Source organism: Trachymyrmex cornetzi, unplaced genomic scaffold (genome assembly GCF_001594075.2).
Source record: "Trachymyrmex cornetzi isolate Tcor2-1 unplaced genomic scaffold, Tcor1.1 scaffold121, whole genome shotgun sequence".
NCBI classification, from domain to species: Eukaryota; Metazoa; Arthropoda; class Insecta; order Hymenoptera; family Formicidae; genus Trachymyrmex; species Trachymyrmex cornetzi.
Genome location: NW_017295773.1, coordinates 875 through 72,963, shown reverse-complemented (window position 1 = coordinate 72,963; position 72,089 = coordinate 875). Strand labels below are relative to the sequence as shown.

The 72,089-nt window shown below is 33.2% G+C and overlaps 5 protein-coding genes across 11 annotated transcripts in view; 2 read left to right on the top strand and 3 right to left on the bottom strand.

The window, feature by feature from the left end:
* RSG7 (regulator of G-protein signaling 7) overlaps positions 1-7,552 on the top strand; it is a 9,213-nt gene extending 1,661 nt beyond the window's left edge. For 2 of the 4 annotated variants that reach the window (XM_018518285.1, XM_018518302.1), the window contains exons 3-6: positions 1-91; positions 172-405; positions 639-808; positions 1,115-1,269. The exon at positions 1-91 is cut by the window's left edge and continues 46 nt beyond it. In XM_018518285.1, the coding sequence (XP_018373787.1) occupies positions 1-91; positions 172-405; positions 639-808; positions 1,115-1,198 (579 nt within the window). In that variant the 3' untranslated portion in view covers positions 1,199-1,269. Of the gene's footprint in view, positions 92-171; positions 406-638; positions 809-1,114; positions 1,270-1,399; positions 1,522-2,966; positions 2,977-4,130; positions 4,373-4,568; positions 4,666-4,873; positions 4,925-5,010; positions 5,167-5,307; positions 5,532-5,703; positions 5,931-6,207; positions 6,322-6,425; positions 6,552-6,698; positions 6,886-7,151; positions 7,245-7,342 lie in introns of those variants that run through there. The other 2 variants (XM_018518312.1, XM_018518293.1) reach the window with 2 other exon arrangements.
* Positions 7,553-9,703: 2,151 nt separating this feature from the next.
* Positions 9,704-21,553, bottom strand: LOC108768026 (monocarboxylate transporter 1). The gene is made up of 5 exons (XM_018518231.1): positions 20,886-21,553; positions 13,297-13,556; positions 12,625-12,751; positions 12,061-12,240; positions 9,704-11,524 (listed from the first exon to the last, which is right to left on the bottom strand). The coding sequence occupies exons 1-5, from the start codon at positions 20,912-20,914 to the stop codon at positions 10,252-10,254; spliced, it is 1,869 nt and encodes a 622-aa protein (XP_018373733.1). The 5' UTR covers positions 20,915-21,553; the 3' UTR covers positions 9,704-10,251.
* Positions 21,554-27,917: 6,364 nt separating this feature from the next.
* On the bottom strand, positions 27,918-30,247 carry Ras64B (ras-like protein 2). Its single transcript, XM_018517818.1, has 4 exons — positions 30,143-30,247; positions 28,835-28,922; positions 28,426-28,637; positions 27,918-28,289 (listed from the first exon to the last, which is right to left on the bottom strand). The coding sequence occupies exons 1-4, from the start codon at positions 30,245-30,247 to the stop codon at positions 28,095-28,097; spliced, it is 600 nt and encodes a 199-aa protein (XP_018373320.1). The 3' UTR covers positions 27,918-28,094.
* A 350-nt stretch (positions 30,248-30,597) lies between these two features.
* LOC108767787 (protein Asterix) lies at positions 30,598-31,526 on the top strand. 2 transcript variants are annotated; one of them, XM_018517840.1, is made up of 2 exons: positions 30,598-30,755; positions 31,028-31,526. In XM_018517840.1, exon 2 carries the CDS (start codon positions 31,034-31,036, stop codon positions 31,364-31,366), a length of 333 nt encoding a protein of 110 aa, XP_018373342.1. In that variant the 5' UTR covers positions 30,598-30,755; positions 31,028-31,033; the 3' UTR covers positions 31,367-31,526. The 2 variants fall into 2 exon arrangements, with proteins under 2 accessions (XP_018373342.1, XP_018373332.1); XM_018517830.1 differs by having other exon boundaries at positions 30,599-30,752; positions 31,025-31,523.
* A 670-nt stretch (positions 31,527-32,196) lies between these two features.
* Positions 32,197-69,975, bottom strand: inaE (inactivation no afterpotential E). Of its 3 annotated transcripts, none has more exons than XM_018517805.1 (16): positions 69,756-69,975; positions 51,998-52,209; positions 50,044-50,145; positions 49,465-49,651; positions 48,796-48,880; positions 47,649-47,977; positions 46,509-46,710; positions 45,884-46,072; positions 44,478-44,768; positions 44,153-44,382; positions 43,738-43,761; positions 42,352-42,484; positions 38,550-38,755; positions 34,052-34,405; positions 33,377-33,542; positions 32,197-33,300 (listed from the first exon to the last, which is right to left on the bottom strand). In XM_018517805.1, the coding sequence occupies exons 1-16, from the start codon at positions 69,848-69,850 to the stop codon at positions 33,022-33,024; spliced, it is 3,084 nt and encodes a 1,027-aa protein (XP_018373307.1). In that variant the 5' UTR covers positions 69,851-69,975; the 3' UTR covers positions 32,197-33,021. The 3 variants fall into 3 exon arrangements, with proteins under 3 accessions (XP_018373307.1, XP_018373290.1, XP_018373299.1); XM_018517788.1 differs by lacking the exon at positions 38,550-38,755 and adding an exon at positions 35,338-35,702; XM_018517797.1 differs by lacking the exons at positions 38,550-38,755; positions 43,738-43,761 and adding an exon at positions 35,338-35,702.
* Positions 69,976-72,089: the final 2,114 nt, after the last annotated feature.

Here is a 72,089-nt window from a genome sequence, read left to right as displayed (position 1 = left end):
CGCAAGTCAGTTCAAGCAGTTGTGTCTGAATATCAACATTATACTGGTGTTATCTCAGATACTATCGACATTGGTTTTGAACATAGTAGTTGTAAGTGTTAATTAAGCATATATTTAAATGTATTTTATACAATTATTCTACAATGCCATAACCAAATTACTTTTTTGCAGCCCTTTTAGATTATCTACGTGAGGAAAGTAACATTATGCCACGAATGGGCGCTATCGCTATCGGTGGAATAGCTGGATTAATACTTGGACTTAGAGGACGCAAATTCAAGCGAATAATGTATTCTAGCGCAGGTGCACTCTCTATGGCAGCTATCTGTTATCCTCAGAAGGCGAAAGAAGGATTCGACATGACTAAACATTACGTGAACGTTGGCTACAATTTTATTTATGGTGGTAATGTATATTAAATTATTTTCGGCAAATTATTTTTTTTATAAACACAAGAAATGTATATTAAAACAGATGAGAGTCATTTAACTATGTTGCAATTGATAACAAATCAAACACAACGTAGTCAAACGAGACGCTTCCTATTAAGACTACCAGCTTTCAAAATTGAAGATGAGATATAATTGTCAATGATACAAAACATGGATATGTCGATATTTTACTATAAATAATTTCAGTCAAACCAGGTGACAATCGACAGCAGCAAATCACAATGCCAGAAATGCCGAAAATGCCAACATCTTTTTCGGAATTTGTAGATTCAATGATTGTCACAGGTTCAGCAGTGGCTACTGCTGTTGGTAGTTTTGCACAAAACGCATATGCATCTTTAAGTAGTAACAAGGAGGTAGGATGCAACGAAGAAATTTCTCTATTGCATCACCCCTCTCTTACACCTGCTTCATTTCTATTGCTTCATCTCTATTTTTGAGAATGCTTTCAAAAAGATGTGCTATATCAGTAGCTCTTACTGTTTATATAGTACTTTTTCACAACTATTAAATAGTTAAATTAATCTCTTACAAAAATCAAGAAGGAAATAAGTACAAATAGTATATCATTATAGAAATAATGATATATTACGAACATATTGCTAACGTATTACAAAATGTTGTCCCGGCTACCACCTTTTAAAAAATTGCTGTGTACTTAGCTTATGCAAACGTCGATCAAGATACGACAAAACCTGTTCACTACGTACCATTTCGTAACACCAAGGAAATCTCTGAACCCATAATCGAAACGTCACCTGCACCTTTGGCAGATAAAAAACAAATACTCGAAGAAACTGGTTTTGATAAAAGAAAACTTAGGTGTCCATGCTTTTTTCCTGTCATATTTCTTAATAACTTTTGTCTTGCTTGTTTCTGTAATAATTTCACTTTAATCAACTTTACTTTATAGCTATTATATTTATTTTTTGCCATTTATATTTCAGGAAAACCAATCGACAGCCAAATTAGACACTAAGCAAGATTAGGCGTTTTTCGACAATAATAGGACAATGTAGCAAAGAATGTATAAAAGTTTTATTAACATTTTGAAAAAAATTATTAATTATTGAAATAATAAATCGTATCCTATATATAACATATATGAAACATTGTATTTTATCTTATATTTGTGTAAGTAAAGTAGTATAGTAATGATATATCACACATCCCTCTTGATTGGAAATGAATAAAGCTTGCTTCACAAATAAAAAATATACATTATATTTTTTATATCATTTTTCATATATATATATATATATATATGCATGTATATGAAAAATAATATAAAAATTAATATATATTATGTGTTTATGTGTATTGAAATATAGTGTTATTGTTTTATATAATGTATATAAAACAATAAAATTCTTTTTAGAATTAAAGTTTAAATTCATTTTAGAATTAAAGCTTGGAATTATGATTTTACCTTGTCTCTAATTAATTTCAATACTTTTGGTAAATTTCGAGACTTTTATTAAACAAATTTTTTTGAGAGAGAAAATACAAAAATGATTTCTTTATTATACAGGAATGATTTATTTATGTACATCATGTTGGTTGTTAAAATTAATAGGCTTTCTACAATAAGCCATTATATCAGTTTTAAATCTGAAGACATAAGAAATTGATCAATCAAACGCGAGAAGAATAATCGACTATAATTGGTCAATAATTCTTATGACTTAAGATTTAAAGATGACTTAAGATTTAAAGATTATGTAATTGGCTTATTGTAGAAAGTCCATAAAATACATGCAGATCTTTCTAAGTAGAAGTTAAAAAAATAGAGATATTTGTGCGGGATGTGATTCGGCGCGAGGCGCAGCCGCGTCTCGTTTTATCGACTGGTTATTCCCGGCACCGCTCAACTACGGGATTTCGATCCTCCTCACCCTGGCACAAGACCAAAACGGCACTGGAAACCTGCGCACTTGCAGCCTCGGCATGAGGATAGTCAATCTAACGTGCGCCCTTAGGAAACACAAACCGCTGCGTAGATCATGAAAGGGGCGCGCGCACACCTTTACCCCCTACTATCTTGACCTGTTCTTTACACGGGTCAACACGCGAACCACCGTGAGAGGTGCAATTATATCGTAAATGCAATTGCTCTTTCTCTCGTCCTTCCTCTCTCTCTGTGTCATTATCCGGGATGTGCAAGTCGATGATTATTAGTTCGAACTCCGAAACGTGTCGCTCCTCTACGAAGTAGTGCGAAGAGATATGAATTTGGAGAACGTTCGCTCAGATTCATTTCGGAGGATCCTCGATTGCAGATATGACGCTCGTTCGTTATTTCCCGAGGAGGGTGCTCCGTCAGCTCCGTGTTGTGTGACGCACTGTGACGCACAGTGAAAGGGTTGCTGGCGCAACGCCCGTACTACTGGTCGGATGCTGTAAATTCGATATACTTTCGTCAATCGTTATTTTTTTTCTGAGCAGAAAGATCGAAAATTTTTTTTAACTATTACATGAATTTAGTGTTTATTAAATATATGAAGAGAGTTATAGGGACGATGCAGCGATAAATATTGTACCAGGCAGTATGTGACTTTCGCGAAATTTAACAGATTGGTGGATCAAGGTGTTACAATTCAGGTAGGTTTTTAAACTATAAATATAAAAAAAGCATATATCGATCCCAGATATTTTTTAATCGAGATTTATTACTGGATGTAACAAGATATTTCTGTTGATAATATCCTTATTTTTTATTGATAATCACGATTAATAATAAAAAACGTCAGTATTATTATTTATAATAAAACAGAGAATTCGTGATTTTTATTTTTCGTGTTTTCATCTCTTCGCGTTTCTATCCGACATTCGAGATTGACATATAGGAGACAATATCTTACCGATATCCCCTTCTCAATCACCCTCTCCAGTATCCGGCAACATAGCGAAGAGGGGTAACTTGTTATATATACCGTTAAATAGACCGTAGTGACATGCTGTCTCGTGTGCCAATCTTGAACATACAATAACATTTTTAATTCGGGAAGTCTATCGTTCCTTGATATTTTGTTAGAAAAATATCTATTAAAAATTGGAAGAAACTAGCTGTGGATATAGAAAAAAAATAGTCCGTCGGGTTTGCGGGATAAATTTGTTATCGCGTAATTAGATAATTGGCTACTGGGATCGATGCTGTGGAAACTTTACTCACGCGAGAAAAATTGCGCAAAAGAATATATTAAGATATATCGAGACCTTTCTCCAATATTGTTTGTATTCAATGATCAAGGATATTGTGCTAAATTTCATATATATAGTATATATTAATCTAAAATGTTAGCGCTAGATTAAACATAAAATAAAAGACTTGGGAATTATTTTGAAATTTTCTTGGCTTTGTGAAATTTCTTTCTTCGAAGTTATAGATTTAGTCTATATTTACTTCCGTGGTGGAAAAATTTTACTGATATTCCGTACGTTTTGAAATACTTATCAGTAAAATTTGAGCAATTTTTAGTTATAAAAAATTCATTTTCATTAAAATTTCAAAAAAATTTCTATAAAAATTTCAGAGAAACTTCAATAAAATTTCCTAAACATGAGATAACTTTAACGAAAATTTTTTCACCAGGGATTTATATTTAAAGCGATGCTTTTAACATGTTTATATTGTATCTACTATATTGTACAAAATCTCTATTGTACAAAAATGTTGTGTTTCACGTAGAGTGGATATGGTAACTATGAACTCCGAAAAATCGGCTTCCCGCCGAAAACCAATAGAGAAAAGTAGCAGCAGTAGTAGCAGCAAGAAGGCGACCGAGCATGTCGATGATATAGATAAAAAGAATGAGGATGATCATACGAATGATTCCCCAGATTTATCTCCCAATACTCCTACGTACAACGTCACTGCCTCTTGCGCCGAAGACACCCCTAATTACCTCGTCTACAAAAAGGTATTATCATGGATGAAATCGAAGAATTTAATATTAGTAAAAATCTAATAATAAGAAAAATATTTTTTTTACTTATATGCAATTTAAATTATTCTCAAATATTTCTTAAATAATTTGCCTTTTAAACCAAACGATATATTGCTTAGTTTCCAAGCATCATTAAATTACAAAAGAAATAACAGTTCTCTTTTTTTAGATGGAATCGATCGTGGAAAAGATGTTGGACGAATTTACTGGTGTGCCCGTGAAAACAGTCAAAACTTTCATGACGAAGACGCCGTCTGTTTTCACAGGTAAAAGTATAGAAACACTGGTGTTTTAAATATTTAATAACGTTATAAGTACAAATCTTTTATTGTTAATTTAAAAAAAAAGCAAAGTATACGAAAATATAATTTTTTAGGTCTTTTTGGCATAAATTTTGACCAAGCATTATTATTTGTAATCGAAGATGACAAATCAAATAATTATATATATATAATACATATATATATTTTTTAGGCACAGATCTTATAGCATGGATGATGAAGAGCATGGATATAGATGATCAAGGTATATGGTTTTAGTTTATATTAATTCTTAGATTTTATTTATGATTAATATAATCTGAAGCGTAATATATTGATACATTAATCCAGAGGCTCTTCACGTGGCTCATCTTATGGCATCCCATGGATATTTTTTTCCTATCGACGACCACTGCCTTACCGTAAAGAGCGACAACACATTCTACAGGTTTCAAACACCGTATTTTTGGCCATCGAATTGTTGGGAACCCGAAAATACTGATTACGGTATAAAAGGATATTAATCTTATCAGTGTAATTTCATCTGTCATTTATATTGTAAATGACATGATTAACAATAATTAGAACATATTTAATAAATATACAAATTTTCACATCCGTTAGTCCGTATCACGTTAAATGTTACAGCTGTCTATTTATGCAAAAGGACGATGCAGAATAAAACGCGATTGGAATTGGCGGATTACGAGGCGGAAAATTTGGCTAGATTACAAAAGATGTTTTCGCGAAAATGGGAATTTATTTTTATGCAGGCAGAAGCGCAAAGCAAAGTTGACAAGAAAAGAGACAAATTAGAAAGAAAAGTCCTGGATAGCCAAGAGAGAGCCTTCTGGGATGTACATCGACCAATGGTAATTCTTCTTAGAATAATAAAGTTGAAATAATAAAGAAAAGAACATTTACATGTTTTCTTATTGATAAAATATCGAGACAATAATTTTTGCGTTACGAATACGTATATAATAAATGGGAGAAACATTTTTTATTAAAGAAATACATATCAAATCTCACATTACATTTTAGCCTGGATGCGTAAATACTACGGAGTTGGATATCAAGAAGGCTTGTCGCAGTTATAAAACTGTTATACAACCAAGTAAGCATTTGCAACTGGGTGTCGCGGGTGGTAGAATATCGCCGTCTGCAGAATTGAGTGCGACCTCATCGATAGAATTTTTGCAGAAGGAGATCGAGACTCTGAAAGACAGATTGGACAAGCCCGTCATCAAGGTCTCGAAAGTAGCAGAAGCGTATGTCAATAGAATTTGTTTATTTGTTTAGCAAAGTAAACCAAGGGATATATATATATATATGTATATATATATATGCATTTGCATTAATATTTGTTAAAATTAATCGAGGTTTAACTCGAGGTTGTTTGTATAAAACAGCGAAAGTAAAAGTGTCTGTTCCACATTTTATCTTGCGTTCGATGATGTAATAATATTACATTTATTTAAACTTTGCTAAATACATATATTATATGCGTTTATAGTTTATAGGCTAATCAATATGCGATATTTTTAGTTTGATCGGGTACTTTGAACAATATATGGAATACGATCCCTTTTTCACCCAGCCTGAGCTCACAAATCCATGGATTTCCGATAGTCCGGAAATGTGGGAGCAGGAGAAATTAGCGTAAGTATAACATTGTCACTATAAAAAAATAGTGTTTTGCGGTATTCGCGGTAAATATCATCTAATATTATATATTATGTGTATTTATATTTACGGATATGTAGGAAAGAAATATCCACGAGAAGAGTAAAAAGGTGGGCATTCAGTCTTCAAGAACTCCTACAAGATTCCGTTGGTAGAGAACAATTTATACGCTTTTTAGATAAAGAATTTAGCGGCGAAAATCTCAAGTACGTATAACAATTGCCACGTAAACTTGTTTTCTTTAGATAGATATTATTTTATTTATATTTTTATACTTATGTATACTCTATCTACACACATAATACGATATTGAATTTGCATCAGGGAGACGAGATCATTTATGATATGTGCAGATTTTGGGAAACCGTTCAGGAATTGAAAACTTTACCGCAAAAAGACGTCCAGACGAAAGTCGAAGAGATATGGCGTGAATTTTTGGACACAGATGCAAGTTGTCCCATCAATGTCGATTCTCGATCCTACGAGATTACCAAAAAAAGTCTTGAAAAGCCGGACCGATGGTGTTTCGATGTTGCTGCGGTAATAAATTTAATTTATTAATTATTTAGTTACGTATGCCATATAAAGAAACGAGAGAAAATTTAATCAATTTAAAAGAAATAAAATTTTATAAAATATTATTAAACTTTTATTTATTTTTTCTAAGTTGAAAAACAGATTATTCAAAATGAGTATTAAACAAGATTTATAATATGATTTTTTTGCTCGAATTGATTTATTTAAAACAATTTTATATTTTTATATATTATTAGCGCTTTCTAGTTTTTATTATTGTTATTTTCTAGGCGCATGTATACCATCTAATGAAAAGTGATAGTTACTCGAGATATTTACGCTCGGAAATGTATAAGGATTTTCTTAATGGATCTAAGAAAAAGGTAATTTCTTTTTTATGAGATTATTGTAACAATTTGAAATATATTATTATTCAAATCATATGATTAATAAGAATTGTTTTGTTCTTTTAATGTTTCAGACCTCTGTAAAAGGTATTCGCTCTATCGTTTCCTTCACAGGACGAAGAGACACAACAACTTCGTAACCTGCCACTTTTTAGCACTTGTTATAATCTTACATCTCTTCTTGCCATTCCGCTTTTTTTTTGTTTCCGTCAAAAATTGCATAAAGTTGTCAACAAAATCAGTTTTAAAAATGATTTTTTCTATTTAATTTTATCTTACACTACCAACACCTATAATTAAATATTTGATAACGATAATTATATACGATAACTAAGATTGCTTAAAATCTTATCAAAGAATCGTAGGCTTTTCAAATCCAATTATAACAAAAAATTAATCACAAATCAATTTTTGTTTTTCAATATCTCACATTTATTATTTATGACATTTGTCATAATTATGATCTTTTATTATCATAAATTTGAAATTTAACATTTGAAATTGAACATTTTTTCATTATTTTTATTTAACGAACAGTTATTTAAACATTTAATTGTAAGAACTCAAAATTTTAGAAGAAGAAAACGCTCTAAGAATTTTTACAAATTTTTAACACAAAAAATCAATCAAAATCAATTATTTCAAGTTTTTGAATTTAATAGTGAAAATATATTGGAGATCACATATTTTCGTCATATAGATGCACGTTTATTTTGTTAGGCAACTCATTTAATATTGCGGTATACTTTCGAATAAGTAGAAATAATGCGTGTAAATAAAGCATTTTCTTAATCCGCGCAATGCATTAGATATATTAAATTAATTATAATAGCGAATTGAGAAATTAGGGGAATGTTAGAATAATACAAATTGTATGACATAAATTAATAATTGTACAAGTGATACAATCGAAGACTATATATCTTCAACAAATGAAGCAAGAGAATTGAGCAAATGACACGCACAGATATGTACAGAAATATATTTTGCATATAGCTTTAATCTCAACATTGCCCAAATTTTAAAGATTACAAAAGACGTCATTCAATGTATCCTTCTTTTTCGTTATATTTGCATTCGACATACTCAAAACTTGTGTCAGAAAAATCGCAAGACTAAGTTAAAATATTAAAATTACAATAAAATTAAATAAAAAGAAGAAATTTATTAGTATTTATTTCATTCAAAATATTTCTTTATCTTCTATTTTCCTGCATATTATTCGTATTATACGTATATCGACGTCTTTCATATTGCCTCAAATAGCAAAGCATGTCTCAGCAAAATCGCACAAATTTGTGATTGCTTATGATGCTAGCAATTTGCTGTAGATTTGTCTTCAACAATTTCGAATATACCGACATTGTAGCAACATGCAGTAGACAACAATGTGTATATGTATTGCCAGGAGTTTAACAGCAAGATAATTGCGTCAATATTATCGTGCGTTGTCGGCAATATGACAACATTGTATAATACTGCATGTTATTATAGCAACTTAATGGCAATAATACGAATTTTGATGATGATAAGTTTAAAGTTATCGGCAAATTACTGGCAAATTGCTACTTAATATTATCAGATCGTAAAGGCATCAAGTATCAACAAATGAGGACTCAGTTGCCGCAATTCTGGTAGCAACACATACTTAGCAATTAACATGCTAACAACAAGACAGACACGTTGCTATATCTGGGGCAGTTTATGATTTTTATGAAAATAACAAAAGAAGTTTTCTTAAGTTATTTTTCGTTATTGCGTCATTCCAACTTAGATTATGCAAATGTAAAGAATTATAGAAAAAGAAGAAAAGAGAAACACTGATTGAAAGCCATAAGAGATAGAGAGAGAGAGGGGGGGGAATATTAAAAAATGTTAACATCTCTATTATGCTTATAGTCTTCATGATTTCACTATATGTATAAGTTACATTTATTATTACATATTTTCAACTATTCAACATTTAGTATAATCGAATATTTATTGATTATATGATTTAATAACTAAATGTCTCTTAACTGTGAATGTCATTCAAACTACTAGAAACTTTCCTGATCACTTTGGCACAAAGTTAATTGTTTAATAGAACTCGCGTAGTACGTACGTATATGTCCTTATTTACGTCATCTTCTAACGTTTTAGGTATTTTTATTCATAAGATATATATATATTTTTTTTTTATACATATATATATATATATAAGTTTAGTAAATATTTCTCAATAATATTATTTTGTTACTGGCAGTAAAAATTATTTTTAACAATAAACTTATATTAATATATAGGCTACGAATCAAACAATAATAGCTTGATGTGTGCACGTTCCAGAAAGGCTCGTAGAAACCAAAAGACTTATTGAATAAAGACATTGTAAAAATATTTATATCATATTGTTACAAAAATATTTTACAAAATATTCATTTTTCGGGGTATAATATAAAAATTATTATTAATATACATAATATATCTATTCTGTTAATGAATTATATATTTGCAAATAGATGTTTCTTTCATCTTAGATAACAATCTCACATTTTGCTAAAATACAATATTATTCTGTCTCGAATAATGGCTATTCATGTTTATACAAGCCTTTGTTACATGACAATTTATGTAGCAATAATGGCACAAATCGTGGAAAATACTAGTAATGATAATTATCTGCTGTGCAGATAGCTATATACATGATCATGATGGATTTGTGGATACAAAACTCGATTATTTTCACGTCTAAAATTAATTAAAATTAAATTTTACGAGCTTTTCCAAAGTTTCTTCTTAAAGTACAAATATCAAAAACAAGTGTCAATTCGCCTAAAAATATACAATAATTCAAATGTTTCACAGTTTAAAAGTATCTAAGGATATTGTTGGACGTTTTCGATAACGCAATCATCGCAATTGTAATACATAGTCTTATAAAATGCTCAAATTGCACTGAAAAATCTTCGTCGAAGCTGTACACAAGTTATTTGCGTGAATTTTATATCGCTTCTATATCCTTTTTATTATTTCTTTTGATAAGCGGCACTACCGCCCAAAGTGCAGTGCCCAAAATTAAAATAATTCCAAAGGCTAAAAAGATCGGCTTATAGGATAGTATGTTCTCGAAAATAACACCACAAATAGGCGGTCCGACGAGCTGCAACACGCCATTAACGAACAACGAAATTCCATAGGATGAACTGAGCTTCTCCGTTCCCAACATGTCCGCGAGGATGACGGTCGTGATGCCGATATACATTCCTGACGACAGACCGAAGAGACCGCAGAAGAATGACAGCATAGTGTAGCTGGTCGCCATCGGTAATAACGCTAGAGCGATCCCACTGGTACCGAGTCCGCATACGAAGTAATAATACTTGGGTACGAAGTCAATATCGGATAAGGATGCGCCACCGATCCTGCCGATCAGATCTAACGCCGAGACTATGGACAGGAGCAGAGCCGACGAGTTTTTGTCGAAGCCCTCGGCGATCGCGTAAGATGGCAATAGGATCATAAAATTCGTATTGCTGATGGCCGATGTGGAGTTGGAGATGAGAATCACTAAGTAAATGGGATCCCTCAGCACACTTAGATCGAAGAAGGGTGTTTTTTTGTCATCATGTCTTTTCGGTGTTTTGGTCGACTTTGAGCACGCATCGTCTCGTTTGAGTTCCTCGTCGTACACCCTGCTATCTTCCTTCGGATTCTTCCTGATTTTCAAGGAATCTAATTGCGACTTGACATCTTTCTCGATACCAGCACTGCCTCGCCGCGATAAATTCTGGGTGTCGCTATTCAGATCATCATCGTCCTCCTGATTCGGACGAATCTTCATACGAAATTCATTCGCATCTGGAGTATTTTCACACGGAATCTCGTCCCTAATGACATCGTAGCGTAATCCCACGACTGTATCATTCGTTTTGTAATCCAGTTTCTTCTCAGGCTTACAAGATGCCTTCTCAGGCTTACAAGATGCCTTTTCAGGCTTACAAGATGCCTTTTCGGTGATCTCCAGCACCACGTTGTGCTGGTTGTGCGAAAGGTCCGAAAACTTGCGTATTGGTTCGTCATCACCGAATTTTGCATCCTCTCCCATTTTTTCAGCCAATTCCTGTTTTTCGCCAATCGACTCGTCGAGAGTCAGTGCTCCATTATCGATACCGTCATCCAGGGGCACGATTTTCATGTGTTGCTCGACCGGATGATACAAGAGACCGCAGACCAGCGTATTCAGCGTGATCGCACCCATGATGAGTACAGCTCCTCTGAAATGTGACAACGAGAAACCTGATTTAAGTAAGGTATGCGTCCAGCTTTATTTTTAAGGGGCGAGAAAAAAATAGTTTAGATAAAACTTGGATCGTTGCTTGTTTTTCTTTTACATTTGTGTGTTTCTTTGGGTTTTATTAAAGAAGTTTTATTTGTTGGATTTTTTCTCTACTACTAAACGCATAGAAAGGAGAAATTCGAATTTCCGAAATGTTGGAGGCTTCATTGTACGACGTCTGCGAGACCTTTCTTGAAACGAAGATATTAGCGTAGGTTTGCGAAAGGTTTTGTGTCGTGTGGCTTCCCAAACCGCCTCGGAGTGCACTTCTACTTTCCGATCCCTCGAAAGTAGTTGGAACTATGTATAAAGTCTTTTGTGGAAGCGCTCTCGGTAGAATAGATATCTTGTTCTCGAACCGGAGCCGAGAGGAACATCTAAATAATTCATATTCGGTTTTTCTAATAAATGCTCCTCCATGTTCTCTTAATAAATAATTATTATCAGAGGTATTAGAATTTCTTAGTAAATTACCTGTATCCAAAGCGATCCAAGAGATGTTGTAGTAACGGTGGTAGCACTATTGTGCCGATTGCGCTACCGGAAATACATAGACCGGTCGCCATCCCTCGTAGCTTCTCAAAGTATTGCGTAACGATGTAAACCGTCGGAGGAAATGATAATCCAGCGCCGATTCCAACCATAAGACCATAACTACGTATCAAAAGAATAAATTGTTATTTCTGTAACTTGTAAAGAGTACTATATAAAACCATTATTTTATAGTTCTTTTTCCGCAAAGGTGTTTTACGTAGCATTTTAGTATACATTTTGTATTTTGAGTATAATATTAAATACTTGACAAACATACAGAGAACGGCTTTAACAGTTTACAGAAGTTGTGTAATGTTCGCAAATCAAGGAGATACCTTTCGTATTAACTGATTCAATAACCGGCCTTGTTACACAATAATTTGGCACCGTTTCGCCATAGAAGTTATTAAAATTAGTAACTGTGTTTGTACAGTTGTTACTAACAACAGTGCTTGCCTAGTCATTTACAACGCCTCACGTCAATCGATAAAAAAAAAACTGTACCTGATGTAAAGATAAGTAACTGAATTGGCAAAGTAGCTCAGCATCATGCCGCTAGCCGCAAAGGTGCCGCCGATGAGAGTTACTGTTCTATACGAGTATTTGGTCGATAGAATACTAGATAAAGGACCTGCAAAATATTATAAATGATATTTTTATAGAATATATCAAGTAGTATTTTTATTTACCTTACAAATGTATATAAAGACAACGTATTGAAAAGTATAATGCATTGAAAGTAAAATTTTGTTCGTAAAATAATATATAATATGATGTCAATTTTTGTGTATAAATCTTGGTGAAAAGATTTCAATAAAATTATTCTACGTTTTGGAACATTTCAGCGAAAATGTTGAAAATTTGCTGAAATTTCACCGCAAGTGAATTTTTCAGCTAACATATTGAAAAATCGTTGAAATTTCTTTGAAATTTTATTGAAAATGAATTTTTCAGCTAAAAATCATTGAAATTAAACAGAAATTTTGCTGAAAAGTGTTCCAAAATAATTTCAATGAAATTTTTCCATCAGAGTGATTAGAAATTTATTGTAAACGTGTATATATATATATATATATATGTATCTATAATATGAACAAAAACAAAATGTGATTTTGTGTTTTCGCAGAAAATTTATAAGCGACTCAAATATGGAGTATATTATCGCAAAAAGCTTACCTAACGAGCTGTACAGGAAGTAGCATAACGCTGGCATCCAAGAGGCCGCCGTGGACGACGCCTTAAAAACGTGCAGAAACTCGACGAAAAGCACGCCGAAGGACTTGACGGTGCCAGGAATGAGAAAGTTGACGATGAGGGCGGAAGAAAGGACCACCCAACCCCATCCACCGTCCGGCGGGATCATTTTCGTCCTCCTCACCTTCTTCCTCGTCAACATATTTTTTTCTACCGCGGTGCAAGCCCGGTGCGATTCTCGACTGCAAACATTTAAAGGAGGATGTCGTTATACACACGTGAATTATAATAGATACTTTCTGCCTTCCTCGCTACGAAGGTAAGAGAAAGATTATTATCGCTGTTAAAGGACAGATCAGCCTAGAGCGACGTCCTTGACGCAATTACGCTCTTTCATAACAGCGCGATAAAAGAATTGACAACATTCGATGAAATCATCGATGTTTCGCGGAATTGCGGATTATCCTATTATATTTTGCGCGAAACATTAATCTCACAAAACTTTCGCGTCCTCGAGGATCTACGCGTATATCTCTCCATGTAATTTCCCTCCTATATATTCATTGTATAAAGATTACCGACATTCAATCTAACTCGTGTTATTTGCACGGCGCAAACAGGCAGTTGAATCACGCGTTTCCTTCCTTATAATTGTCCGCTTAATGTCCGTACGCTTTCCCATTGCAGAAGGATTTTCTTTCACACTTTTTCACACTTGGCCGCATGCGACAGCTTCGCGCGCGTTCACCTGCGCACACACGTGGAATATATATACGATTTTCATTGGAACATGCGTTCATTGGAACCGTCACGTGTACGTGTCCCGCTTACCATCCACGATCGCGCACGCGAACGCCAGAGAAAAATTCCCGCCTGTACCAACGCGTGACGAGTTCGGAATAATTATTCCTTCCATTTGCTTCTAAACGCAAGGAATATAGTTAAAGAGAAAAGAAAGACGAATTATTTTAACCTGCAGGTAAAAGAGAACAAAGTGCAAGGAATTTACATAGTAATTTGTATATATCGGGAAGTTACATGCAGGAAGATTATGTAGGATCAAAGTGTCGTTAAACAAGACTCTCGTGACTCACGCATGCTGTGGTATCCTTTCATTTTGATAGAAAGCACGCTTCGGGTATCGCGAGAGCTTGAAATTGAATTAAAATTGAAAGTAAAAGATTACAAGTAAAAAATCGTGACATAAGTTTAGCTTTACAAAATTCGTTTTATCTTTCGTTTTATCGAAATGTGAAGCGTAGAGGAGGATTCGATTAATTCATTATTTTTCTTTGCGTTCATGTCAATCGACAAATTAAAGTGACAGTCATTATTTGACACTTCGACGGTGCCAATGTTAATCAGTTGTATAAAGATCGTGAACGATTAAAACTATCTTGAATTAGGCATCAAAATATTATTATTATTTATCCTAACTAGATTTTTATTGGCAATTTTGGTAACGTTGAGGAAAATTTTGAACAAATAGAACTACTTCGAACCGGGTCGAAATATTAATAATTCATTCGAAATGAGAAAGCAAAAAATTCTAAACGTCGTTTCCGTTTTATTCTACAGTTTACTATGTATTATTTATTACGAATTGTGGACTATGTACTATAGATTTTTTTTTTTTGTATAAATTAATAAGCGGATCTAATACCTGTCAGCCTTCTACGAAACGATACAGTGTTTATCGTGTCACAGTACGAAGGCGAACATATAATAAACGACGAAAATAAATGCTTAGAGTTACTCACACTGTATGTATCCCTTCTCGATTTGCGTCTTTGTAGTATTAATTAGCATCTCGACGGCGAGTGCGTTATGTTCTATCGTACAACGTCGCTCTCGAGTTCCTGGCGGATACTCTGCGTGCTACGCGGCTATCGCGTGGCGGGCAACCATTAATTTGGAATTACGACTATTATGTGGCTTTTAGATTTGAACTTTTCATCACGTTTCTGCCCCCTAATTTAGCTAAGAATTACTGGAAGCGTAGTAGAAGAAGTTTGACAATTTAACAGATGTCTAACAGGAGTCCAAAGAGACAAGCTAATAGATATATCTAACGTGTATCTACTTTTTGTGGTAGACACATTTGCCGAGCGTTTAACGATGATGTAATAAGTGTCTGCAGTGTACTAAAATAAAAAAGCAGACTATGAATTTGTGATGGCATAATCCGTAATATTAATTCACTGAAATATTTAATACTAATTCACACATCGAAATCTTTCAAATCACTCCAAGCGCTTTAATGAAAATATTATTTATTTTCTTCCGTTTAAATTTCTATTTTAATAAGAAGAAAAAGAAAAGTTTTGTACAATCAAACTTTGCGTAATTTCTATAACTGTAACTTTATTCTTTAAAACGTTATTAATTAAAAATGTGGATTATAACACAGATGAGCTTGAAAATGTAAGTTCTTTAGCTATTGTGTTTTTTATTCTCCGATACTCAAACCGGTACGGATATCACTGATTCTTTAAAACGTTAATTAAAAATGTAGATTATAACACAGATAAGCTGGAAAATATAAGATCTTTATAGCTATTTTTTATTCTCGGATGCTCAAGCTGGTACGGATATCGCTGATTGGAGTCTCGAGAATCATCCGTATTTGCATATTTAAGTTGTTCGTTTCGAGGCAAAAGACGAGTTAGTAAGTAATAGTACAGTGCAACGGTGAGAAAAGTCCCGTAATCGGCCACACGGTTACACGGCCTAACACTATAAGTAGCTAAGGTACATCGCTCACGATGTACCACGCCTGAGAGTACTATGAATGATTCTATTTACTACGGATGCGTAAAACGCTCGAATGTGTTCTCGAATGCACGCCGGATCGTTCTTCAGTCTGCATGAGACGAATTGACCTCGCGAGATTTCATGTTAGCAACGTTTTAAAAAAATTTTGATTACACGTTACAAAGTAACAACGACGTAATTCCACTTCGATTCAAATTACTCACAAACGATGTATTTCTGCAACTTTTTTTGTTAGACTTCTCTCTCGTTCTTTTCTTATAATTCTACATTTTTATCGTTTATTGGAGTTTCGTTAAACTCTTGACAAATTTAAATTGTCCAGACTTTTCACAGCGTAATTACAGCAAGAAAAGAATTAAAAAGAGACAATTTTTACAAAATATAGAATAGAATTGAATTTATTTCACTTCAACATACATTTTTACAAAAAATTATCATGTTCGCATTTATAGCGTTCGATATTTTTATCAAAGTTCTGCAGTATATTCGTATGTTATTACCATCATATCAGTGATTCTCGTTTGACGTAATTCCATTTCGATCAAAAATTGCTTCTAAACGATAGATATATTTTATATATTTCTGTAAATGTTTTATTAAACTTCTTTTTCGTTTTTTTCTTACAATTAGATCTTTTTGATTAAACTCTGATTAATTAGAACTGGTTTATTAGAATTCCGCTAAATATTTGACAAATTTAAAGTATCCAGATTTTTCACAGAATTTTCAAAATAAGTTACTACAATGAGAAAAACTGCTCAATTGAATAATACAAAAAAAAAATTGGGAATCTTCAAAGGAGCGCACTCTCTATATGCATGAGACAATCGTGTGAAAGAAAACCACTTAAAATTTTTTAAATAGGCAAAAATATGGACAAAATAAAATATGTGGACATTGATCTTCCTCTCTCAATCTACGGATTTATGTCTTTTTAGTAATCAAAAATGAATAATTACATAATCCTGACAGAATTATATCAAGCATTTTCCAAAACATATGCCAAGTGAATACAAATACCCAATGGGGAGAAAATGTTTTTTAAACATTTATTTGTAATTAATTTTACGTTCTTCGATTCATTTCCAAAATAACATTTTTTGAACGTTTATTTAATATTTATTAAATGTTTGTTTTACACTAATTTTTTGTTTAAAATAATGTTTGGAAGTAACATTTTTTAAACGTTTGTTTGACGTTTATCAAATGTTTATTTTACGTTATTTATTAATTTAAAATATGTTAAAAAACATTTATTTAACGTTTATTTGACGTTTAATATAAAGGTTAAAAAAATGTTACTATTTTCTAAAATTCAAATTAATAAAAAACGGGTCGGAATAAAAGATAAACACGGAAAAGAAGTTAACCTAATATAATTGCGTTAAGTGTACCACTTATGGACAGTAAGAACTGTGTCCATCGACAGTTATAAGTCGACAATTATAAGTGGCGTAACGCGGATAAGGTATGACACTCGATTATAACTCTGAGATCTCAAGTTCAAAACTTGGTGGATAAAAAAGATAAAAATATAATTAAAAATTATTATTAATTAATTAAATTGGTTGTCTAAGATTAAATGTACTATATCGATAAAAAACAATAAATTAAAAAAAATTTTCTGTATAATATTCTTTTTAATTTTGTTCAAATAATTTCAACATTAAAAAAACTTTTTTTTAACATTTAAAAAAGAACGTTATTTAAACGTTTTTTTAATATTAAAAAAGTGACTTTTCTTATTATTTTAAACGTTACTTTTATCATTACAAAAACATTTTTGTTAAATCTTAAAAAAAAACGTTTTTTTAATATTAAAAAGATATTTCCTTGAAATATTAAAAAAATGTTGTTAGCATTAAACAAACGTTTTTTTTTAACGTTTGAATTAACAGTTTCTTAATGAAAAAAAAGGGGACTTTTCTCTTTATTTTAAATGGTTTCAAAAACGTTTTTTTAACAATTCCAAAAATGTTTACGTTTTATCAAACATTTTTTTCCCCCATTGAGTAACCAGTTCTATTAATACATTCTTAAGGCCGAAAGTTTATGTTTGCATATATTACGCACTAAAGGTTAATGTCGTTATTAAAGCCAAAAACCTGATCATTGAAGAATATTTCAGTTTTCCAATCAATAGATAAATAGATAGATATATTGATTCTATACTTGAGCTAATTTTGAAATATCTTGCCTTTTAATATATAGAAAAAAGGAGATTACATTGAATAAGGAACATCCAACAATATTTTCTCAATCGCTATATTTAGCAAATTATTCATACGTTCTTAAAAACATTACCTTTTTGTTGCAAATTAACTAATCAAATGTTAACAATTTTGTGTGATATTTACTCAAGTTGAAAATTATAATAGCTTCAAATGGAGTGTTTAAAACTGAAATATAATAAATTATACGTTTAATAAGCATTAATAATAATCTCGTAACCTATTTATATGAAAAAGTAATGTAGGATAATATTATTAGAGAGATTAATTTGCATAATCAAATTATATTGTTATTTCAATAACAAACGATTATAATTATTTTAATTTTTATAAAATATTTTTTACAAAATTATATAATATAATAATTAATAAATCAGAAGAAGAAAATGTCATTTAACAAATAAATTGTAAAAAAAATATTTAACAAATAAATTGAAAAAAAAACTATCCTAAATAAGCATAGCAATTATTATAGTGAAGCAACTAACGCTAGAAATTCTCTATATACTTTAGTTATAGAATATAACATTTATCCAGGAAAAAATCAGCAACGACACCTCGTCACGGCGTAAACAGCGGATAACTTCATCGCATTAAATAATTTTATGTTCAAATTTTATTTTACATTTATTTGATATCAGGTTTTATGAGCCCTATGCACGAGCATCGGTTCGCCGTACACATACGCCTATAGTTATTAATTTAAAGCGCTCTGTTGCCACAGCATGCATGAAATAGCGTGGGCAAGTCATATCTCGGTAATAACAAACGGCACGCTCGTTAACGTTCAAGCGCCTTGAAGTATTACGATGAATTAATATCCGTAAACAGAATCCGAAAGGAGCGAAAACACGTTCCGATACGAAGGTAACGGGTAGATGTTAATACACGCGCACACGCGTGCGGGGTCGATGAAGCGCTAACCATCCCTTACTAAAGGATTCATTATATATCTCGTGTTTTCTTCTGTGGTGTCTGCGTTTCGTTATTGGCAAATAGGATTTTCAGATTGCCTTTTGGGAAAAGTCAAATGCCAGAGGACAGTAATTCTGTACATCATGAGTAAAACAAAATACGTGGAATTATGATTCTAAGTGAAGTATAGTTGCTTTCGACAAACCTGTTGTTTTTCAAAGGTGAGCACTACATGTTCCTTGTAGTATGACTAAATCAAATTATTTTGTTGAGCACTCTCTCTCTCTTGTTCTTTCTCACACTTTTTGTTCTATTTTTCGTAATATAGCAGTCTAATAATGAATTCTTATTTCACTTTATAAAAAGCAAACTTTTAAAAATTTTATTGTTTCCAATTTAAATTTCATTTCTTATCTCTTCTTTACTTCAATTAAATGAAATATTTTACACTACAAGATTTTTGTATTTTCTCGTGGATAATCATACTACGTAAAATATACAGAAATTTCGTCTGTAGTTGGAACATTTGTATACATATTTCCGGGCACGCAGATAGGTATATCTTTATTTCTCAAGTTGCGCGCAGGAAATGAAGGAATTGAAGGAAATATAATATAATAGCATACCGACGACAAACGATATCATGCATAAATTGTAACAGATATATTTATGAATAACGACATATGTTTCCATCCAATTCGAAATCAAGCATATAGGATTGCATGACGTGAAACACATGACGCACAAGGTTACTACTCTAACAGAATTGGCCAACAAATCTAAATTGTTTTTATATTTCTTGAATAAAACTAAAATTTTTTTTTTGGCATTCAAGTCTAGGACGAAATTTTATCATTTTGTGAATAGGTTTTGAAGAAATGCTCTTCTATCTTTTTTTTTTACGATACTTGTAAGCTTCACTTCATATACCATAACTTAAAAAATATATGCATACTTTAATGCGGGTTTAGATAAAGTCGTTAAATGTTAAATAATTAGTATGTTTGAATATTAATTACCAATTATTATTGCAAATGAATACATTTAAGAATATAAACATAAAAAAGCAAGTTTCTCAAAATTAAATGACGTAATTAATCGTAAATATAACGTAAATGATTTGTAGAAATAAGGTTAGAACTTTAAAAATAAAAACGTCAGAATAGAAAAAACTAAAAACAGAAAAATGATAATGAGACATCCTAAAGTAACTTTTACTTAATTACCAAACTTATATTAATAGCAAAAATTTTAAATGAATTTTAGATTTTGTACGAGTTAATAATTATGGAACACTATCAGTGAAAAGAATTCGATTAAGAGTTATCACCCAGTGTCTTAGGCAAGTGTATTCATAGTCAGATCTTATATTCAAGACCGTCTTAAGTACGGTCTTAAGAAGTCACGTACCAATCAGAGGGCTGCATTAACGTCTTAAGACATTATACTTAAGACGGTCTTGAAATAAGAATCGACTATGAATACCGGCCTTAGAGATACAAGAATATCAAGTTATTCACTAAGCCAAATCAAATCAACTGTACAAATATCGAAAGAACATTAGAAAACTCATAATTTAAAAGTCATCGATGAGCACTACTTGCCCAGTCAATTTTTATCCAAATGCAATAATAATAATCACGCACTGACCTGATAGACAATTCCTCTTGTTTCGACATTTCTTCTTCTTACCGCTGATGGTGGTGGAGGAAAGATGGAAGTGGCGGTATGGCTCAGTCACCCGCGGAGAACTATTCTCTCTCTTTTTCGTTCTCCTCACGCCCTCTCTCTTTCTCTCTCTCTCTCTCTCTTTCTCCCTCTCTCTCTCTCTCTCTCTCTCTCTCTCTCTCTCTCTCTTTCACTCTAGTAGGAGGGCAATGGGAAGCAGGATACTCATCGGACGTTCGCTATCATCCTGTGTCTTGGACTAGACTGCACACTGGCACCAGAGAACCCGTTCCACTCCCTCTTCTTTTTTCCTCAGCTCTCCTCGAACCAGCGCAGGAACACCCGAAGGTTGCCCTCAACTTTTATCGTACCAAAACGGTCACCGCGCCGCGTCATTATAAGACCGGTGTGTACCACGGTATGCACGTTACGGTGTGCACGTAAGGATTGTTTTCTTCGAGTTGGCTGGCTGGATGGCCGGCTAGCTGGCCGATTGGTTGGTCGGCGATACCTACTTTTAATCGAGCTACCACACGGAGGTGCTCTTTTGCAATGGTACACCGCGGCGCGACTACAAGGTGGAGACAGGTCGAATAGCGTGGTCCAGCGCGCGATCACTCAGAGGGTGGGAGATTTTCTTCCACCGCGTGCACAACCACCGCTTGTTCAGCTCCCACCATTCCGGGCTGCTAGACGGTGATGCGACTCCTAAAGACGATTTAAGCACTGCAAACATCTCGTACAAGCCGCGAATATGATCCCGAGAATACTCGGATGGATGTAGATCTTCAAGGATTTTCAAGGATGCCACGTAATCTACCAGGATACACATATATCTCTCTCGCGACAGTTTCTCTACTAAAATCTTATCCCTGTAGCGATGGAACGTGATAAAAGAGACAAGAAGAAACGATCGTATACAATCGATCACTGTCGTAAATGTAAAGCTCGTTATATAATTGTTATATTACGTTATACAATTATTGCGTTAGTTGACAACGTAGTTAACAAACATCGTAAGAGCAAGTTTAATATTTAAAGGTTTTAAGATTACGTCTTCTATTTTGACGTGTCGCGAAAATTCATCATCATATATATTTGCCTCTATTAATTTTTGGCCTCTATTAATTTGCCTCTATTAATAAAATTAAAATATAAAATTTACCGCTTCATTTCTTCCTTTTAAACAACCTTTTTCCTTCACTTCTGTGCATGCTTCTTGGTGCTTCGCAGCTTCTTCGCCTTCTGCTTCTCTCCTTGCTCGGCAAGTCTGGCTCTTGGGATCGTCATTCCGCAGGTTCGCATCATTAGTTTTTATTTTGCGACGGTACCATGCTATTTTTATCCAGTAATCCTGCGCCTCTCTTCCTTTTCTTCATCATTTTCTTCTTCTTCGTCCTGTGCTCATCCTCGAAGACTACCTGTACGCGTGTAGTTATTATTATACGGAACTTAAGAGACTCAGAACGGGACGGAACGAGGACCATTCTTTGATCAACAAGTTCAAAGAACTTAATTCCCGGCCACCTTCAGTTTTACGCTCTCATAGGTATTGTAATATCTGTAAGTTACATTGACTATAATCAACGTAACTTATTAGTTTTGTTATTAAAATAAATATAAATCAAGAGTTTTTTGTGGTTCCAAGAACACGTGGAATATAAATAAATTATGAGCTTTTTCGCAATTGTTGGCGCGTAAATAATATTATTAAAAAACAAAGAACGAATAAGAGCTAATGAGAGTTTTTTGCGCAGTTGTTGGTGCGAAAATAAAAATCGTTTATTGTCGAAATATAGTATATAAGTTAGCTACGCATAAACGTTTATAATAATATTATTTTTTGTATATAAGACGATAAGATATAATCCGCTAACAACTAGAGGTTTACATAACCATTTTACTTATAATGACTAATTAATTTTCGAGATATATCAATATTCAACAGAACGTATCACCTTTTTTTATTCATCAGCCTTAATTTATTCGTAATTTACATTGAAGAGCAAGTGGAAGAACATTCCGATTGCTGTGTACGGGAAAAATATAACAAGAGAGAATAGTTGTTGCTTCTCCCATGTGAACAAATAAGAAACTGAATGAACAATGAAATGCTGAATGTTTATCTACGGAGACACGCTAGTGTCTCGGCGCTAAGCCAAGTCTCTGACACTTGAAATTAATCAGGGAATCTGTGAGAAGAGTATAATAAACGATTTAATTTCGACGCCAGTTTTCTCGATTTTCTACGATCGAATCGGTGCGACGTCGCGCGGAGGGGATTATCGCGCTTCTCTCGTTTTGTATTTTTTTTTTTTTTTTTCAGTAGCACAGCGTACGCATACCTTTCACTACCTTCGCAGCCTTCTATGACGGTACATTATTAACATAATGTTTTTCATACTATTGCTTTTCGCTACAACTTGCGTTGCTTTTCGCAAGTACAGATCTCCATGACGCAGCGTCGCCGCAACCTGACGTATAAGTACGCGTATACGCGTGCATTCGAGCCTAAGCAAAAGCACTAACTCAAGAACTGGTTTTACCTCGCGGAATACTCGAACCAGCGAACAAAGGAGGCGGCATTGATTGCCTGTGATTACTATACAAAAGTACACGCTGTTTTTCTCTCTTTCCGGTTTTTTTTTCTCTTTTCGTGAAAACAAATACCTACATAGATTTATCAGCTGCGTCATATATCTCCGCGACGTGACATCGGCCGCATATCTGAACGAAAAAATTCCCAACACTTGCATTTCCGCTCGTTTCTATGTATACAAAGATACATTCTAATCTAAATGAACACACTGTAATCTCAAGTATCGAAACGATGTTCCTAAAGTGGACACGATTATTTCAATCTCTCTGGCGCTAATGGATTCTACAGAAAATTGTACCGTTACTGCGACCTTGCTACTAATGGTGTCTTGTCGTTGAATAAGAGAATTACCATGTTCGCTATTTCTTGAAATAAAAAAAAGAATTGTGTGCGTAACAATAATAGTTTCTTATATCCTATAATTTCTGTGATCCGTTTAAAGTCCAAGGGAATCGCAAAGCAATTTGTATACAGGGTGTCTGGAAATTACCGCCAAATGTTTCGTGCGTGGATAGAACAGACTATACTGAGTCGAAAAGTCCTGTACCATTTTGCGGTGTCAGCAATAGTTAACGAGATATTAATTACTAAAAATTGCAAAATAATGGTCTTGAATAATTTTTTACTTAAATACTATCAACTTTATAGAAAAATTGCAAGAAACAAAAATCATTTATTATCTTCTCATAAAGTTTTGAGAATTTTTTCAGAATTTTTTATTTGGTCTTGAATAATTTTTTACTTAAATACTATCAACTTTACAGAAAAACTGCAAGAAACAAAAATCAGTTATTATCTTCTCATAAAGTTTTGAGAATTTTTTCAGAATTTTTTATTAACTTTTTAGTAGTTTATTGCATTTTTTTATTTTTACCAACATGAGAAAATACGGTATTAAAAAATTCTGAAAAAATTCTCAGAACTTTATGAGAAGAAAATTAATGATTTTTGTCTCTCGCAGTTTTTCTGTAAAGTTGATAGTATTTGAGTAAAAAATTATTCAAGACTAATATTTTGCAATTTTTAGTAATTAATATCTCGTTAACTATTGACACCGCAAAATGGTACAGGACATTCCGATTCAGTACAGTCTGCTCTATCTACGCACGAAACATTTGGCGGTAATTTCCAGACACCCTGTATAACGTGAGATGTATAGTCTTTGAATTATATTAAATATTAAAAAGAAAAAGAACCCAAATTTAATCGAAAGTAAAATCGGAATTCAAAATTTTAAGATGAATAGAAAACTTTGACAGAATAAAAAGTTCAAATATACCCAGATAACAAAGTGTCTAAAATCGGATCATAAGATGTTTTTTGCATCTAAAAGACTTAAAGACGTCTTACGTTACAATTTTAGACTTTTTGTTGTTTGGGTAATTTGTACATAATTACTATGATAATGAATTATTATAATACAATTTACTGTATGCCACGATACGATGTCATAAAAAGTGGCGATAATATTTATAGCTGTGTATGGACATCCCGCGTGATTGGGAGTAATCGCAGTGTCAATATTAGCCCGATCTGGTCAAGAATAGCCTCGGTAGGAATCTCGTCTGACCACCTTGCCCCCCATGATCGGTCAACGTCTAAATTAGGGTGAATGTGCCGTTGCAGATGTGTATTATCATTATTCGATTATCGACTGGTCGTACCGTAACATATAATCAATGTTAATCGCTATACTTCGTTTTGCGAGTCGCATAATAACATTTTAAATTAAACAACCCTAAGCGAAATGGTTCTAAATATGTGCAAAATTTTATGACAATGTGAAATTTTTACAATTAGTGTAGTTTCTTCGTCAATCTATATTCTTCTAACATTTTATTGATTAAAAAAATTTTTGATTATCGATATTCTCGAAAATTAAAACCAATCCAACATTAAATCTTAAATGACATCTAATCATTCACTTCACTCCTCCATGAAATATCTTTGAAATTTTTAAGTGTTAAAAGATTTTAAAATCTTAAAGGATTTGAACATATATGTTATTATGTTTTCTGAGATACATACATACAGTATTATCCAAATTTCCAATTTATATTATTTATAATATTCTTGTAGCTTAACATAAAAGTAGCGACATCTTCCAGTAAGTCAGCGAAACTTCAAACGTTCGATTTAACATATATACAATATATACATATACACATATATATGTATATTTTCCAAGATGTGCGTTTACATCATTTACACTTTGCACGTAAAATACATACCTATATTAAAAAATGAAATAATATTGGGAGATCGGGAGTTTCAAAAAGAACATAATAACAATGATTTATATTCATATTATTTGGTTTACAGAAGTTAACAGATATAGACTGAACTTAAAAGTCAGTTCGCTATAGACATTATTTTTACAAATATATAAATATACTCAGTTACAAAAATAAATGGAATTTTTTATTTGATTCTTGGAGTTTCGTGAATGTTACAAGTAACATTTTGTAAAATACATGTAACATTCCTATAAATTATTATATTAAGTATAATACCATATCATCGCAAAATTTTGTAATTTCTCATAAAGTATCGCGTTTCGTAAGCTTATATATATTGTGTAATATTATTAACTACGTTATACATATATATATATTAAAGCTAGTATTATTATTAGTATTATTATTAGTACACATCTCGGTATCACCAGCAACGATTCGAACTTTGACAAAATGTGGTAGTGAAAAAGACGACCAAGATAAAAATATTTCTCATTGTTGGTGAAACCGAAATTAGCTGAACACATTTTCATATCTCCACAAATATAGCATTTTTAACAGACATCGCATCACATTATTACAAGTAACACTCAATAAACAGATAAACAAAAACAAATTTATTTTGCACAAGAGGTAAAATTTTTATATTTATAATTTTCATATTTATAATTTTTTCTTCACATTATCAGAATTATAAAGGATTAAAATATCGTTAAAATTACGTAGAACATCATGATTTTGTTTTTATAAAACAGACAACATTTTAAAATTACATACATTTAAAGCATAACTATATTGGAAGACGTTTAATTATCAATTATGAATATATTTATATCGATAATTAATTATCAATATAAGAAAAATATGTAAGTAAATACAAAAATCATTAATTTTATTGTAACATCAAAATTAGGATTGCAACGTGCTAATCAGAACTTGTGGAGTATATAGCATTAAGGTATTAATCAATTGTTAATTACAAGGTCATCTGCATTAAAAATGTTATTGGCCCCATTCTGATTTTATTATTATAATTTGCACTTAAAAATTTCAACCACAAAGTGCTACGTGTAAATATTGAGGTAACTCTAAATAATTTGAACAATTCTCATGGACATAATTCAAATAGAAATATTATTTACTCGATTAATTTGTTTGTTTGCCAAAATTACTGTGTTACTTTGATTTTCGCAATTAGACATTATGATTCAATCTAAAGGAAGAGGAAGTTAGAACGCTGCTAATAATAGCAGGAGTATTTTCGATAAGTGGCTGAATACAGAGTATTTAAGTTTTGTCATTATAAAATATTTATATCAACTGTTCTGATAGAATGTATTTTCTCAGATATCATATATACCAATACGATATCGGGTATATGTATATATTGCCAGCCATTGACTCATATGTGTGAATAAAAATTAAGTATTTCAACTAATATTTTTAAAGTTTTTTTTTTAAGAGGTGAAGAGCAAAAGCATATCCTATATTTTATAATCATAATTATCTTGTTTTTAGTTATACGAAAAAAAAAATTCCATTATATTTCAAAATGTTGGTCATACAAGTCTATATTGTCACATGAACTTGTGTTGTTATATAGTAAAATTTTTCTCTATTTGTTTCAATTTGTAAATTGTGTTTTGCTGCAATTCGAGATCATTAATCTACCAAACGATAAGCAGCGAACAAAAACAAATGTATGACGACCTAGAAGCCGTGTGCTGTTGTGTTCACTATTAAATCCAATTATATCATAATATGCTCTATAATATTTTAAGAAATACGTCACATTATAAATAACAATTGTAAACCGTTTTAAACTTTCATTCGGTAATAGTAATTTATAGATTTTTTCATAGTAAAATTTATTACAAAAATAGTTTATTTATCATTGGGCTATTGCGTCTAATAATTTGTGCAATGCGAAAACTGACCTGCCATATATAGAATGAAAGCTATTTTTCATTATTCTATAAATTATAAATTGGACAGAATGCAAAAAATGGCAAAAGTTATTTTCTGTCGCATTATAAATAATTACGTTATTGTAATCGTTATAAAACAATATCGCATATTGATGATAATCGTTGGTAAAACCTTGCCTTCATTATCATTATCAATAAATTTGACCTAAAATTTTTTGTATGTATCAATATCAAAATCCGCGTTATTTCTAATTCTAAACACAAAAAAATTTTATTTTCGCGGAAATGTAAATTATTTCCTAAGAATATATAAAAAATGTATATCTTTTTGTGCAGTTTTGAATTTATCCTTATCTTTTTTTCCTGAACTTACCAAAAATACAACCCGATAAGTATGATAAATCCGTCAGAATAAATAGTTTTGTTATTACAGCATGCAACACTTCTTCTTATTCTTCTTGTAATTTTGTTTTAGTGGTGGCCGTTCCGACAGTTGAAATTTTCTGACGATTCTCACCAGCTCGTGGAAAGCTTGATCGACGTTCATCCGTAGCTTAGCGCTACACTCAATGTATGGAATTTTCAATTGACGCGCCATATTCTGTGCCTCCTCAATTGATACCTAAAATGAAGATTTAAATGGATTAGGAAAATGTGAGGAAATAAAAATATATAAAATTACAATAATTATTCTTTATAGAAAAAATATCCGAAGTAAAATTAAAAAAAAAAGCTGTTAATTTATTAACAAAACTTACACTCCTTTGATGGTCCAGATCTGCTTTATTTCCAACCATCAGCATAGGAAATTCATCTCGATCCTTTACCCGAAGTATTTGCCTGTGAAACTTTAATATCTCGTCGAAAGACGAGTGATCAGTGACGGCAAACACGAGGAGGAATCCCTCGCCGCTTCTCATGTATTGTTCGCGCATTGCACTAAATTCTTCTTGGCCAGCAGTGTCCAATACTACACATAAACATAGTTTCGATATGATATTTGATTCTTAATTCTGGATTAAATCAGGTTCAGATGAAGCAAATAAACGTGAATGAACTTGTGATTGATGATCAGAATTAACTGGATTTATTTGAGATTAAAAATCTATATTGAAAACAAAAATAAAAACAAGTTTTAAAAAATAAATAGATTTATTATTCATTTACTGTCGAGTTTAGCTGGCACATCATCGATAACGCACTGCTTTGTATAAGAATCTTCGATTGTTGGATCATAATCGGTCACGAAATAACTCTGAAAAAAATTTTAGACTACAGTGTACATAGAATGTGCAATACATATATTACAACTTCATATATTTCATTATGTGTCTAAGTGTCCTTGGAAAAATTTCATATCTCATATTTTTAAAAATTTGTTATATTTTACATTCATAAAAACTTCCAAAAAAGTACCTTAAACCGTAAACTTCTTCCGAGTTTGTAAGTTTTTTCTTCAAAAATTACAAAATACAAAATCTTGGAAATCTTCTAAAATATTTCAGAATTCACATATATAAAGAATTCTAGAAAGTCTAGACTTCTGAAATGTTCCAATATAAAAATTTTGAGATATTTTCTAAAAAGTTATAAAGTTATATAGAAATTTAAAAAATTTTGAAATTTATATAAACACTGAAAAAATTGTATAAAGAATTGTAAAAAAAGTTTTCACCAAAGAGGGATGTTCTAAATCAGGTCTGTCCAAAATGAGAAGAATACGAGTAATTATATTTTTCAGTAGAAATCACAAAAAAATTTAACGTCTCTCACATTTGCTAATCATCGACAAGAGTTGCATTCGATGGGGCCGCATGGGCTCGGAGATAATTGAAGAAGAACAACGACATTACCGACAATTAATAAAAATAGTATCTCGTGTTGACTACGTCGATCAACTCGACGACTGCCAACAACGCGTCATGCCCCCTTCCGCCCCCTTGCGGAATACGCACGTACGCATTCGAGGTTTCGTTGGAATCGACGCGCCACGGCGCTGCCGCGTATATGACCATATATGACGATTGCGTACGCGCTGTGACATAATAACGTCCAACTCATTCCAACTGTTGTTTTATCATTTCATCAAACGTAACGCGACACAGCGATATCTCGCTTACGAATTTCACTTCCTCCTCCCACCGTTATTTTGTCGTTTTTATCGTCTTGATTATCACCAACAAGAATTCGATATGTCCAAACAATAATCAAGGTTGAATCAAGGTCTGAAAGCACGGGAGATTGCATTGCGACGCTTTTGTTTCTCTCGTTCGCGCTTTTCAAATGAAAATTGAAATTTAAATAATCAAATCCCGTCGAACACGCGAGATCCGCGAGACGCGAAGAAACGCTTCTGCGCATTGAATCGAAATGTGAAATTGCACGCGATCGATCCTGACAGATCGACAAAGTAGATTATATCGTTCACCCATGTAGAATTGACGGTAGCGAAAAGAAATCGGTGCTGAAACTTACTTGGATGAATTGTATCGTGATCGCCGATTTTCCGACACCGCCCCCACCTACGACGACGAGCTTGTAGGGCTGCGCATAGCTCTGTCTGTCAGCGACTTTCGACATCTTTCTCCTCTCTCTCGCTCGCTCGCGCTTGCTTGCTCTCACTGGCGCCGCACGCGCGCGATTAAACGCTCATCCGGCTCATCCCGCGTGCGTGAAATAGACACGACACAGGAGAAACGACGATCAGTGCGCGGAAACGGAACGGACGTTTTGCGCGACGCCGTCCGCCAACAATCGGACAATCGCCAAGAGCGAAGCTAAGGCTCGAGCGCGCAGCCTCGTACCTCGTAGCCGAGGCTCACTAAGCTCACTTTTTATGGTCGGGATTCTCCCTCCGCGACGGTGTGTCAGTAACGTAGGTTTTACGCTGCTTTGCGGAGCAGCCGCGCGCGGCGCTGCGAGTCTCGCGTTTACTTTCTGCCAATTCTGGCTCTCCTTTCTAACCTGAAATTCATGCATTGTGAATTGTGACTTTTGTGACAACTCAGCACACAACTCATTGTCAGTGATCGAATTGTGCGGAGTCATTTATAATTGTTTACATAGTACATCTTTCAATTGACACGTAAGTGTGTTATTGTCATTCTGAAAATTACTGCGTTTATTAATTATCATTTGAAATTAAATTACATTTGAACATGATTTACTGCGACATGATCTCTCGTGATAAAATAAAATCTTATGGATTTAACATACAAGTACTAATTTATTAAATAGAAATTACTTTGAAAAATAATGATGTATATATTACAATAATAACAATTATATGTTACAATGTTAATTTCTTTGGTAGGGAATAATAAAGTTATTATTTAGCATCCATATTTTATATTGCAGACATTCAAAATGAATAGCTCAACAGACCCAAGGCGACCGGATAAAGAAGTTCGCTACAAGCCACCGGGTTCAAATAATCAGTTACATATGCAAGACGACATGACTCCAGAATACATGAATGTCATAGGAATGATATTTAGCATGTGCGGCTTAATGATGAGATTGAAATGGTGTTCCTGGGTGGCACTCTACTGTTCCTGCATCAGCTTTGCCAATACGAGAGTGAGTGAAGACGCCAAGCAAATCCTCAGCTGCTTCATGCTGTCGATATCGGCAGTAGTGATGTCTTATTTGCAAAATCCACAGCCCATGATACCACCATGGGCAAGCGCTATGCAGTAAATTTTTGTACAAATCTAAAGTTTTGCACAGCTTACCTTATCAACAAACCATTTTCATCTTATACATGAGTGCAAGAAAATTTCAACAGTTAAAATAGAATAATGTTTATATTAGAATGATTGATTATATTATATATATTGTATAAAGAATTTTCCTGTAACGTACGAATGAATAATAATGAATCCACTGTAATAATTTATTATTACTCGGTATGTAATATTGAGTCCGTGTTACATTGATAATTTTCGAAATCATTCTATGATCACTCAATATTTGGATAATCTATTGCATATACACTATATACAGACGTAGCATTTTTTTCGTCGTTTATTTCTTATAAATAATTTTATATTATGTATTATATTAAAATTAATTGTATATTCTACGAATTTTCCCTAAGGGTACTATATAAATAAATGTTACATTTTCTAAATATATATATGTTATATTGACTAGAATTTAAATGCCACCTGGTGCTATCTTGTTTTTTTTTACATAAGTACAGCGACATCAAAACTTGAATTTTTTAGAAAGGTCGCATACTTGATAGTCGCATCTTTGGACTATGTAATCGCGAAATATTCCTTCATTCGCATTACGTAACGTCATCAAACTCGAGCAACTTGATTAAAGTATATAATAAAAAAATGTATCGATGGTTATTACTGCATCGTATCAATTTGTACATTAAAGCATGTTTTAAGAATAGTAAAAATTATACGGAACGTATGCGAGATTTGATTTTTATTTGATACAGATTTATATTTAAAAATATATAAAAATCAATCTCTTTGTAATTTTAATAAACGATATTGATACAAAATAGGCCATTACTGCAATATGCTGCAGTACATATTTTAATCTTAAGAGATTTATAGCTGCAGAAATGCATTTCTTTCCGATTCTAAACGAGCGGGGAATAGATTTTTTTTTTTCTGATATGGAATTTGAAAATTCCCCCAAAAAGATAGATAATTTCATATTGCACAATTATGTCTAGCTTCATTGATCAATTATTAAATAATTGCTCGATTATTTTTCAACATTGTTCTTAGGAATATGCACACGTATCCTCTTATCATTGATATTTCTAAGTAAATCTGTTAAAAGAAGTTGTTCTTTGTAATTGTGACTATTACAATAAGATTACAAAATTGTATCTTTCGTAATATCTCTAGTTGAAATATTTGTATCAAGACAGGACAATAATTGAAGAAAGTACGTCTGAATCTGTAAATCGAAAATGGACAATCGAAACGTACAAAAAACGTAAAAGTGTTTTAAAGATGTTCTAATTCTAGATCTTCACACGTCTGTTAGAATACCGTTTGGTTTGATTACCTAAGAAATTTGTAAATTGAAGGAAGAAGAGGAAGTTGAAGAAAAATTTGGCACATGTATTTAAACATCTACTTCTGACTACTATTATCGTGTCTCGTGGTCCTCGATTGGTTTTATTTTAATTCGCTGAGTTTTAAAGTCATTTTACGCGTAATAAATATTCCTTTTAATTAAAGTTAAAGAGAATTAAACCATACATGAGCCGCAAAAAGCGAAATTATTACTTTATTTCTTTTATCTCGATTGGCTTTTTTACTGAATTAAGAATGCCTTCGCAATCGCGTTGATTATGTCTCTTCATATAGAATCTATGACTAGACGCTGCTCTCTCCTCGTCCCACCAACGTAATGGGATACACGTATTTTTTCCGCTTAGCGTTGAAAAATGGCGAATTGTGCTGGCCGGGAGTCGGTGTGGGCGATAGGCCTCGGAGAAGCGGTAACGAGGCGTCACCTCCCACGCCGGTAGCATCGATTCCTTTCTTCCATTCAGCACCTAGATCCGTGGCCGGTGCCATAAGTCCTTTGCACTCTGGTGAACTACGCACGCTGAGGAAGACATCATTGCTACTATCACGTTGCCCAGAGGAACCCTGAAAATACAAAGATACGAACTCGTTATATGATTGTAGGAATTATTTTTTACCGCAAGGCTTTGGTTATACGTACCTTCGCTTCGTAGAAATCCAAGCTAGAACCGGTCTCTTCCTCGTTAAACTCCACTTGAACGCGATGCGAAGTACGGGAGACTCTCGAAGAGTGTGAGGATGTGTGAGTTGACGAATTCTCCGACAAATCGTCCCTGCAACACGCTGCTGTGCATGTCCGTTGTTCTCTGAAACATGTATCATTTATACATGTGCATATACAAATTCTGATGAAAAAAAGTTCAAGACACTTGTGTAGGATAGATTTATTAACTTCATTAAAATATTTAGTAGACCAATGTATGCATAGTCAGACCTTATATTTAAGGCTTCCTCAAATTTATCTTCAGATGCTCTACGAATTATTTTATTGGCAACTGAGTATCCAAAAATAAATTTAAGGAAGTTTTAAATATAAGACCTGATTATGAATACATATACAAGGCAATAGTTACAGAAGAATCAACCCTATCAGAATTAAGAGCGACTTTTGATATCGCGATTTAGGCTCAGTTTCACAATGGTTAACTCTTAACTGAGGTTTAACTTAGTCCTCATCTCTTTCTAATGCTGGAAATAAGTTGAACTTTGGTTATCAGCGTTAACCAAGTGAGTTGTGAAATTGAGCCTTAGAAATGTAAGAGTCTTTGTAAAAGACACGTTAAATTTTGGCTTCTCTTTAGTAAAAGATATCCACCTCCTAAGGGTAACAGAGTCCCGCCGTCTCGGGACCGGCGGCGGAAGACCGGCGGCGGCCAGACTCCTGGCGCTCTCGTAACTCGCCTCGCTATTGCCGCTGCTACTACCATTGTTACTGCCTCCCGCGTGCTCCCCCGTCCTCAGGAAGTAGTTCTTCGCTGAGAGCATCGCGTAGTGCAGATTATTCTTCAGATCGTCCGCCGCCGTCGACAAGTTTCCCGGGATCTTGGGGGTGCGTCGCATCGGCCTAGGTGCCGGCACTACCGGCGACGGCGGACTGCTCGTCGATGCCTCCGACAGCGTCTCCGGTGTAGCCAAGGGTGCCGTACGCGAATCGTCCCAGCGACTCGGTCTTCTCGGGCCGGGAAAAGAAAGGAAAGGGTGAATTTCGTCGCAAGGGAAAAACCCGATAATTTTTCTATTCATCTATAAAACGAAGTTTTATAGATTCGTTTCAAGGTCCAGACGGCACAAGTGTCCTTCTCTCGGACCTTGTGTCATTTGGGAACACTTCCTGCGCGACTGTGATCTTTTGGGATTTATGATCGTATTGATGCGACGATAACTTTCAAGTGCACGATATATATGGTGAGGATTTGGATCTAAGCGAGAGAAGCGAGAGTGAACGAGAGCGTGAAATGAAATTACTAGATCTGAGTGAAAAGCGGGTGCGACAAGTGATTCATTTTTTCGGATTCCTGATATCTCTCTGCTCAATGATCCCTGTGATTAAACGCTTCCCCTACTATTCATTCAAATATTCTTTAGAATTCGCTATACTTTCTTATAAAAATCTACTTTGCCTTTGCGTTAGAGATATCTTGATTAACCTGAATACGTTCTAATAAAATCAATAATTTCGTGTTCAACAATCGTATTTTTTTTTAGACGTCCAACAAAGATACGATAGCGTCGTCGTGCCGGTGGTCAGAGTTCAACGTCATCACTTCTATCGCTGCTATCAATCTCCTCTTCTTCGGGGTTCGTTCCCGTAATCCCGATATTAATCCTTCGCGATCCGGAGCGGTCTAAAATGTTTGAAGATCGAAAAAAGGAATTTTACAAAGATGATCGTTTACGCGTATCAAGACTATCCTGAAGGGTACAGTCAACAAATAACTACTAATACTTATAGAAATGGTCAATTCGTAAAATTCTCTCTTCCGATTAGTCAATCAAATGCTTGAAAGGAGAAATGGGAGCAATTACAATTCTATCAATTTCGATCCTTGATTATCGATGCTGCCGGATTGCGAAGGGTTCTAAGTGGTTCATCATCCTTACGGTTTGCCGTCTTCCGGCCTGGGCGTGTTGAGCAGCTCGCTGGCGAGGCTGACGTACTCCCACGGGATACCTCGAGAGTCCACGCTGAGCTCACGACCGGCCTGTGGTATGTCCGTCGGGCTCTGCAACGACGTGAAGCTCGTCTCCAGGCAGAGCCGGTGCGGCGGCGTGCCAGCTAGATTGCCCAAATGGTATCTGCTCGGGCTGGACGGCGACAACAGGGCTCGCATTTCCTGCTCTTGCAGCTCCAGCTCCTGGATTTCAATCGTCTGATGCTCGCGCACCGTCTCCGACGACACCTCCGTCAAGGACGCGTGTCCGGACACTAGCCGTTGCGGTTTCGCCGGTCCCAGAGTCGTCACAACCTGGCACGACGCGAGCCACGACGTAGGATACAGTCGTGCCTCTCCGTTATAGAGTGTCGCGAAACTACAGGTACAAATCTCGTCCACGAATTTCTCGAGCTCGAAATCGATTTTCCCCTTTAGCAAACATCTCGTTATGTTTCTCTCGTTTCAATTTTCTATCTTGAATCGCGCGCTTGATAATTAAATGTCACGTGAAAATTGAAACAAGTTATCTCGTAGAAAAAGAGCAAGAATTCGGGAGATCGCCATTTTATTTTTCTACATTGAATTTTTCTACATCTGAATGTTTTCGTAAAATTTTACTTAAATAAATTTCTTGAGTTTGAATAAAAGGAACAAGGATACGCCATTTGCGCTTATATCGATTTTCAAGAAATCCATTTTCTATCACTTAGTACTTCTATAAATTTATTGGTATAAGCGACACTTCTTTGTTTATTTCTAAACCTACGTTGCTATTCTTACGTTCAAATTTTGTACCTATAATTTGTCGACACCCTATACAAACTCCTTTATTTGTGTGATTTTTATAAATAATTATTTTCATTTATCCATTCTTTTTTTCTTTTACCATTAATTTATTGTTTAAATACTATCGTATCGACTATCTAAATAGAGTATATTATTGTAAATCAAGAAATCTTTATATACTTATTAAGATTTTCTTTAAAGCTTTTGAAAGCGATCCGAGGGGGTGACCACTAGCTGAAATATTGTCCCACAGATTACATGATTTCATCTGAGATTACAAATAATTTTTTTCACTACTATGAAGTAATTTGGTAAAATATACGATTTTATTTAATGTTATACAATGATTTCTCGTGGTTGCATATGTAATTATCGGATTACACAGAGATTTTATATAAATTTTATAATGATTTCGAGGATTCTGTCCCACGATTACATTAAGTGGTTACCCCCTCGAAGCGATCCGTTGTAATTTTCGATGGCCATCGCATCGGAGATAACTAACATCCGTGCTTTAACCGCAAATCAACATGAACTCAGTCAATTAGCATAAGAGTCGGAAGTAATCGCGAAATGTTTAATGCAGATAATGAGAACATATTAGAATTTAGATGATAAAGTCGATAAGACCTCAAACGGAAGTCTGGAACGAGATATTTATTTCTCATTTCATCAAGCATAAATTTTCCTAATCGCGAACTCGACTTTTCTTTCTCTCTTTGCATCAAAGAAGTTAATCTATCTAACAATTTTAAAGCATTTACGCTCCGCTCAATAATAAGAATTGCCGCGTTATCCCGATTTTTTTTTGTGGCAATGAAATTTTAATCTTTTATGTCACGTCCAACAAAGCCTCTTTTTGAAAAGATTAATCCCAAGTTTTTTCTACTTAGCCAAAGTTCATTCAAAATATTCATTCTTCGAAAAAATCTACTTTAAACTTTTAACTTGGTCTTTTAAAAATGTTTCTCGTATTCCTATGATTTTTTACAATTTTATAGATTCATGATAAAATATTTTTCGTGAAAGAGAGTAAGTGAGCGTTTAGAAGCTTCTTATATCTCTGATACTTGTTTAAAAAAATTATATTTCTTCTTTATGTTATTATCACATCATATTGTTACTAGCACTATTAACTATATTTTTTCATCTTTTTATTTATAGTATCTATATAGTTTTGATTTTATGAGAAAAGGTCTGTCATCACAAAATAAGAATTTATTTTTATAAATGAAAACCAAGAGATAAAAGCTATCTTTCGTATATCGTAAGAATTTGTTGCGTCTCACTAGCAATCGTCTTTTAGAATTTATAATAAATATACTTGCGCTGTAAAATGATATTGTTCATACTAATTAATTATTGATTAGCTAAGTCCATGTATGTCACTTCCTAAACAGTTATTCCTTGCAAACATCAATCTCGACGCTACTTCCTACTATTGTCAATCACACCTGTTCGATCATAATAGTTATCAGCATGCAGATACTCTCGCCAAACTCTATTCTAGAATCAATCAGGCCAATCGACTCTAATCGAGTGCCGAGTGCACAATGAAGATATCATCAATCAGTGCATGATGCGCATGCATTTACGTGTATGCGTGTGTGTATGTATATGCGTTCTCGATTTATGATTACGAATTACGATCAATGTTGCGTCAGGAAGTGCTTACCCCTTTTGTCGGAGCACAATAATTGAATACCTCGCCCTGAAATTGACCAACAAAATCTCGGATATTTCGGTTTAATTAATACTTCGTATACCGAAATTTGCATTGAACCATGAATTATTCCTGGTTTGATTCCGCATTCATCACAGAATATCATTTCACACAACCTAATACTTGCAAAATATCTCAGTTTGATTCCACGCAAAATATACGCAAAATATTTTATTCTAACAAATTCAAAGAAGAAAAATACTTTGGTATACATATAATGGTATTATATCGAGTAACAATTATAAAAATTGAATCTTAAAATACCATATTTCCATGTGAAAATTTGTTTCCTTGCAAAAAGGAAAAAAATAACATCACGTTCTTAAAACCTATCGTACTGTTTTAATCGTATAAAATAAAAATTTGTATTGCTGGTGTATAACAGATACTTCTTTGAAATGTAAAGAAAAACGATTCGTCTTTTACGATATATCGTATAAAATGAAGCGATAGAGATAAAGAGAGAAGAAAACATGAAGCATATACTACTTCCGAGACGCCTCGAGCACGTTTATCCCCGTTTCCACGTGGATCAATTCCAGACGGATTTTGAAAATTCTCTGAGATATATCCGCGGGATATTTGAGGATCATTTACGATATTTCTACGTGAGGTGTTCGAGCCCTGGATCAAGTCCCCCGTCCAAGTACCTTGTGTCATGACGCGAGGGTGCGGTAGCGCGGGCGTCCAGTGTACCCCGATGATGGAACGTCACGATGTTCGGGTGGTGATCGAGGGGAGGCCCTCTGAACTCGGTCTCCGTCGTGTCTATCACCGCGATGGTTGCAGTAGTATCGGCCCCCGGCCCCGTCGCTGCCCCCGCTTCTGCGCAGCCCCGATCTCTGCACGCCAACACCTAATCCACATCGTAGCCACCCTCAGCCACCCGCTTTGCGCTGATTTCACTCACCACTCATTCGCTCAGCTCGGCCGATTTTTTTACGACAGATTCTTCCAAATACATTCGAAAAGGTCTCGAAATATTGTTTTACAGTTTTCTACTAAATTACTTCGAGGTTTCAACAAGTTTAAACGCTGAATATAAGTGGATGCCACGTCCGTCAAACCCCGATCGGTAAACTAATTATAATTGTAAGTAATAGTTGTTTCTCATGTTTGCCCCGAACGCATCGACTTATAATATTCTTGCGGTTGTACTCCTTTTTTTTTTTTTTCGAAAACGCCCCTTGCTAGCTAATCCAAACTGATGGGCGATTAGACTCGATTAGAATCAAGTTAAACATCAATTTCCTTCTCGTTGTAGATCTACGATTATAAGGTGCATGCAAAAAGGATCGTTGTTGCACCATTCGCACGATTTAATCGTCTGACTTCGTTATAATGTAACTTCTTGATCCTATTTCGGGCTAAATTGCAGCTGTCTAATTGCGAGTCGGTACAACGCTTAGATAATCATATCTGATTTTCCTATCGTGTCGGAATTTCAATTTGAACTATAGTTAGAACAATCGAACACCCCAATGCCGAATCATTTAAAGTTTTAAAGCATTAATTTCAACATTAACTACGTTAATTGTATTCTTTCTTTTGACGGTTTATTACGAAATTCTTTTTTCTAATATATACGTTTGACTTGTTTGAAAAACCAAAATTGTTTAATCATGCGTATTTATCGCTAAATGTACAAGATCACCATTTAATGTTGACAGAACAGGCTATAGAAACTGTCTACAAGTCTACAGCATAAAAAGATGCGATAAAAATAATAATATTAATAAAACAAGTAAATTGCAGAATAACAAAAACAGCGGCTGCGTGACGCAACTTAAACTGATAAATAACTGACGAGCGCAAACAAAGTAACTAATAACATAATGCTCAGTGTTTCACAACACGTACCAAACATTCGAAATGGAACTGAGATTGGAAACGAGTATTTACATATAATTAATATATAATTCCATTATATATCTTGTACGAGTTTTTTTACTTCATATGTTATTTTTAATTTTATTTCCAAGCGTAGCGATGCGTCAAGCATAAAAAAATTATTAAAAAGCATCGATGAATGAACCACGTTATTCTTGTGGTAGAAAATATTGTATTATAATTAAAAAATCATAATTTATACAAAATAACATAGTTATTACAGAAATCGTATGCACTCACAAAACGTCCAGTGTAAAATATATTTTATTTCACATTATCATCGTTTATTTAGTACTCAATACGATCGTCCGAATCGTACTGTGTTGAAAATTTATACATAATTTCCAAAATGGATAAAAATTATACAAAGTCAATTTGAGTAATCGTTTTCAACGATAAATGCGCGACGAGAATGCGAAATATTGTTTTTACAAAAGAGTACAGACATGTGCCTTCATTTTTCAGTTTATATTTTAGATTAGTCGGTTTGCGTGCAGTAGCAAAACAAGAAGAGAAAATGAAGAATACAGATTAATCTATGAGAAACATAAAAAATAATGTGCATCTTTCGTTTAATCCGCAAATCAATAACGACCAACTCTTGTTTACTATGTAATAAATTAAATTATATAATTATAAAAATCGTCATATATCGTAAAAAGTTATTAAAAATAAATAATTTTATTTAAATTATATAAAATTATAACTAATAATTTTGAAATTAAATTATATTAATTGTTATTTATTAATTAATGAGTTGAATAATAATTATATTTGCGAGTTATAATGATATTTGTTTACAACAATTATTACTGAAACGTAATGGGCCTCCTTTGGCATTCTATATACCATTTAAGAAAATAAAATAACAATTTATATTCTATAAAATAAATAATAAATATATAACGGTTCTTTCTCTACAATAATCAAGTAAATTGTAATTATCATTATCCATGTCTTATAAAATAATTTGTACGTAAAATTAATGTCTTTTTATATAACGATATCGCGTGCAAACAGTAGCGAATTCATGTACGCCACTATTTTCAACGAGTTCATGCAGTATATGAGGGCATGCACGTCAGTCATGTTACTCTACTTAGGCGGATATCAGGAATAATAACTACACGAATATTCAGTGAACGAACATTGCACGAAATAACGATATCGTAGAAATAATTAAGGTATCCTGATATCAAAAACGATTACAAGTCTCTTAATTAGTAATCACGATGGCGAAGTCAATACCGTCGAAGCCAAAGGGAGAATTAAAAAATGAAATTGAGAAATCTTTTATATATTTACTCGTACTTTTTTTTCTTTTCAAATCTTTCTAAATTTTTCTTCACTATTCAACATATCTGATGCAGATACCAAATTATGTATATTCGTTAATAACCGTCAATTTTATTTAACAAAATTACGAATTACTTCGTTATCATCGGTTAAATCGACCTTGCAAAATTCCCATGCGTCCAATTAATTCTAGCAGTACAAACTTGAATCCACGAAATCCAAACAAAATTTCAAATCGCTAATTTGGAAAAAATATCTAATTTCCTTTTAACAAGTTTGCGATATAAATTTTTGATATAAACTTTTTCATTAATTAATGACACTTATCATTTTACTCGGAGTCTGAATTTTTAAAATAAAAAAAAAACATAAAAAAATATATTTTGATGAAAGTTATAAAATATATAGTTGGATTTATCAGATCCAGCACCTTTTTAAATCTGTCCTGCTAGGTTTAGTTGAACTTTTATACATCATCTTTACGTCAAGTTGTAATCAATACAAGTACAATTACAGCGTTCCAAAGCATAATTTACACTTGCGGTGATCGCACTGAACAATGAAAGCAAAGAAACAATGTGATTATGCTAAATAATAATAAATTACACTAGAATCTACAGCTATGCTCTACGCTAATTCATACAGACAAGTATCAAATAAATAATTACGCATAGAAATGCCTCGATGTTTCTTTTCTGTTTGCAACCAATAAAATAATAAATAAGTTCTCCATAGCCACTACTATAATCTAACGTGTCACTTCACGCAAGTCTGTCACTTATAGGGTATCCTAATTATTTAAGAAGACATTTAAAATCACTGAAAGAGCGGCGGTCCTTCGATACGTGCGATTATTCCGCGAATCGCGAATCTAATTTCAATAATGAATGAAAAAGAGGATCTGTCGTTAAAATTAAGATCGTGATTTGCGGGATATCTCATTATTACGTGCGACTCGCGGAGGACAAATCTCCGATCGCGTCAACGCGATTCTGGCAGGGTCTCTTTACGTTCGTACACTTCCACGTCAACAACGATAGACGTACAATCGACACCCGGACGAATGTGCGCGCGATCAACACCATTAACAGCCTGATCTGTGGTCCTGCTTATTCGATCTCGCTGGACCACCTCGTTGGGGATGTCGGGTCCGTCGGTGGTTTCCTCTAAGGGTTCGTAATGACCCGGTTTCACCGATGGGGTTCGGCTCAGTGGTGTCTGCGACCGTTTTACTTGCTGCCGTACAACGCTCGCGTCCCTGCTTACCTTATTCAATGCACGTAGCATGTTGTCCGGCATGTGGTCCTGTATCATCACTGGGCTGATTAGCACCTCGTCGAAATCACACGGACCGGCCCACAATGCCTGATACACTGGCTCGCGCTTGTTCAACACTTGTCTGAAATTCAATGTAAAAGAATGACTTTGAGCCAACCGCGGATCAATAAACTCCACTGGTTGAAAGACCATTGTTTACTGTTTGGTGTATTGTTTATTCCATCATAAACTATTTTTCAATATTATACATACGCCTTTATAAGTAAAAAATTATTTATTTATAATATATTAGCAGCATAAATTAACTAAATATGTTATACGTTTATCCTCACTATAAAAGTTAAATTTTTCACTTAGGAAAGGTTTTAATGTTTTTAAGACCTTTCATTACCATGCTATATATGTAAATTGTTTTCCGGCATTTATATCAATTTCGAGAATGAAAAATAAAAATAAAGGTGTAAAAATAAAGGAATTAATTCTACGGGATACATAACAGCTATTTAATTGCTTGCAACAATTATCAAAATTTATGGTTTTTGTTGAAATGAAAATCTTCGGTCTAAAATTTTCAGAATTTTTCGTTGTAATCTTTCTTGGTTGTATATTAAATTATACATTATTGTATTTTATTTAAAATAAAATTTCATTATAATAAAATAAAACGTCATGCTAATTTGTTTCCTACAAGAAATGAAAGAATCATTTATAATATGGAAGCATGCAGCTCAATTCACGTAAGGACTATAATCACAAAAGATTATAAGAATTGAACTGTTTTAATAAATTATGATGTATATAGATACTAAAACTATCAAAAATTACCAAATCCCACTTCTCTTGGCATAATATTACTGAATAAAATATTCTAGTCATGCATTGCATATCTCGAGAAAACTGTATCTGAATTCTCAAAAAGAAGAAAAATTTGTTTTCTTAACAATCATTTCACTTGTAAATTAAATTGCACTACAAATTTTTAGACTAATCTGTCTCTTTAATTTTAAGTTATTTAAAAACAAACTACTTAATAATATTCTCGTAAAAGCCATTGCGCACAATTTATTATATCTGTATAAAATTGGAATTTTATTAAATAAAAAAGATCGTAATTTTGTAATATCATAAAAAGTATGCAATATTTATATGAAGAATAAAATTCCGATATATAAACAGGTATACATTTTTCTCGAGATATTATAAGTGGAAACCATTACGGAGCGAAATTCTGATATCGAAATATAGCGAGAAGAAGTAACATCCTACATAATAAATATAGGATATAGACCCAATAGACACATGCGGGCATATCTCCAAAATGCAACAACTCAGAGCAGTAGTCCTGAAAATGTACAAACTATCTGATAGACATACCTCCAACTCGTCTCATACTTCTGCCTAAAAAAAAATAGAGGCGCGATTAACTTTTCATTTTTTTCCGGCTAGACGGAGCAAGATCGAATTCATCTCGCGTGACATAGAAAAGAAATGCTTTAGCATAATCATTCTTTTAGCATCAATAGAGATAATTTTCGGCGATAGAGAAATATATATTCAAAAGCGCGATAATATAGAAATAAAAAAAACTATTAGAGCTGGAAACTTATTCAAATAATAAATAATATTGTGATTTTCATGCTTACTATTGCAAAATAGAAGTATTTAATGTTTTTGATCTTGAACGAGCTCAAAGTCATTATTGCTGGCGCAATTCAATCTTCGATAAAACAAGTAATTTTACAAAGTAGTCGAGATTCTATTTTAGATCAAACTATTAACTAATACTCACTCGCCCTTGTTCGGATGATGTCGCACCACGTGTATGATCCGTCCTGGCGGATATAGGGGTCTGTGCAGAGTTAAGGCGATGCTGGAATCACTGGGTACGATGGTCTGAGCACGCGCCCGGTCCTTGTCCCGTTGGTATTCGCTGATACAACCACCGGCTTCCAGGTTGGCCGCCGACGTGGGTGTCGAGCCGCAGCCGCAGCACATCACGGAGCACGCTATTGTCTTCCACTAGAATAATTTGTGGATAAACCGATCGCTCAATTATCGATCCGGGCGTGATAAATGTTGGTCCAACAACATTTCAGGGTGTTTTCCTTTTGTACCTTAGGATCGACACTTCTCTTTATAGCGTTGATGAGGTCCGCCCTTAGACTTTCCATTTGCCGAAGCCCTATCCTCGGTACTACGTCCTTGCCCACCACCACGGAGGTAATAAATTCCTGCGTGTATTGCTGGGCAGGCATGCTCAACAGTCCACCAGGTGGTCCGAACGAGAAGCACATCAGATCCGGATAATCCTGTTTTAGCAGAATCGCGAGGATCGCTGCCGTGCCAGCGCCTAATGAGTGCCCCACCAAGGTCAGCCCAAATTGATGCGTACCCCTAGAGGTATTCTGTGGCGAAATCCGACAAAAATTCCAAACAGTCTCCTTAGCTATTTCTGGTATATAAATACTTTTTACATCCATAAAAAAGATTTCCGGATCTAATACTATTATTCTTCGATCTATCAGAAAATAAGATCGACATGGAGACAATCATGTTTATTGTTAACAAAAGAATACTTTTTATTATTAAATGAAAAAATCTTAAATTTAGAATAAAATTATCTTGTATATCAAATGTAAGAATGTATAAACTTTTAAATTTATATATTCTGTTGTCAACTCAAAATAATAAGGGTGCGATAAGAGAGATTAAATATGTCAGGAATAATTTTTATTTCGTTATCAGAAATTCTTTCTGAGAGGGTAGAAGCTCCAAGGAAGTTTAATTACAAAAATATTGAATACGAATATTTCCGGTATATCTCCAAAATCGAATTTCAGGAAAAAATACAAAAAATACAACGGATAAAAGTACGAACATTTTAATTTCAATATACGTAGTCCTTAACAAAAATCTAACCATAGATCACCATACAGTTTTAGATTATTTTAACAAAATAAATATTTATTTTCGGTTTTGTCTAATCTCGACAAATTTTCTATGGCGATAAATCAAATTTAGCGTACATGTGCGACTGGATGGATCATCTATTTATACAGTACGTTTAATGTACTATATAAACCGAAAAATTTAACTGACCCGAAATGAAATATACTCAACGATACGTTAACGAGTAAAATCTCTGTTGAAAAGATAACTGGCACATTCCGCTGCAAGTAAAAAGTGCGTGGATGACCTGGATAGTAAATTTATTTCGCAATTGTTCGTATATTCAGGAGGAATCGATGAGAGAGAGAAAGTGAGAATTATTTTTTATTGCGTGAAAAGAGGGGGGGAAGCTAGGATTGAAGCAAATGCAATAATTTTATGTTGTCTCTTAACGTAAATTAAACGTAAAATTATATATATATATATATACTTCTTGTTATATATCTGCTAAAATAGGTGCTTACAGTTTATTCTGTTATCGATTATGCAAATAATGAAGTAACGCGATAACTACTTCGGGGCTATCAGTTATTTTGATAACGAGCGACTCATTTGCACATAATATGCCTACCTTTGCGCGAGCACACGCGATAATGTCCTCCTCTTGCAGCTTCTTGCGTATATATTCAGCGGTCTGTACCATCCCCTTGTGCCCGAACCAATCCTCCCTCGGCGGTGACAAAGGCAACACCTCGCCTTCGGCGTTCAGGTCGGTCAGCACGTCCTTCATGCTTAAGGTCCCTCGTATACTGATCACAATCTATATATGTGTGTAAAAGACACGAACGATTGAAATACGGAAGAATAGAAAACGGAAGAATAGAAAAAAAGAAGACACGAAAGTTAAAATCACTAAATCGATAACAATTCTGAAAGAAAATAAAAAAGATATTAAAACAGTAAAAAATAATATAACAAATCAATGACCTGAATAGCCAATAGATTGATGTAAACATCGAAAAATTTGTTACATGACTCTTCTGCTATTAAGAAAAATAATGATATCTATTATCTCCGATAATTAACATCTTCCATTTGATTCTGTGAAGCTGTCTTTACTGTACCAAGTACGCTTTACCGTAAAATTAATAACTGGATATCGATGAAAAGTAAACTTTGACTCTTTGTTTAAGAAGCTCATAGCTCTTCAACGATTAACGAACGATACTCGAGAAATCGCGTCGACAATGACAAACCTTTCTCTTCGTATAATCGAGCGCAACGAAGAACGGCGTCTCGCCAACGTCAACATGGAAGGTCGCATAGACGACTTCAATCTCCCCCAAAATGAGCATTCTACTCAGGGCAGCGTAATTGCATCGGCAGCAATTGTCCTCGATGACTGTCGCCATATCCTCGTGACGAGTGCCGCACGGAAAGCAGCAGCAACATTGCAATCTACCGCGTAAAGGAGAAGGTAAACAAGATAAAGCGGAGGCGTCGTGACCAGTACGCTCACGTGATTGCGAATGGAACATTACAAAGAAAAATTAATATGTTATACCGTATATGCGCGAAATTAACACAATAAAAAATATAGTGGAAAGCATGCAGTACTTTTTAAATTAATAACTTTTTGCAACTGATTATATACTTTATTTTGTTTATACTTGTTTTATCTTACCCTACAAAGTTGTTGTTATATTCTGCAGTTATTCATATTTTAATGTATTTACTTTAATATTCTTTAACGTTTTTTTCTCATACTTTCTTCGTTCTTTATTACGATAGTTTCCCATGCGTTACATTTTCTGACGTTCGAGAAGTTTTCTTATATGCTTACATTGCTTACGTCGTAATACATTCAAAATTTGTAACATACTTGTATAAGACAAGTTTTATACTGATCGTTACGAGATATAAAAAATAAAGTTTATGACATTCTCAAAATTTTATACTGATCGTTACGAGATATGAAAAATAAAGTTTATGACATTCAAAATTTTATACTGATTATTACGAGATATGAAAAATAAAGTTTATGACACGCAAAAAATAGAATATTTTATTTACGATGCAAATCTATAAGAAAATTTACGTTTTATAAGTAATTATTTAAACAATAATTAATACTATTTTTTGGAATAAAGATTCTATTTTCTGGAATAAAGATTTAAGATTGCGTATTAACTACCACGTTGACTCTCATTCGTCCTAATTTTTTTTTGGGATTTTTTGTTGTTGAATTTGAGAGAGTCCGTAAGAAGATTACATTATTACTATTTTAATCATTTAAAGTTAAAAATATTGCTGAGTGATAATATTCCGGTTGTATTGCAGCTATCAGAGAACGCATATTACACAATAATATGATAAGCTTCGAGCCTAGAAATTACCTGGTGCATAACTGGCAGAGTTGGGTGGAGGAATCAACGAGAAACATGGGCCAACCATAGGCGGCGAGGGCAAAGTGCATATAGTGGATAGCCAACTGAAAATGGCCCAGATCGCCGTCCTCCGTCAGGGACAGGAACTTTGTACGCGAAGTGACCGGCACTCCCGACAGGAACTCGTATGTATCGTTTTTGCGCTGCTTAACTATCAACTCGCGCTCGATCTTTTGGAATTTTCTGAGCAGCACCAGGCCAGCTACCACGTCCGATGGCACCACGTCCAAGTCGCGAAAGAAGTCGCTCAACAACCGGGCGATGTCAGCGAACGAGTTCTGCGAACAGCAACGTATCGTTCTTTCTGTCAGAATGAAATTCTTGTTTGGAGAACAACATATAATTAATCTTTGAAAGTTAAAATAATTCTTTTCCAGCAAAATTTAATTTAATATTATACTGTTCCTTACATACCGCGCTAAAAACTAAAAACTGTCTAATTTTTTCTATTTAATTTTAAAATTAAACATCTTTCGTATTTTCTTAAAGTTTCAATAAAATATATTAAGTTAATTACTACATATATTTTTATATTACTGATAACTGCAACAGATTTATTAAAAAAAATTTTTTTATACATAGTAATAGTAATAGTTTTGAGAAATGCATTTTTATATAAAAATATCGTGATTTATCAGAAAATGGAAAATTATTTTTTAAAAGTAACAAGTTATAGTTACCGTTATACTCAAGAAAGTAACTTTTCGTTACTTTTCCATTACTTTTTTAAAATCGACGACCGCCAATTACAGCGGACGGACCTAGAGGCTTTCTAGTCTTCAGCGCTATGAGTGACTTGTGTCGTATCGTGTCCAATCGTGTGCAAAGTAACAATAAAAGTAACTGTAAAATTCGTTACTGTTACCAAAAAAATGTAACTTCGTTACTGTTACAGTTACCAAAGAAAAAAAAGTAACGCAGTTATCAGTAAAGTTACCAAAAAACTTGTAACTGTAACTTCGTTACAACTAACGAGTTACTTCCATTTCCTGGATTTTATACAAGAATGCATTTCTTTCTGTCATCTATTCCTATATTAGACGCAAAGATTTATTCTTCTGAACTTCTTCTCTATTGATTGTTTCGTACTACTCACTCGATTGCGATCGGAGTTACCCATGCAACAGAACAACACTCTGCATCTATTGTCCCAGCTGTCCTGGTAAGCACGTATGACTTTTCTGCAACACGAGATATAAATCGCGTATTTAGAGCATTCGAATACTCTACCAAAGACGCTAACATATAAATCCAAGCGATTGTAAAAAACCGCATGGTGAAGAAAATGAAAATCTCGTGGCAGTGAGATATAAAATGGATCAACAATGCAGTCATTACAGTAAAAAAACCAGAGCGTTGCTTGGACACATTTAGAAATGGGAGCACATTTTAAGAGCTATTTCCGCAAAAGAATCTCACTCCTTCGGATTATGTCCGCTTTCTTGAGCTTTATTTGCAATAAAACTAGATTCAAGATTAACTTTTAAGTTTGCGTTTATCATCAAAACAATAAAGAATACAAAATAAAATAGAGATGAAAAATCGATCCGTTTCTTGTCCCTCTTCTTGTCTCTCTTGGTATGTTTTCAATGTTTTATATCATTTGCAATTACGTTGATAAAAATGTAAAGAGAATGTCATGAAAGAAATTCTCGCAAAATTGAGAAAGGAAGGAATGACTATCTTATATTCATGTTGGACAAAATGCAACGCGCAAAACATGAAAAAGAAATCGCAAAATGTTTTCGTATGTAAAATACCATACCGTTGTCGCCAATTTCGACTTCTGCTGCCGCTACGTTTGTAATGCAACCTTGCCCCCCTCGATTCCGCCTCCCTCATGCTGCGCTGATATTTCTTCATCTTCACCCAGGACCTGCCAGCTGCATCGTACGTGCACCAAATGGTCACCATCATCAACGCCAGCAGGCACCAGTTCGATATCACCAAACCTGTTAAATTCAACTCGTTTTCGCATTTTGCGGTGCATTTGATTTATAGACGAAAAATATATTTCGCAAAATATCAAACAATATTTTTGCGTAATAGGAAAAAGGTGAACATATTTTCCAACGACTGTTGAAAGAAATACAGGCATGAAGCAAAATAACAAAATGTTATTTTTAACTCAAGGATTGGATTATCATTGCTGATCCTTTGATATTTAACAGGGTAATTTATGGAGATACAGTTTTATTGTTCTACTGTTTTATGATAATATTATAAATATACATTATCAATATTTTGCGTGATATATAGCTCTGTTTATAAACGGTTAATTTATAAATTTTTACGCTCTATGTCACGAAGAAACGTGTATGTAGCTCTCAAATGCAGAACTTACCTAACATAACGTCCTTAGCTTGGTCCACTGGACAGGTTTGGTAATAACGCGCCAGCCAAGTAACACCTGTGCACAGCCACCCAGTCTCCACCAGTACCAAGACTAGAAACAAACCCTTCGTAAAATCTCATGTCGTCGTAATTCTATTTTCTCTTCCACCTCAATGCAGCGATCCAAGCGGAATAGCGCTCTTAATTAACTGGCGTATAAAGAAAAAATTTTTTTAATATAAAAGTGAAAAAAGGCTGCGAGGAACTGTCTCGAGAAATTTTGAAATATTATCTCCCTCTATTATCTCTCTATTATGTGTCATCTTTCTACATTGTTTGTGCTTACGCAAAAGCTTTTTTACAATAATGAGGAAGTACGCCTGTCACACCGACATCGCGTCGGATAGAAAGATTGAAGTAATCAACAACATGCAACTTACAAAAGCTTTCTTCGATGTCGCGGAATTTATAATAGCGCGTATCGGCGCCTGCCTTCCGAAGCGGAAACGCACGCGGCACGACTGAGAGGGTGTTTCTGCGGCGAAACAAACACATTTGACCCAGTTGCGACAATAACCGCGACTGTCTGAGGTACTTTCAAATCACCGCGTAGGATTTGATAAATGGATTTAAAATATCTGTACGTACACTATCGTTGTTATATCGAATTTTAATGAGATAGGAAAAAAACAGTTATATATTATCTATGTCATGAAAAAAAAAGGCTACAATTGCCACGACCAAAAGTCGCGTATCAATACATTTTTTTATAAGAAGTATAGTGCGATTGTGATAACCGTAAGATTAGCAATTATTATTATTTTAACTATTATATGGCTGTTTTAAAACATGTTCATCTTACAATTATTACAACCAAATGTGTTGATGAGCGAAAATTATCATTATTTCCGATATTATTTGTGACAACCGTAACATTTTTTCTGTGTATTTATATATTCCTCGAGTAAAAATTTAAATGTTTATTAAACAATGTTTAATTAATTATCATTATGACCAAAAAAAGTGACGATATTAGTAACGTGTTACTTTCCAACTTTGACACACAATCTGTAATAAACGAACCTGTAAAGTTTAAATTTGTCAAAAATACTGTCATTAAGAAATAATATAATATATTAGAATATTCCTTTCGATTAAAACAGTTCAAATAACTGCTATACATTGCGAAGGAATTATAAGTAAAAAGAGATGACTGAAAAATGCGGAAAAATAATCGTCTGATTAATTTCGCTCCCTAGACAACTTAATATTCCGCGTCATTTATATCAGCCGACGTTAAATTATAATGAAATCGCGAATTCATTTCGCGCAGATTCTGTGCAATTTAACAATACTACGATGAAAAATAAATCATATAGAGAGCGGAAAGGCGCTTAAGTAAAAACAAGGGCGCTGCATTTTAACGTACATAAGTCAAAACAACTCTCATCTCGCAAACGTGGAAATTGCAACAAAAAAAAAACGAAAAATACTCTGATATAAAATAAGAATCGAAGTAAAACTGCTAGTAACGAAAAATTGAAATGCGTTATACGTTTACACACGATACAAAGTACGTAGATGTTACACAACAAATATTATGATATAAAACCATTTCATCAATATATTATATTTCATGTTGACAACCTCTCAATATTAGTCTACAAAAATTTAATAATATTGCCGACAGGCAATATCAGCATATTGAAAATACATACTGATCGCAAGTATATATATTATTTATATCAGTGATATATTCGTACTTATTTTACAAAAAATGAAAAACACAAAAATTGAGGTAAAGAATATGAAATAAAATCATAAAAAAAATTATGTATTCTAGATTAAAATATATTACTCCCAAAATACGGTGCTACGAATTTTATTCCTTTCTATTCCACTTGGCACTTCGATTGAGATGTAGTGACATGGATTAACAATGAGTACAAGATAAAGATACTCACATAGTCGGAAGTAAAGGACGTACTGCATCGGGGCTCTCGCCGTTGTATCCAGGATGCTGCCTCTCGTTGCCAAGAAGCAGATGTAGAATTCTACCATCATGCAAACCACGAAAAGACCCTCATATCCGATCACGTACTGCCACAAAAGAAGAACGCAGGTATCGCTACGATCCCATTCGAGAATTCCCAGTAGAATACCCAGCACTGTCAACCTGCGTACACATAAAGAAGGCCCTTTAAGTAAAATTTACGAAGTAAACACATCTAAACCTAGTTCTCGCGGTGATAAATAAAAGCGTAGTAAAAACAGTCGTCCCTGCAGGATTTATGTTGACGGTTTAAACTGCAACTTTTAAATACACACACGCGTACGCAGGCATGTACCCAGTTTAGGTAATTCAAGATATTAATAATTTTGTAACAAAATACAAACTCATTGTTGTACAAAGTTTGAAAATAATTAAAAAATAAAATTATATAATAATTATATAATAAAAATATCATATTCTTCGGTCTATAAAGAGATCGAATGTCTCTTTTTTGTGTTATAACTTTTATATAATCATTATATAAAGCTTCCTATTATGTAAGGTAATCTATTGTATAATAACGATAGCATATCAAGTTCATGTTGACGTTAATAATCAGAGTATTCTTTCAATCACATCATCGACAAACATTAGTTAGATAATGGGTAGACAAAAACGGAACAACTTATCACAAAAGTTACAAAAGTTAGTACATTCGAACTTTACAAACCGCGACTTTTTGTTCTACATAGCGTATAAATCACCTTTACAGTACGCTAGATAAAACTATTCGGGACTTTCGATGGACCGTGCAATGAATGCAACCGCATGGAACTGCAACGAGGAGCTTTCAAACGGTTTGATCAACCGGAAGCTTCATTTAACGAACACTAGACAAATGATCTTCGACACGATGTTGTTTGGTTGTCGAAAAGCCACCAGGAAAAAAATAAAGAAAATTAATTCCATGGAAATTAATTCTATTCTAGAAAAAGGTATTGATCCGTATATTGATACAGTGAATTTTATTTTAATCCATTCATACCGAGGAGAATATAGATTATTCATAACTGTACGTTAAATATGTCTGTTTTAATAATGATAAAACTATGACCTTGTTATAAAAAATTTAATAACACTTAATGTCTCTGGATTAATAATAATAATTTAGAATCAAATTTCGAAGAATCTAAATAATTAAGTTACGTACAATGAAAATTACAAGTTAGAATTCAAACATTTATGATACTACAGTAAAATAATTACCAAGATTATAATAACATCGACCTCGAAACTTTGTAACAGACACGAATCCGTTTAGATCCTGTGTAATGTTTTTTCCTCAAAATATCAAGAACATGTTTGCCAAGATAATGGCTTTCAAATTAAACGATGGTGACATCGTGGATATATATACATACAGGGTGTTTCAGACCTAACGCATCACCTGCTAAAATGGCAGATTTCTAGAAATTATTTTGAGACTAAAATTCTAATACCAAAATATCGAGACCATAATAGTTTTTGAATTATAATCATTTAAAGCTAACAGATTATATAAAAAAATATTTTGGACTAAACATTATGATATTAAATTTTCGTTTTAAAATGATTTCAGGAACCTGCCATCAGTAGGTGGTGCGTTAGGTCTGAAACACCCCCTGCATACACATATGTATATAGGGTGTTTTCAAATTTGCGTCTGCGAAGTACAAGATGTCATACTTTATGCTAAGGAGAGCAGATTGAAGTCAACAAATAAGCGCAAAAATTATTTATCGGACGCAATTTCGTTAAAAGAAAAAATTGTTTTAGACATAAAGTATCACGTCTTGTATTTCGCGGGCGCGAATTTTGAAACACCCTGTATACGTATATATTATATATATGAGATATGTCATCATATTTCGTGTCATTTTGCAGTATGCGGCACTATGCGGTATAACGCTCGGTCAGCGAACGAGTCCCGAATACGTCCTGGATGGAATGTCTCATCGGTCGTATCCGGTTGACACGTGCAGGACACGTATCAGATGAGAGACGTGTTCCTCGCGACACGTAAAATATTTCTTCCCGAGGTCGCTTAGATGAAGGGAAAGCCAACCGTACTTTGCACGTAAAACCTATTTTAAACGATCTATATTTTACATATACGAGAATGATCAATCTGATATATAGATATCACTTATTAGGAACACTTAAATATTAGAACATTGTAAATTTGGTACCTTTAAGTACAAAAAATATGTACTCTGCTAAACGTTATACATACATACGTTAAAATATTCGAATGATATTTTAATAAACAATTTTTTAATAAAATGAAATAGTTACAGTTTCCTTTGTTACAATAATATTTTCACCACACGTGAGAGACATTTTATGTATTTATTTCGAAATTTAATATACCCGAATAGTTGAACACAACGAGACATCTCTTTATGCAACCAGCCATATCGGAACGTACGTGGCACGTGGCGCACAAAGTGGTGGATCGACTGTAATGCGACTGAAGGAAATCTAAGTCGCAGTGAAATACAGAGAGAGCAAGAGAGATTGAAAAATCGAATAAGATATAGGAATTAAAGAAGAAAATGCTGCGAGAGAACGAGAGATAGCAGACACGAAGCAGGGTCGTCAGAATGTTGGACGTTGGCTGCGTGGTGGTTTCGTATCGATTTACCTTGTAGCCGGCTTTTCTGCCGTTTCTATCACGGGCCATGTAGTTTCTCACCTCTTGTAGGCTCAAGACAAGATAGCCGGAGGAAAATCCAAAGGCGATTTCTAGCCTTTGCCTGTATCGAGGCGAATTAAAGATGTCACAGCTGTCACAAACATTTTTCTCGAGCAAAGATTTTATTTAATTTTTTTTCTGTGAAAATCTAATTCAATTCTTAACCGTAGACTAATAAAGGTATATCATATAACTGGAGCATCCTACTCCCCTTTTCATACTAAAAATAGCTAATCTGTTAAAAGCAAGTTTACAACAGAATGAACGCCGCGAGCGAATACCAAGAAAACAAATAGAAATACATTTAAAACAAAAAGAAAATAAAAAATAAGTTTATCGAACACCAAAAAAAAATCAAAAAAGTACAAAATGAAATACATCGAGCTTTTTCTTAAGCTACAATTAAGAGAATCGTCAAACATAAAATACTTTTCTAATACAGGTAAGAATAAAATCTACAAGAAATTCATATATTTCACAAAACATCTCTCAAATTAAATGGAAAAATCTTTCATAAGATGTAAACTGCGTTCTGTCCGCGAACGACGGCGTAAATGAAATTGCGGCAATCAAAAACTTTGCATTTTGTCGGCTATTTGTATTCCGGTAACTTTCCTGATATTTGCATCGTGGCCTTCGTTTCTATAGACTCACTTTGCTTCGCACCCTTCGAACTTCGAGGGATGTCAATTTACGCAATTACTGGTTTTATTACCTCAAGTACTTACTCAAGTATGGAACTTATAAAAGCATTTGCATCAATCCTTTTAAAAGGTATTTCTTTTTAAATGTGGAATCATTTCAATAACACATTTTTCTTCAATACTTATACTGTATTCCTGACTACATGTCAAAACTTTAGAAAATTATCTTTAAAAAAGAGGTAGAAAATATAAAGTTAATTTAATTCTTTAATATTATATCATGTTTCAAAATGTTCAATATAAAAATAGGCATATCGTATATTTTACAGTTAAGTGTGTATTTTAATATTATTATACTACTAATTTACGTTTCTTTCACATTTCGGCATATTTTTAGACAAAGAGTTTTCAATAATATAAAATGTATTTAAGTAATGACAGAAATTAATTGCAAGTAAAAAATTTAATACAGAAAATTTTGCACTACTATGCAATATTTTTTATTTTTTTATGATTAATATTATTATCATATTATATTATTATAATAATACTACATATACGTAATTTTTTCATTTAATACGATTATACTTAATAGTTAGTCGCTTAATAAACTTGTTTGAGGTATCAGTGCAGAATATAATAGTGACAATGTTTCCAGCATTCTCCATTCAACGTTGACTTTATACATGCTACGTCTAACATCTATTGTATATTATGACTCCCAAAGTGCCGTCGTGAAAAGCACTAGAATACATATGGTACCTATATATTACATGTTATATTTGAGTCATGTTACGAATAACACATTTAGATACATATAAACTCTTGGGCCAATTTCGAGCAAGCAAGCGCTGTAAACATACACAGATATTAATTGTATCATTATACTTCAAATTAATATCGCATTCGAGGAGAAATAATTGAAAGAATTAAATTGTAAATTTAAGAAGTAAATTATATCTCTATAAACAATCCCAAATAAATGCAAAAGCATAAAATTTCTCGAAAGTTTAAATAGAGAAATTAAAATAATTTAATTGAATGAATATATAAATATTACAGGATATAAAAATATCGAAAAAATCTTTTACACGTAAATATTATTTTAACTGACGATGCATAAAGAATTTCAAGAGAGCTGCTGAATAGCAGCAGTGAAAAGAGTTGGCGTTTGGACGATCGGCCAGTCTGCAGAAAAACGCGGTTCGAGTTAACGTCCAGTTTAAAGTAGCTGCTTTCAACGAGACGTCTCATTACCGTATCTTGCAAAAACACGAACAAAAAACTGTCGTTTCCACTTTTTCTCGAAGCTCACTATTCGTTGTTAACTTTTACCAAATTTAGTTGAAAATTTATAATTATGCACTTCATATAGAAAGAGATATCTCTCTTTTAAATTTGTATTACGTTTGTCGGATGAAGAATCACAATTACTCTGACATTATATTTTTTTGCTCTTTTAATTTTTTCACTTTAAAATTATTTCTTAAACTAACAAATCTTAAATTAACAATAAAATCTATTTATTTAAAAAAATTTTTTGATAATGCATTGACTTAGATTATTAACGATAGTTCTGAACTAGATTACAAATTTATTGCAATTATATCAGTAATTACATGAGTTCTCGTAATCTTCTCATAATTTTTTCAAGAAAAACCTAACATGTTCGATAATGTGTGCATTGACCACATAAAGAGACGCCGTAATGTCTCTCTTCAATCTCGAAAGACATTCCCGCTAATTTTGTGAAATCAGGTCAATCTATGAGCAGAAAAACTCAACGCTAATATATAATCATTGATCCATTATCGAATATCTCTTAAATATTCATTCATATTTAACCCAATTTTATGCCATTTCTTTTGTGTGTACCTTCATAATAAATCTGAAGATCATTAAAGTTGGAGAGAAATAATTGCGAACGTTTTCTCAGACAAACTGAGAGAGCAGTATTGAGCGAAGGGGATGGACCCACACTCGTAATTATCCGAGCAAGTTTCGAGACAGCTGTATCATTGAATTTCACAGATGAGGAGTTTAAGATGCTCTTAATACTTGGAACATACAAGTAAGTGCTAGAGAGATATAGAGAGTACCAATAACAACGCGGTGAATTTCAACTCTCATATCCCGAAACTGAAACACTCAATATTGTTGTATAAAAGAAGACGCGAACGAGATGAAAAGATAAATGGAAGTCCTCGGTAACACATATTTCTATTTCTGAGCTGCGGAATGATATTGGACATTCCAATTCCGACGATGTTTCTATATTTGAGTTGCAATATACCTTGTAATCCATTAACTTGAAACTGTTGTCAAACTTTTACTTCGGAAATAAATCACGCCAAGATACATATCGCGCATAGATGGCAAACAGTTATCTAATCTTTCATTTTCAAACGGAAATTATTTTGACAAGATATATACATTTATTTATATATGAGATGAGTCGTTTCTCATGGGATGTCGATTTTTTGATATATTATCAATTGTCGAATTTTCATTGAAAATATTTTTTCAGAAAACACAACACGAAAAGAAGATCAATGTATTACTTAAAATAAATCACTTTCTTCTATAAGATAAAATTAATGGAAAATCGAATTTTTATTATATAATATCTCATTAAATTAATTTTATTATATTAACATTATATTATATAACATCGATGTCTCTCTTTATATTTTTGCGCAGTTTAGCAAACTTTTTTTTATATACTCGTGAGAATAAGGATAGTTCTGTAACGCGAAATTAATTATAATGAACGACGGTTAATTGCCTAGGTGTTTTAGAAATTTCTACGATGGTGCGCAATGCTGCAGTACTCGGGTAACCTTTGACATTTGGACGCGGAAACGTTTCTCATATCCGCTCGGGTAAAGCTCAATACTCTGCTCCCGAAATTAATAGTGGGGAACCAACCGAATTAAACATTGCACGTTCAAATTTTGTCGTAATTTCGCACACGATCAAAAGGAGCATTCTTTGATTTGAAAATTTTTTAATACTTTGCGACGTTCTTACACGACGAAGTTCACGTTTTAAGTTGAGAGTTATTTCTGTATTTCTAGATAAATTTAAGTAATACCCTGTCAAGTTATAATATAAAACATTACATCTAAGAGTTACGAAGTAATAAGCAATTATAAATCACGGTGATATATATATAAGAAAAATAAGATATACTTTTTCTAGAAATATTAAAATATTGGTGAAAAGAAATTGTCTCCAAAATCTGTTAATCCGGGGTTAATGCGATTAATGCTTCAAATTCATAATCATGATAATTAGTCGTTGCAAATAAACAATGATAGATTTAGCATGGAGTGTAAATATTGTGCAATATAACATGCAAATATTGTGTAATGATTGTGTAAATTTTTATTATATCTCTTGATCTATAATAGAGATAAGATAACAAAGTTCGAAACGAGTATAATAGTTAATCATATCCGATGGCAGTAACAATCAACGATAATCCGCATGATATCGAGAAATGGAATAGTGTAATGGAAGTTCACTACTGTAACTATAACCGTGCGCAATTTCACACGCGATGACTACAATCTCGGAAAAAGCAATCTTGGCGCACAAATTCGTCGATTGACTGATGGTTGCGACAAAGTAAATAAAAATCGGATAAGTGAAAACACAATTTTACGAGATTATGTAGTAGAAATCTATGCGCGTTTTCTTCTTTATGTCGATATTTGTCAAAATATGTTGGAGTGCCAAGAAAAGCTCTAGTGACAAGAAGTTTATTTTGCTAGTGTAGAATTTTATTTGTCAATGACTTATCTCCCGGTAAAATATTTCGGAAAATGTCAACTGGTTTAAAAATGAAACCTGACCTTAAGTTATCAATGAAACGACTTGTCTCTTCACGGAATACTTAGGGAAATGTCAACTGATCCAAGAGCGAAATTTAATCTCAATGAAATAATAGAACTAAGGAGTTTTCAGTGATGAGAATTGCTTTCAAAAATAAAAAGCTCCAAGCTTAAGAGGCCAAATATTCCAAAAATTCCATCTGGGCGATCATTTATATTCCAACATGACCAAAACTGCCAGCTTTTACATTACGAGCTAAACAGACAAAGGACTATTTATCGTCATGAAACACCGAAGTGATATACCGGGTGTCTTAATAGGTCGTCTTTTTTCTAAATTATAAGCATTATATAAACCGAAGATGAGTAGCGGTTGTTTTAATATTAAAAAGATAATTTTCTAATAAGATAAACAGTCAAAAATATTTTAAGTTTAAAAACAAGAAAACATATCGCAGAGCCTCGGTCTTTTCGCTTAATTTTGCATGTATATGTAATTTTAAATCTATCTTAAGAAAATCATTAATATGTTTAATTATTAATGTATTTAATGTTGAAAATACTAAAAAATTTGTGCTAAAGGAAATCTGGATTTTCGGTTACAATACGATTTCTGATACACCTTGTATACCGATTTCGTGATTCGAGAAGGGGATAGCCGTATGGCGAATTTCATGAAGGGGACGCAGACGATTTGCATCGCTATGGTAAAAGGATCCTGCACCCTCGCATTCGTGCTCGGGGATGCCGAATCGTTTGATGGTGGTGCACAGCCCGCATTTTAGACTGCCCCTGTTAAGGCGGACATTGAACCGTTTGTCCGGAAAAAAATCGAAAGTCGCAAACTCTGAACATTGACGTATAATCGGAATATACAACATAGTTTTGTATAATCGCGTTCTTATTACGCTTATCAGGGTTACCACAGAAAATAAATTTTAAAATTCCCTGACGCTTTTCCAGATAAAAATGAAAAACTTTCCGATATAAAATATATAAATTTTAACACATTTAAAGTCAAGAGTTGTAGAAAAGCTAGCCTGTATTGTTAAAAACAACGCAAAAAAGGTTTAGTAGCAGACTAAAATTTTGGGTGCAAATTCAAGCCAACAAAAAATAAATTAAGATTGGAAAAAAGAATGCAGTTACGAAAAAGAGCGATCAAATAAAAATACTGAATAAAATATAAATTTTAATTATTTATTAAAATCGTTTAAAGTGTGCAAGTTTTGAACGCATTTCATTACAAACGTCAGATATAACATTAAAAGATTATAACAATTATCTGGAATAGGGACAGTTTAAGAAAATTGTGAGCTTTCCAGACTTTTTTACATTTTCCCCTGACTTTTCCCGGTTTTCCATCTGTGGCAACCCTGCTTATTGTATTTATTATAATTTCATTTAAAAAATCTATTCCAATACGAAGCTCTTTGCAATTTTATTTCATACAAAATATGATATAACAGAAAATATTGAGTGACATATAATAAAAATCATTCGAAAAGAGAATTATAAAATATATACAGAAAATAAAAATATCAAAACAATTTAGAAATTAACTTTTTCCATTGTAAACAAATAATCAGTAAAAATAATTACTAATTAAACATGTAAGAGATCAGAAACAGAATGCTTAAAAATAATTTGCCTTCAGTTAGTTTTGAAATATTCTATATTGTCTACTTTTTATAAATATTTGTCTTTCGAGTGCTCGGAAATCGCAAGTAAAGGAAGTAAGTAAGCATAGACTTATTTTAATAATATTGATTCGTTTTAACAGAGTGTCATTCATTGTCTGGTCGTTTTATAGCACGAGAATCACGAGAGAAGTGTGCGTGTAGCGATCGTCGACAATTAATCGACTTCGCGCACAGGCAACTTGATTTACAGTGACACGATGGCCACGTTCATAAAACCTCGACAAGTTTATTAAGCTGGGCATCCAATGTAAATGAGAGATCTGGCGAGAATCCATCTTGTCGCTGCACGGACTTGTGAACTTTGTCTTCATAGAAGCACTCGTCTCTCATACATGTCATGAATCAAATATCACAGAATTATTTGTATACAGTGAGCAGCTTTCCCATATCAGAGTTTTTTTTATTAATTTCAATTGAGTTTTTCTCTAACAGAGATTATAGTTCAATCGTAGTTTTTAATTTTCAATTTTTAACTTGTACAATATACATCTTTATATATTTGTCTTCTAAATGAGAAATTATTAAAGTGTCAATTAAACAAAAAAGAAAATATGGACATTGTATACTAAAATGTATAATGGTATAATTTATCTTTTATGATGTCACTTGGTAGTCATGTAAATTAAATTTAAGAGTTTAGCGCAATAACAATTTTTTCTAATCTTGTTTAAACCCTTAAGAAAATTAATCGCAAAAAAAATAAAAAATTAAATATAAAATAATTTCCTAAAAAATATGTACAGGGTGTTACAGATACATACTAGGCAGTACGACGGGTTGCGCGGCAAACTTTGCGTGGCCAAGCGTGGTTTAATAGACAATGACAGTGACTTTATACATTGTAAAGTTTATACTACAAAGTTTTATTATTTATATTATAAAGTTGATGTTATAAAGTCGCTGTCATTGTCTATTAAACCACGCTTGGCCACGCAAAGTTTGCCGCGCAACCCGTCGTACTGCCTAGTATGTATCTGTAACACCCTGTACGTATTTTTTAGGAAATTATTTTATATTTAATTTTTACATGTTTTTTTTTTCTTTAAGAAGTGAATTAAACGTTTTCTTTACACTTGTTGCATTCATTAAAAATAAAACCATATACTAAATGCATCAACAGCGAGATCAACATCGAGAAATATGCATACATTGTGACACGGTAATTTTCTTATCGTTAAAAAACGGAATGTTTGAAGATAGTTATACACGTATGCGTTTTCCCTCTTACTAGAATTCGTTCATCTGGATATAATCCTGGACAGAGAAGTTATCGCTCACTTATTGAATCACGCCGACCGAATCATCATCTTCACGGATCACGCCTGCGTCAAACACAAACGAATCGTAGCAACCCAGTCACGTGATAAGGTAGCATTAGGTTCATGAATAAGACATGTTACTTGTTCACGCAAATGTTTTCCTTCCCCAAGAAAATCTCAAAAGTTTTTTATGTACAAGAGAGAAAATTCATGATGCAATTACAATCGCAAATGAATATTGTATCTCCTCTCTTTGTGTGCACTTTGATAAATATATACAATATCTTTAAATTTTCTTTAATAAATTTTTTATTAAATTATTATTAATTTTCTGAATTTGTTAAAGTATTTTTCAATCAATTGTTATTATATTTTATTACTTTATATTCTTTATAATTTCAATATGCAATTCACAATTTTGTTATTTCAATATATATTTTTTACTTAAACTGACGCAAATATTTATGCAATATCTTAAAATATTGTTATTTATTCCAACGTTAATTTCGTCAAGCAAGAAATTCTCATTATTCACATACTTGATACACATTGCAATGAATAGAAGAACATAAAAGAGAAACAGACAACGCGTGACAAATTCTCTTAATGTATTCCGAGGTGGCGTCAAGGAAAACCTTTCCGTTGACTTTTAGAGAATCAAAAGAGGAACGTGAAAGAACATTTATCCGCGAAAGAGGATAGAATCGTGGATCGTGATGCTTCTATTTCGAAACTTATTTCGTTATGTAACATGCGGCTGTCATTCATCGAACAAAACTTTCGAAAGCTTGTCACTTTTGCAATCGTTAAATGGGCCATGATCGAGAACTCGAGGAAGAAGATGTACAAAAAGAAACGTTATTGATTAATGTTCTCGGTTATGAAAATAATGATGCGAGTTTCGCGGTTGAAATAACATACACATGAAAATATAAGGCAAACTTACTTCGTTGTTAAGGCAAACTTACTTCGCGTTTAATATTCTACATGCCCTAATGTTATCATTGTCAAATTTGTGTTTATTACAATAAAATAATAGGACAAATGATTAAACGATTAAAGTCATACATAAATCAAAAAATAAAATAAATAAAATGAAAAAATAAATGAAAAACTCCTGACAGAAAACGTAATAAATACCAGAATTTCGGTGTAAACTAGAAGCTTCGGAAAAAGCACATCGTGTAGAGATAATTTTTATTGATTGGTCGTCGCTGAAGCGACGACACTTTAAATCCGATAATGGATCTACCATTCCGAGTAGGACATGGAATTGAGATTACACTGATTACACACATGCCTAAAATTCCGTATGAGACCAGTGATGTTTTGTTATCGATAATTATTATTGGTGCCATGTATCAATATCGAAAAAGGCTAAATTTGATTGAACGGCATAAATATACAAACGAAGATAAATAAAGGTGGCACACAGTAAAGTAATAAAAAATCATATAACATATATACATTTAAAAGCGCGTGCAGCAGCAATTACATTTTTTAATTACATTTACTTTTTTATATTATTATTAATATGTTAACACGATATTAATGCGATGCGTAAATTATTTTCCAAGACATAAATAAAAATAAATTCTAGTATCCTGATTATTTAGTTTCGTATACAATCAACCATCATTTTTTTCTTCTATGTAAGCGAAAAAGTAATATAATGATAAAGCAAATCAATAAAATCTATGTTAAAAATGTGCGTGTTTTTAAAAAAAAAAACGTAATTGCACGTTGGTCATGTGTACTTAACATACTTTAAATCCCAACGAGCTAGGTTCGGATCTATACTTAGCTATCCGCACGACGAGGAAGAAATAGTACACTGAGAAAAAAATGCTGTTGATTCAATTAAAGTCTATATTACGGGCTGTCACTAACATAAGTGATTAATTCATGTACATTTTTATTGACACAAAAAGGCATAAATTATTATTTCAATAACCAAGCCTTTATATCAATAAAATATACGCATGAATTAATCACTTATGTTAGTGACAGCCCGTAATATAGACTTTAATTGAATCAACAGCATTTTTTTCTCAGTGTACATATTTGGTACACGTACACATGTAGGTAATGTTATAGAGATTTTTTAATGGCTCCTACATGAAAGAAGAGAGCAACTAAGGATAAACCTACATGGTTTTTGATATACAATATATAGATAATAAGATATTATATGCAAATTGCAATCACATGGAAAAACACAAATGTTTCGATAGGTTGTATGTTCATAGGTTTTGGTCTTCTTTGGTGCAAATAAAAACGCCATGAAAAATGTAAATTATTCAATAAAGTAAGACATTCTCTCGATAGGCACAAATTATGTTAAGCCAAAGAATAGTGGGATTATCATACATCCAAAAGTGTCTAATGTAAGTCTAGATAAAATGACATTTGACACCGATAAGAGAAACTATTGTAAGTAGTCAGTAAGTAATACATGATAAAGAACAAGGAAATAGAGCAAGGAAAAGATAAACTGCGGTAACGATGAAAGATAACAGAGAGACTTAAATTACTTCTCACTGTTACAATCATATCTTATTCTTTTATCGGTGTTTTCTGGACTTATATTGGACAGTGGTATTCTGGGTGATAATCCCACTATTCTTTGACTTAATGTAATTTATGCATATCGAATGTCTTACTTCAGCGGCAGAATTAATTTACGTCTTTTCACGAATGTTTTATTAAGACATCACAGTTTGCAACTGTCATTTTCTCAATTAAAATCTTTACGCGTTTTTGTTTGCATTGAGGAAAACCAAAACTTACAGTCAAAGCGTCTATATTTAACATGTAATATCTTATTAATAAATATATATCGCGCAGCAACCATATGCGCTCTTATTGACTATTTATGTTTCTTATTACTGATTAATTACGTAAAAAGCAGAGCTGTAACGAAGAAAAGAATAACATTCATATACATTTTCTATGTGTTAACTCATTATTGTATATACCATTCTATTTCATATTATAAGCTTCCTACAATAAGTCATTATCTAAACTTTAAGTCTTAAACTATAAAAAATTAACCAATCATAATCGATTATTCTTCTCACATTCGACTGTGATTGGTTAATTTCTTATAATTTAAAACTTAAAACTTAGATTGTAGAGCTTATTGTAAAAAGCCCGTTACACATATTTCGTAACGGATTGTATTTTATCATCTTGGAGATTGCGTTATCCATTGATAAATACATATTATATAAGTTTTAGAACATTATAAACAAGGATCGAGGATCAACGTGCATGAACGCATGACAATACGCACGTGCAACCCCTGCCGATTGTGTGGAGTCACCCTTAAATGATTCATAGCACGCGCATAGATAGAGGGCTATTCGGAGACAAAAGCTCTAGTCTCGTTCGCACGCGTAACGTATCGATCGGTCGCGACTTTTTGCAACTGTGACGGAAGCAAAGAAACTCGTTAAAAACGCGGAATGAAAGTTGAGGGTGCAGCGAAAGCGCGAGAATAAAAAAGTTTGTCTTGTGTTGTACGGGTCGTATTATATGCGTCGCCTCGAAGAGAATACCTTACTTAAAGATTCAGAAAACGTAATTAATAGAAGAACGGACGCGTGGGCGTGAAGGCAAAGATCACACCCTTATGAAACTGTAAGAAACTGACAGACTTTAATAACAGATTTTTCTTGTATGAAAATCATTGAGTATTATACGTGAATTCCAAATTTATCGTGACAACCATTAATGACAGATTCCCGGATTATTTCGATACGAAGATCTTATACAATATCAAAATGTCGAGGCTGCAATAATTTTTAAATACGAAAAGGAGGTTTAAAATTAATAAAGCGTGCAAATTTCGAACAGTTTGATTGGTTTCGTTGTCATTTAAAAATTGTCCTCAAAATTTTGGCCCTATTATGATATCCTTCGTCTTGAAATGATCTCAGAAATCTGTTATTGATGGGAGACTTATTACAATAAGTATAAATTATCCTGTATATAAAGTTGTAAAACAAAGACGCACGCAAATATATGTGTATGATTTCCTGATATATTTATCAAGATCATTCCTTTGGACGATTCACCGATTAGCTTGTTTGACTGTTGGCTTCCCTGACGACGGAGAGATTATAGACTGTTTCCTATTTTCGTACACGTATCAGATTTCGCGTGGCATCGACTTTATGGATCAATAATTCTCTCTCTTTCTCTTGCGCAATGTGCTTCCCATGATTAGTTTATATCGGAATAAGTTATATGTATCGTAGATGCATACAGCCAAAAACATCCTAAATAATATTTAGCAAGCAGATTTGATAAGAAAATCTATAAATAAAAATTTTTCGACTATGTATAAAAATTTCTTATGATAAAATGACAACAACCTTTTCTATTTAGTAGCGAAAAGTCAAATTAAAATGCCACAAAACGAAACGCATGTTTATTCAGGTCATATCGATTTTGTTACATCATGTCATCTAAAGCAGGGAAATCAGGATTCATATGTATTTTCGAAATACGAAATGTCACGCGATGCTATTTGATTCACTCGTAAGTCGAATACAAATACATACCGATGAGGCATTTTTTTCGTAGCTTCCCGTCTGTCTCTAGAAATCTGTTTAAATTTTAAATTGAGTAAAAGATTTATAGAAAGTTTTTGACTGTATGTGTGTATGAAGATTAATTGATACCACGACCTATAAAATCAATTTGCCACCATTGATAATTTGCGATACAAATATAGTTACCGCTCGAAAAACTCTCGGCCTAGAAAAATATGGCATCACTAGCATTCGCTGCTTCCATTTATCAAGATGTTGGATGCCTCTCAAAGTGCACACGAAGAATAAAATCACTTTGCACGCCTTCGCATTTCAGTACTGCACAGTGATTTTTCCGTCCGAAAAATTGAAACTTCAAAACAACCATTTGAGAATGAAAGTTTGTTGGTAGATAAGATAAATAGACAAAGAAAAGCGCGCTAAATTCGCGAAAATAAAGGTATTTAGAAAAACATACGCTATGCTTGGCATGTAATGCCTATTATTTTAAACATGCAAAGTCTATTTGTTGAATAAAAAAATTGCCATTAAAACAGGAAAATATGTCACATTTACAATTCGTATAAATTGTAAATAGCTATAATATATTTGACATGTAAATTGTATTCCTAAGCACTCGCAAATGTTTTATCGATTAATTAGAAGTTCTTATATTCAGCATATCAAGATCTCTTTAATAGATGCCTATTGATCAAAAATTAATTGTGATATTATTTCAGTAGTTTAGCTGCGTTTTCAAAAGTCCGATAATTTAAATCCGATATTTAAACATTGAAATCCAGCTTCGACCATTATGGGCCTTCATTTCCTATTTCCTATTATTGTGTTTTTACGTGTACAATCTAATAAGATTCTTATTGTTTTTATTGTTTAGAAGTTCTTATAATATTTTATAATTTAATAAAATTTTTCCTCTTATTATTTCTGTAATTCGTAACGATATTATTGTAAAATAAATCACACTTCTCGTGTAAACTTACATGAAATGGGGAAAAATGAGTCGTATACTCATACATGGGACTTTCATTTCTTGCATATCTTGAAATTTTAATTAACCCTGTTGTTCTTCTCGATACTATATCGTCATGGCGTGCAAACACTGTATATTATGCGTGCAACAATGCATATTATGCGGATTATACTTTCCATGAATACAGCCCACTGTGTTCGTCTAATAATATGTAAAATTATAGTAGAACGTCATTTAAACTGGTTATGAAATAGACAAAAGAGAAAAGGATCTATGATATTTCAGGCATACATTTTCTGTTTCGTTCGCTCACTTTCGCTCTCATTTCATTGCTATTCGTACAAATTTATGAGCCCAACGGGATTCACCTTTGGGAGATAATGAATGACGCAAATTTTGCAAAATATCCCGAGAGAAAATACGAATTTTAATGAAAAGTGATGAAATTTGCAATTATAGAGTTTCCACAACGTGTATAATATTATCGGGTATCTAAATTAAATAGAAACTAGAATTTGAACTTTGCTGTCTTCTCGTTTTGTATTCCCACTCTTTCGCTTTCTCTCTTAGAAACGTCTAAGCCTGTTTCACTCCAGTTGCAGAAGATAAAATAAGTTCCATATATTTTTAGCTCGACATACATACATAATACATCGCGCGTGTGGACAATATACACGTGAAAGATTTGCATTTACATTTTAATCTCGCCGGGAGTAGAATTAGCTGTAAAATCGGCCCTGTACGCGATATTCACAAAGCACAAAAAAAGACAACAGAATCAAATGTAAAAAAACAAAGAAGTTGTTTATCAAGAACTCTCGCATAACGAAAGCTTTTTGTGAAGTTATATTTTTGTAGATAAAAAGCCACCAATCACAATTCACAACGAGAGCGATCTCGAATCGCATCGCGTCTTTTCTCATTGCGTAATTCGTAAACATGCATTTTTCTCGTTATGAATCATAAACACGCGATTTTAACGATCATTCTTTGATCGGAAGATGCAGTCTATGATGAATACTCTCTCGATAAGTTTTCGATCCATAGTGACCTCCGGTTATTGCCTGTACAATTACACGGTATAAATTGAACTCGTGGTTTCATCACACGTGAAACGATCAGTTTGTGGAAACGGATTTTCACGAAAACTCTTGGAAAAGCTCACCATAACGAGATTGCGATGTGAATACTCCTAACAGACCATCACGCAAAATTTACATGGTATTTAATAGTTAATGTAATATGGAATTCATAGTTATTAGAGTCACATATAGCTGACATTAACAATTTAATAATTTTAGCACAGTATGAATTAGTATGCTCGATGAATACAGAAATTTATAATTAAAAAACAAATTGTATTTATCTCAAATTTTGACGTTGAAAGAAATGTATTCGTATATTCGTTTAAAATTGTGGGTCTTCAAAAACATTTATTCATGAAAAAATAATTATTATTCTATGAGTTTCATATTCATTTAAAGTATTCAAGATGTAAAGTAAAAAAAATTTATCTATATAGATAATGCAGAGTAGGTGTGAATGCGAAATTAATTGGAAATATTCATAATCATAATATTCATAAAAATATTTCTTTAAATCAAATAAAAAGTATTTATTCATTTTTCGGTGAATAAATACTTCACAGAAAACTGTGTTCACATTCGTGTATTTTTATTGATTTATTTATTCAATTATTCGAATATTAGGTGTATTCATCGGACACAATAAATAGTATAAATCATTAAATTATTTTCAAAATTATGTATATACAAGCTTCGTCATAATTCTATTTTAGCATCGACATTCATCACAATACCGTCATTAATCATTACAAAATTAAAAAAGAAAAAAAGATTACGCACGTGAAATTTTTAAACGACCTTTCCACTCTCCTCCTTTCCTTCCTCCACCACATTCGATTGCCGTCATTACTTTTCGATTCTTCCACATTTATGTTTGATTCAAATGAGCGTTTGAACGAGGTTGATGGAAAAATGGAAAAAATAAGAAGGGACACTCACTCGAGCAGGTGGACGTAAAACAAAACGGCGCCAGGCAACACGAGATCGTCGCTGCCGACCGTCCATCGTCTGCCGAACGCGATCAGGCTCGGCATCCTGTAGCGTCGCGGATAACGGCGACATAACCTACGCTGAACGACGCTGCACGACGCGATGCGACGCGACGCGACGCCGTCATTCAAGAAGACACAGCCCGTGAACGCACTAACCGACCGACCGACGAAGAGCGCAAACACGAACTGAAGAAGACGCGTTAAAGGTTGAATGAACGAACGGACGAGCCGGACCGGATCGAACCAATCAGCTGATCGGCCGCGCTGAAACGCTGAAACGCGGAACGACACCACATGCGATCGTACAATGCGAAACTCGCAAGAAAAATATTGAATTTCAGTGTTAGAGAAAAAATAATATGTTTCATCTGGTTATTATATTCTATCCCGCATTAACGTACATTTTATTTAAATTGTCACATTTGTAATTGTTGCATTTAAAATTAGTAGCAGATATAATGATAGTTAAGTGCATACTAATTTGAAAGTCGAATTTAAAAGAAATGATATCCCGGGAAAATATTTTACAACAATTTCTTTTGTACAAAAGGAAAAAGAACTGTTCTTTTACGAGTACAAGAATGACTTTGTCCCAATTTTAAGGATATCTGACAAGTTACATTATTTTTTGTCACATCGAATGTCTTTATCAATTAGAATTGAAAAATATAAAAACGCGGAACGCGCGGAATTGCTTGATAATTCGAAATCGGTAAAAGCAAAATGGAGAACTTATTAGTAATAAAATCTCCCAAAAAATTTAATAAATGGTTTACAGAGAGCTCGTTGAGTTTGGAGTTGTACTCTATAGACTCTTGAAGCTTTTCAATATTTCGGTCTCGTGAAGCGACTGGCTATCGAATGGAACACGATTACATGGCCAATGAAATTGAAAATAAACGATCGCCTTTCTTTCAGCTCCGTTGCGTCTATTTCTTTACAGCGATTCCTCGAAAGGATAAAAATTGCAGAGATATGCGAAACCTGATTCAAAACTGTCGGAAAATGATAAAAAGATCGGCTCGCGATAGAAATGAAATCGACAAAAAATTTGCTGATATTCGAGTAGGAGAATAAGAGAGTATCTTTATTACTTTGCAGGCGGCATTGCACGTCACGAACAGGCTGCGAGAAGCGATCATCGCTATCATCGCTAATAATAATATACGGGAAAAATGTTCTCGCGCGATCGACTTTTCTTGAAAAACAATGATCGGCTGCAATGTACAGAGAATACATGTAAAAAATAAAAAACGAATCTCTCGGAAATAACGTTAAGCCAAATAATCACCAATCGGGTCTGAAAATTCTATATTCGCAGCTTCAGATAAAATAAAATAAATTTAAATTTCGATAAAATGTTTTTTAAGCTTTCTTTCTTTATTTTTCTAAATACAGACAATTTTTTTGCTTTTTTTGTAGGATACAGATATTTTCACTTGTTATTTTTCATTCTGTTGTTCCCAGAATTATATTGATTATAATATCATTCATTCAGTTAGAGAGAGCCAATATATATAGAGTGAAGTATTTTTATATCATCTCCTCTGTTTATTATTTTTTGAAACTCTCACAATCTATTTGTATTTATAAATACTATTGGGGAAGGCAGAATGAAATGTTCCGAATATTTATCAACTTAGCTGTAGTTTAGAGCTATAGTTTTTATTTTTTCTGAGGAAGCACTCAGTCAACCATCCACATGTATCGATTGCGATACAAATTTCCATTCTGACTAAAGAAATGTATATACGAGAGATATGCGGGAGATATATCTAATAAACAGTGCTAATTTGCGAATGACAAAGGAGACACTAGAATCTGTATAACCCATGCGTTTACACACAACGAACTCTGAAAATAACAAACCAATACCCCGTTCCAAGAATAATCAAGGCCGTACTCGCACTCTTGAAAATGATCCCCAGGTTATATACGATGTCATTATTTTCGCACTCGTTCATCGTGCGTTCGATTGCAAGAGTAATCTCGAAGCCATTGGCATGCTAATGGGCAGAGTTACGATACATGAAACTCGACACATGTGCATGAATCTACCGATTCTCGTTACAGTTAACAATAGATCTATTTTTTATTCCTGCACTAGATTGCACTCTTTTTCCCGCTTTCGCCAAATATCAACCTATACCTTATTCCATTTTAGTGTATATTTAGAACTTAAAATAAGATAAAAGTATATAGTCGATACTACTTATTAAGTACTTATTATATGTACTTATTATAATAAATATCGCTCGGTACACAACAGACTAGTAATTCA

Coding starts and splice junctions, on each gene's coding strand:
- LOC108768026 (XM_018518231.1), bottom strand. CDS start 20,914: ATGTCGAAACAAGAGGAATTGTCTATCAG. Junction 12,752..13,296: donor CTTCCTGTACAGCTCGTTAG/GTAAGCTTTTTG, acceptor AATATTTTGCAG/GTCCTTTATCTAGTATTCTA. Junction 11,525..12,060: donor TTGGATCGCTTTGGATACAG/GTAATTTACTAA, acceptor GTCACATTTCAG/AGGAGCTGTACTCATCATGG.
- Ras64B (XM_018517818.1), bottom strand. CDS start 30,247: ATGTCGAAAGTCGCTGACAGACAGAGCTATGCGCAGCCCTACAAGCTC. Junction 28,923..30,142: donor TCACGATACAATTCATCCAA/GTAAGTTTCAGC, acceptor AATTTTTTTCAG/AGTTATTTCGTGACCGATTA. Junction 28,290..28,425: donor ATCTGGACCATCAAAGGAGT/GTAAGTTTTGTT, acceptor TCTTCATTTTAG/GTATCAATTGAGGAGGCACA.
- LOC108767787 (XM_018517840.1), top strand. CDS start 31,034: ATGAATAGCTCAACAGACCCAAGGCGACCGGATAAAGAAGTTCGCTAC.
- inaE (XM_018517788.1), bottom strand. CDS start 69,850: ATGCCGAGCCTGATCGCGTTCGGCAGACGATGGACGGTCGGCAGCGAC. Junction 35,703..42,351: donor TGCTACGTGCATTGAATAAG/GTAAGCAGGGAC, acceptor GCGTCGTGCCAG/GTTGTGACGACTCTGGGACC. Junction 33,301..33,376: donor TGGATTTCTACGAAGCGAAG/GTACGTATAACC, acceptor TTGTATTTTCAG/GGTTCCTCTGGGCAACGTGA.